This window comes from Gossypium raimondii, chromosome 3, assembly GCF_025698545.1.
Source record: "Gossypium raimondii isolate GPD5lz chromosome 3, ASM2569854v1, whole genome shotgun sequence".
Classification (NCBI taxonomy): domain Eukaryota; kingdom Viridiplantae; phylum Streptophyta; class Magnoliopsida; order Malvales; family Malvaceae; genus Gossypium; species Gossypium raimondii.
In genome coordinates, this window is record NC_068567.1 from 42,159,679 (window position 1) to 42,231,767 (window position 72,089).

The following is a 72,089-nucleotide window of genomic DNA, read 5'->3' on the forward strand; positions in this document are numbered from 1 at the left end:
TATCTGATGAGGCACTAGGTGCCAAACTGGTGTGTTTTGGTTAGATCTGTGTATCCGTCCGAGTTTGAATCGTGTTAATAGGGGTAAATGAATAATAAATTTTTATAATTGATATTGAAATGGCATGGTATGAGAAATGGAAGTGAAATAGTGAATTCAAAATAGAATGTGAAATAAAATGAATAGATATAAATAAAATATATACTAAACGTAATAAATAATAAATTCATGTCACTAATAAATCATTGTGGTTAGATAATATTTATTTTTATATATCATAACACAAAAAATACAAAATATTATAATGTCAAATTAAAATAACTTTACAAGTATAAAGGTTTAAACATAAACATTTTCTAACCTCCACCTCTTATGACATAATTTCATTTCAAATTTTAGAATGATATGAAATTATTACGACAGGTGAATATCACAAATTTCATGACAAGTAAGTATTTTTACTCATATACCGCAATAATCATATATATTAATCAAAATCAAAATTAAACCAATCAATTCTATTAAAATGAAAAAATATTTATCTCCACATAAAATTCCCAATAACTAAATGCGTGAAGGGTTTTATAAATTCATAGAGATACAGATAGTGAATTATATAAATTGAACTTTTAATAAAAATCTAATCAAATTTCAAAAGAAGTTGATTAGATTTACTTACGATACCATGGATGAGAAGTAATGATTATAAACATCTTTTGTAATGAAGAGAAAAGATCATCCCCAAGCAAATATCAAAAGCATACTTTGAGAGTGGATCTTATTTCTCGATTTCATATAGATAACAATATCAAATCTTTCACCGTCCTTAAGAACAAAAAGTAAAATAAGTTAATCAAAACAATAATAATGTCCAATGCTTTACCGAGTCTCTATTTATAGGCATAAGAAGTATAAAAGACTAGTAGAGATCTAATTCTAATAACTATTAGAATTTAAAGTACACCAAAACTTTTCTATATCATGATGGACATCAACTTAATAAGATATTCATAACAAATTATAAATTTTAAAAATTATTTATTTTATAATTTTAATTTTATTAATATACATTTTATAATAGATAAAAGTTAAGAAGAGTTTAAGTATTTATCTTTGTTAAGAAAAGGAAATGGTTTTTAGAAAATAAAATTTTAATTTAATATTATTTTTAAAAATTTCAATGTTGATTTTCTTTATTGTATTAAAAACTTTCAATGTTACTATTGCAGCAATAGTGGAATGTTCACAGACACTATTTCAATAGATGTAAATGTTATGAGGTTAGATCTTTAATTTGACAAATCGCATATCTTTAGGTGGTTTCTTGAGTTTTAATCTTGCCTAAGTCAGACAATCGGAAAATGAGAATTCTTGTAAAAATTTTCTAAAGCACCGAAGCAACGCGAAAGCAAACTCGAAAGACAGAAGAATCTACAAACAAACAAAAAGTCACAGAAAAATAACACATACCAAGTGTCAATAGTATTCAATTATTATGAATGATTACAATTAAGTGGATACAAATGAGGGGGAAGATCTCTATTTATAGTTGAGCTCCCTCAAAATCAATGATACAGATTAAGTTATATCGATAGCCGAGATTTGTGTGTATCTACAAGATGAGAGCCCTAAAGGATTTTGTAACACCCCAAACCTAGCCAAGACTTTATGACTAGATCTAGAGAGGTTATCATAAATCATTTAGAAACCCAGAATTTGTTTGTCTTGAAAGAAGGTCGTTGGCTCTTATTATGCAAAAATTTAGTTTATTAGAGACCATATATTTCTTATCCTATTTGATTAAACCATTTTTTATATATGTAAATTTTTAAATGTTTGAGTTCGCAGTGGAAAATCTTAGTTGCGTCCAGTTCCGAATTCACAGTTTGCTATTGTAAATTCCCCCATTTTGCAGATCAAGTCTAAATCCACCATAAACGTTTAAAATAATTAAAATTGAAAGATAAAATCCTAAAAGTTAAAACAGTCTCGAAAATGTCCTAGCAGTCCTCCAAAACTAAAACATAATCACGAAAAATTCTAAGAGTTTTAACCAAGCTCCATCGCATTGAACGATCCTAAATATGAGGGTTACCTAAAAGTAAACAAACATATTGAGAGTGAGATCACAAGCTCAGTGTGTAACTTAGAAAAAAAACAAAATCACAGATTTAATTTCAGACATAACTCTTAACAGAACAGATACATAACATATATCATATACAGAATCAGATGTAGATCTATAATCCTAGCCTCATCCACTACACACCATCTTCGACCATTCCTACACACCATATAAGGTATAAAATACCCATCCAACCCTACACACCACTTAGTATCGGTATGACACTTTTTAGAATATTTGCAGCTTAGCTGCCAGATCATTAGGCAATTTGTCACCAAGAACAGATATACATGTGACTGTGCCACCAAATATGACAAATAATTAAATTGTCCACACTTCCTCCATAACACAGATCCCACCCTAATGCACATATAGAATTAACAGATGCCAAAATTACATGCCACACATGCTCATATAACATATCATAATTAAATAGTACATAACATACTTAACATATATCTTACCAAACATGCATACATATATCAAACTTTATGCTAGCATAATAATAATAATCATGTTTTACGGTCCAAATTGTATCATACAGACCCTACGGGAGGCCCACAATTGACTCGTACGACGTACATGGCTCAGATTTTGGGCCTACACACCCTTGTGGCCTACACGGCCTACTTGGCCAGCCTGCATGGCCCACACGGTCTGGCACATAGTCTCACACACGCCCGTTAGCCCACACGGCCTGTAACGGCTCGTTTTTAGTGAAATCGAAACAGTGGTTTCGGGACCACAAATCTGAGTCCGAAAAGAAAATTTATTTTAATATTTTTTTATAATTTACATTATGACAATAATATCATAGGAAAATTTCGATAAGAAATTTTACCGATTACATGTCTAATTTAATAAAGGACCAAATTGCATAAAATGTAAAAGTTGAGTTCTAGTAGCTTTAAGTATCAAATAGTTATGGAATTCAAAATTTGAGGTCCTCATATGATAATTAGACCATTAAGATGAGTTAGTAGATAATTATGATGATTCATCCATGAAAAATAGATTAAAGAAAAGGACTAAATTGGAAAGTGGAAATAATAAAAGATGATAAATAATTAAATAAAAAATATCATCTTTTTCATCATCTTTCCCCAAATTATTTTCTTGAAAACCATAGCTAAGAGAAAAGAAGTCAAGCAAGCTTAATTGGGTAAGTAATCTTGTCCCGTTTTTAGTAATTTTATATTTCCGAGATCGTAACAACCTAATGTAGCTATTTTGGGGATTAATTTGCAAAGTTATCAAAGTATTAAAGTTTTACCATGGATGAATATGCATGAATTATGAATTTTATGGTAGAAATGGAAAGGTTGTTGATAGATAAATAATTTTTGTAAAGGAAATTTCTATGAAATTGTGATTTAGGGACTAAATTGAAAAGATATAAAATTCATGGAAAATTTGTTATTTTTGTGAAATATATGGATTGTTATTTTATATGTAAAAATCGGTTAGGCTTGGAATAAGGATTAAATTGCATGAATTTCATTTCCCGAGCCTAGGGATGAAATTAGAATTAATTAAAAGTATAGAGGCAAAATAATACTTTTGCCTAAGATGTGAATTGGATTGAATTGAATATGAATTTGTATTAAATTGAGTTAAATTACTCATATAGATCCGAATAGACCTAGTACGGAATTGGATCGAGGAAAATAAAAAGTATCGGATTAGTAGCCTACAAACACGAATAAGTGTCGAGGTAAGTTCGTGTAACTAAATTGTGTACATTTATATGTTTGAATTGAATGTTGTATATATATGAATTGTGTAATTTCCATGTACATGAAATTGACTGCACATATGACAAAGCCCGATAAATATTAAGTCCGTTTGAATAAATGAAATTCGATGGGATACAGGGTTCCCGAATTAGTTGTGGTCCTGTATATGTTGCGAACACACCATAGCTCAAAAGAGCGTCCCGTTAACAGCCCTTTCGAGCTTCCCATTATATGGTTCTTGCGAGCTTCCCGATAATAGCTCTTCGGAGCATCCGTATCGGTTGTGATCCTGCATGTGTTGTGGACACATCACAGCTCTTATGAGCGTCCCGTTATATGGCTCTTCATAAGCTTTCCAATTAAAGGCTCTTTGTGAGCTTCCTGATATTTGATGAGCTCATCCTTGTGCTTATTATTCATATGAAATACATGACTAACATGATTAGTGAAGTTATGTGTCTTAGGCTTTTAGTCAAATTGCTTGGATACCATTTATATGTTTTTTTAAAGAAAATGAATGGTAAGTTAATTTCTCGTTATACAAACTTACTAAGTATGATATGCTTACTTTGTTTTATTTCCTCTGTTTTATAGTACTCGAAAGCTTGTAAAGGTTGGCAGCTGGTCAGAGCATCATCACATTATCCCTCAGCTCATTTTGGTATAACTAGAAAACTAATTTAAGTTATAATGGCATGTATAGGTTATTTAGCCAATGTTGGCATGATAATGTTTTGGTTGTAACTAGCCATTGGAATGGCTAATGTTAAACATATTTTTTTGTAATTATATAAGGCCTTATCATGCTTGATGTGTGTTGAAATGGTTGAATGGTGGAAGTTACATAAGTATGTTAAGGGTTGCATGAATTGGTAAAATATACTTATAAATTTATATGGCCAATTAGGTAGGATTGAATACTTGGAAATATGGGATGTTATGATATGTATTGAGCTTGAAATTGGCTTGAATTGAAGGTCTTATTGTGACTTGTAATGGTACAAAATTGGTTGGTTAGGTTGATGCCAAGCTGGGTGAGAAATGTGGTCTTGGAAATGGCCTATTTTTGTCAACACGGGCAGAGACACGGGCGTGTGTCCCTTACATCTTTAAAATTGAGAAAAAGAATGCCCAGATATTTTCACATGGACAGAGACACGAGCGTGTATCTTAGCCGTGTGTGACACACGACCTAGCACACGGGTGTGTGTTTTGGCCGTGTGACCCCTGCATCTAATTAATGTAAGTTAAATTGTTCACACGGCCTAGCACACGAGCATGTGGCTTGGCCGTGTAACCCAAGTCAGTAAGCAACCTAAAATGGACACGGGCTACAACACAGCCGTGTGACCCTATTTTGAATGCCCACACGGCCTGGCCACAGGAGCGTGTGTCCCCTGCACCTAGGAAAAATTTTAAAATTTTGTGAAAAATTCTCTGAGTTCCCGGTTTAGTCCCGACTTGTTTTAAATGCATATTTTGGGTCTCAATGGCTCATTTAAGGGGCAATATGATTGATTTTAGATATGAATAGTAAATTATATGAATTAATTATATTTGATCTGTAAACTCTGGTAATGCTCCATAACCCTGTTCCGGCGATAGATATGGGTTAGGGGTGTTACAGAACCCAATTGGCCTAGACCGTATGCCTCACACAGTCCAGCACACGGCCTACCACATCGCCTGATACGAGGCCGTGTGGCGTTGACAGTTTAGATTTTTGGCTTTCGCTGTTTTCTCGGGTTTTCGTTACACACTTGATCCGATTTCAATGTAAAAGCCACCATGAGACTCCCAGAATCTAAAATAATCATATAACACGTTCAAATCAGTAAGGATTATACAAAAACTAAATCAAATACTGCACAAAAATGCTCACATTCGGCTTCCAAAAATGTTAAAACACTTACGCACTAGTGAACGACAACAACCTGTCATTTAAGTGGTTGGAGGAGCACCAATTTCCTCTCGATCCTCTCTTGGCAACGCGTAAAAGAAACAATTAAAATTCTGATTCCACAACATAAATCCTAGAATACACAAATCCCGATGTTACGAGTAATCACAATATTATCTGATAATATAATTGTGAGAAACACAACCCTCGAATACGAATTCAGTAGCAAAAGAGCAAGAAAGCAAGAATGTTGATAGGACTTAAGATAAAACAAAATCAAAATACAATACCAAGAAAGAACGAATGCAATGGTAGCCCAATTTGAAAATGATCAGTAAAGAACAAAAGCCACGAAAAGAGAAGAAAATGGGAAAAAGAAAAGAAAAGAAAAGAACAGGATGCAATAGCAAGGATTGGAAGTGGCGGCGTGAAATCATGGAATAAGGGAACAAACGTGAAAAATGGGAGCAACCATTTTTGGGGAAAAAAACAAAATAAAATAATATCCCTTTTTGCTATTATTAAACTATTATTACTTTAAACTAAAATCAAATTCAACTACCCAGTAATCCCGAAATCCAATCCATATCCAAAGATTCTCTAAAGTTAAATTTTAACTCAACTTCTACATCATCATATAAAGAAATTAGCAAAAATGCTCATAGGGATTTAAACATATAATCTCAAGTATAAACCAAAGCATTTAACTGCTAGGCAGACCACTTAACTTTTGTTAAAATTTAACGAAACAAGTCATATATTCTGATATTGGGGCGTTGCAGATTTAAACTCTATACATTTTATCCTTTGAATTACATTAATTACTCTAATAACTCTAGTTTTGTTGTAGTGTTTCACTGAATCATCAATGCTTCAAATAGATAAATTTCTTTATAAATTTCACGAATCGAATCAATTCTTATGGATCAAATGTATTACATTTAATAAGTTGACTTCTATGATTGTGCGCAATATTCACAAGCTTTTAATATGAGGCCCGTGTGAAGGCCACACATAGCCTATAAACATGCAATCACCCTCCATAGTCCCTGGTCACTTCTCCCACAACGTCCATAACCACTTACTTCAACTCCACACTCTACTAATCTACGCTATGCACTTCTTCTTTCACCACCTTCTCTCAATCTACTTCAGGCATTATGTAACCGAAAGAGACTTGGGTGTAAAGTTATATTTGTTACATGGATAGCATTGATCGCCAAGGATTCTAAAACTAATTGTTTCTAAACTTGATCTCATTTGCAGCGTTCTTAAAAAATGTTCATTTTCGGCATGAACTGTTTCTTTTTCCGATTAGTGATAATATTCTGTTGTCCAACTGAATTAAGCATGTTCTCTGATTTTTAAAGCAGCAATGTACAACAAAGAAGTTTCAGCAGAAAACAATATTCCTTGGAGTTAGCTTGCTTGACAAATTCCTAAGCAAAGGATTCTTCAAAAGTAGAAGGAGCCTGTAGATCTTTGGAATAGTGTAACTTACATTGCCTACCAGAATAGGAGAAAATCACCCCTACAACAGGTGACAATTAGGATAGTTTCACTCTTCCTATGCACCTTCCTAGGTTCTGTCAATAGTTTCTTTTTTGGTGCTCTTTAAAAAACTTATGCACATAACTATACACGATATTATCACTAAACGCAAGGCAAATCACCAATTTGTCAACATTTTGCAGCTTAATTTGATCATTTTTCTCCTTAAAAATCAATAACGATCTGCATAATGTTTCGCATTCACTAATTTATATTCTAATTGTAAAGCCCAAAACCTGCCCGGGCCCAACAGTCCAATTACAAAAAAATATAAACCCAATTTAAACCAAAATAAATCAAAACCCTAGGGCCCAAATGGCCCAAAATCTAAAGTAATTTTTCAGCTAAATTTTAGCAGCAGAAAACCCTAGCCGCATGACTCACATCGCCATCGCCGCCTCCTACCGCTGCTCCTCTCGCCACCACCACTCGCCTATCAACGGCCTTCCACGCCTCGACACCAAAGAGAAAAAAAATAAATGCAAGGCAACAGAAGAATCCAACAAAATAAAGAGCAAAAAGACAAAGATTAGAAATCAATAGTTGTGTCTGACTATAAAAGCCAAAATGTTCTCGTTGTATTTTTTGGCCACACTAAGCAATCAAAAGCGAAGAAATTTGAAAAGGTTGATTAAAATCTTTTCTGTTTCCTATTTGTTTTCTCTTTTTATTTTTTTACAAATCCATTTGAAACAAAACTAGAATAGAAAAGCAAGAAAAAGCTTACAGGCGTCGTGGTCCCATCGTTGGAATCCCTTTCTCCGTCACCGGAACCGAGTTTCAGAGAGGGGATGAGGAAGACTTTCTTTTTCTTTCCCATTTTTTGTGGGCACGGGCTAAACACCTTTCTCTTTTTCCGTGTGACTTTGGCCACCGTCCTTGGTGGCGCCTTGATGGAGATGTGGCGACGACGACATGGGTTCCAAAGCTAGGCTTGGAGCCCTAACAGAGAAAAGGGAAGCCCCCTTTCATTTTATTTTTCTATTCTTTGTAACAAATGAAACAGCAAAGAAAAAAACTGTAGCTATTATAACAATCGCAAAACGGCGTCGTTTGAAAGGGAAGAGCTGCGCATTCATGCCCTAAAGGGGTAATTTATGCAATTGGCCCATTCCAAACTTTTTATATAAAATACTGACTTGCTTTTATAAATTATTTATTATTATTATTTATCTTTTTTATGATAAGATGTATTATATATGTCAAATCTTATAAACTGCTTTCTACTATCTCCTTTTAAATTGTCATTTTTATAATCTTTTTCAAGCATTTTCATTGAAATAATGATTACTGGATTGATAATATTCAAGCAGAAGGAGTTCTGTGTATTACTCTGAAAGCTTCTAAATAGTACAAAGACCTGAAACAGGGCTATTGTTTAGAACTAACCAACTTAAGGGTTAAAAGCATTGGAGAAAGAATAGTCTAAATTGCGACTATTCCTTTGAAGATACCAACTGAACAAGAAGGCATCAGTGGTAGAACTTTGAGGAACAGCGAGTAATGACAACCTAAGCATTAAAAAGGGATCATTCTCATGACGTTCCACATTCATACAAATATCATACATACACATCTAGTTAGGAGCATTTGATTCATTCTGATCATAACATCCTAAACACTAGGCATAAGTTGGTCCATAGAATGAATTTTACAGGTCGCGTTCCTCGGAGAACAGATCAATAAAGTTACCCATACCCCTGAGGTTACAGTGGGATGGATCAGAACCACAGATCTTATCTCCCTAAGTAGTAGTGGAGCAGATCGCCTGAAGTCTTATCTCCCTAAGCAGTAGTGGAGCAGATCGCATCAAGTCTTATCTCCCTAGCGGTGAGTGGAGCGAGGCAGAACCACGATCTTATCTCTCTAAGCAGTAGTGGAGCAAATCGCATCAAGTCTTATCTCCCTAAGCAGTAGTGGAGCAGACAGAACCACAGATCTTATCTCCCTAAGCTGTAGTGGAGCAGATCGCATCAAGTCTTATCTCCCTAAGCAGTAGTGGAGCAGACAGAACCACAGATCTTATCTCCCTAAGCAGTAGTGGAGCAGATCGCATCAAGTCTTATCTCCCTAAGCAATAGTGGAGCAAACGAAACCAACCTTATCTCCTTGAAGTAGCAGTGGAGCAGGCTGAAGATACCAATCTCATCCCCATGGAGTTGCAGCAGAGTGGATCGAAGCAACAAGGCGCAGTGGATTGGAGCAGTGCCAAGAAGTCAAGACTCGACGAGACCGGACAATTTTGGCCTTTCTTAAAAGTCTTTGCTTCATTCCCGTTGCACGACGATGAGCAAAGAGGGGCAGCTGTAAAGCCCAAAATATGCCCGGGCCCAACAGTCCAATTACAAAAAAAATATAAACCCAATTTAAACCCAAATAAATCAAAACCTTAGGGCCCAAATGGCCCAAAATCTAAAGCAATTTTTCAGCTAAATTTTAGCAGCAGAAAACCCTAGCCAGTATGACACACATCGCCATCGCCGCCTCCTCGCGCGCTCGCCGCCGCCACCACCACTCGCCTATCACGGCCTTCGACGCCTCGACACTGCAGAAAAAAATAAATGCAAGGCAGAAGAATCCGTGAAATAAATAGCAAAAAAGAGAATAGAAATCAATAGTTGTAATCTGACTATAAAAGCCAAAATGTTCTCGTTGTATTTTTTGGCCGACACTAAGCAATTAAAAGCGTAATGAAATTTGAAAAGGTTGATTAAAAATCTTTTACTGTTTCCTATTTGTTTTTCTCTTTTTTATTTTTTATTACAAATCCTTTTGGACGAAAACTAGAATAGAAAAGCAAGAAAAAGCTTACCTGGGCGTCACGGTCCCATCATCGGAATCCCTTTCTCTGTCGCCGGAGCCGAGTTTCACAGAGGGGATGAGGAAGACTTTCTTTTTCTTTCCCATTTTTTGTGGGCACGGGCTAAACACCTTTCTCTTTTTCCGTGTGACTTCGGCCACCATCCTTGGTGGCACCGTAGTGGAGATGTGGCGGACGACGGTGGGGTTCCAAAGCTAGGCTTGGAGCCCTAGCAGAGAAAAGGGAAGCCCTCTTTCATTTTATTTTTTTGTTCTTTGTAACAAATGAAACAGCAAAGAAAAAAAATGTAGCTATTATAACAATGGCAAAAAGACGTCGTTTGAAAGGGAAGAGCTGCGCATTCATGCCCTAAAGGGGTAATTTATGCAATTGGTCCCTTTTCTTCGACACCTTAATGCAATATGGTCTTTTTTTAAAATTCGGTTGCATTATTCTTCATGCGTTTCATTTTAGTCCATGCTGGGACTCAATGCATGAGGGTTGGGGATATTTTCCCAATCAGTCCCTCATATTTAAAGCTTGTCCCACTTGGACCCTTAATACCTCTTATTTATTTATGGTTTTAACCCACTGATTCTAGCCCGATTCCAATTTCATCCTTGGTTCTGTAAATATTTATTTTTGATTTTTTCTTTTAAATTGTTTTTGTCTATTATCATTAGTTTTTCTTATTTGTCTTAATTTCATCTTTATTTGTTTTTTTTATCGTATAGCTATATTTTTCTTTTCTTTTCTTTTTCTATATATATTATTTCATTAAACAGTTTTATTATTATCATTGTTTTTTTTACTTTACGTTTTATTTATATTAAACATTTTTGTTTATATATAACGTTTTAAGTTTCCTTTCCTATATTACATTCCAAACTTTTATATAAAATACTGACTTGCTTTTATAAATTATTTATTATTATTATTTATCTTTTTATGATAAGATGTATTATATATGTCAAATCTTATAAACTGCTTTCTACTATCTCCTTTTAAATTGTCATTTTATCTTTATTTGAACTCATTTTATGTATTATTTAGTTAAAGTTGTTTTATTATTTAAAATTGTTTTATATATCTTTTAAATGCAACTTATTTATTTAAAAATGTTTTATTTGTTTTTCGTTTCAAAGATTTTCCTTTTCCTTCCTATTACCTATTTCGTACTTTTATATATATACATTATTTGCTTTATCTTTTATATATATATATATATATATATATATATATATATATATATCTTTTTATTTTATTTTTAAATTTTTTATATATTATTAACCTTAAAATTCTTGTTTTGCATTATCTATTTTAAACTCATCATTATCATTTTTTTACATTTTATTTAATTTTAATTTGCTTCATACATTCTAAATTATTGTTTAATTTATTGGTCTTTATTTATCGATGTTTGAATTTGAATGATGAATGTTGTAAAATTATTGTCTTTGTGTTTAATTTAATTTGCTTATTCGTTTTCATATCATTGGCATTCACTTGCATGATATTGTATTCGTATATTATTGTCCCGTGTGCGCTATGTATTTTAATTCATGTCATTGTATCGCGGATGTTTCAACGTTTTCGTTCGATATAATCCGTTTTGTTTTACTCCCAAACAAAATAAATGCACATCTCTAAGTGTTGTACTCGCGACTATTCAAAAAGATTTTCTAAATAAGGCAATATTTCGCGTTTGGAAATTCGAGAAAACGTACCCTAACGTGCTGGGTTTCGATTTCTCGTTCGACCAAATAGCCAAATATCCTTTTAAGATTTTCTAAATAAGGCAATATTTTGCGTTTGGAAATTCGAGAAAACGTGCCCTAACGTGCTGGGTTTCGATTTCTCGTTCGACTAAATAGCCAAATATCCTCTTAAAACTTCAAAGCAAGGTTTCGTTAAACTATAAGGTGATCTTGGTTTCGATGGTTTAAAGGATCGTGTCCTAACGTGCTGGATGTGATATTCCTTCGGAACAAGAGAATCTTATATTTCAATTCATGTTATTAGAGTTTCTTTTAAGGATCGTATTTTTAAAACTCTTCAAAGTTTTCAATTTTCGACACTAAGACACTAAGTAATCAATTAGGTACCAATTTTGGGCGTATCGAGGGTGCTAATCCTTTCTCGTGCGTAACCGACTCCCGAACCCATTTTTCTGAATTTCGTAGACCAAAATCGTTGTTTTAATAAAAATTAAATCGTTTATTAAAAACAACCACTCTTCGAGGTGACCCGATCACACCTCATCGAAAAAATATTAGTGGCGACTCCCGTTTTCGTTTTCGTTTTCAAAATCCAAGTCGACCCCGTTTTATAAAAAAAAATGGTGTCAACACTAATATAAAATCTATGTCATTAGTCTTATCTATTTTGGCAGATTCCACGAGCATTTGCTTGGAAGGTCAGGTCACAGGTGGTAGAGATATCCATACAGCCTGATCAAACCACTGGTTACAGGTAAGCTATCCATACTTGGAACATCATTCTTTGTAAACCTATTATTGAAGAAAATCTGTTGTAAGCTGTCATAATTGTTGTTGAAGCTCGGGACTCAACTGTCATAATTAGGATTTTGTTTTTTCTTTATCTCATGCCCATCTGACAATTCGAAGAGTCCAATGGTCTCATATTTCCAACAATTTCCTACCAACCAGACAGAGAAAACCCACATTTCTTTTCAATTCCAACCAAGCAAAGGGCCACATTTACCAGAAACATTTTTAAAAAAAAATGAAATGAACTTGCCGACATTTGAACGATTGTAGAAAGAATTCGGAACAAAAAGATGTGCAAAGAAACCAAGAATATCAATGGAACAATGTCAGAAAACTGGATTGAATTTTGAGAGGTAGAGAAAGGTTGGGGGCTCATTTCTTAGAAGCGCGTTGAATCTTCTATTCACTTTTTGTTTTTTATTTTTAACTTGCACCTGTAAAAAACTAGACAGCATCTTTTTTGTGTTTTCCTTCTTTCTTGCACTAAAAACTTTTTTTAGAAAAATAATATTTAGAAAGTGGATTTGATATTTAAAAATTATTTTACTGAAATTATTTTCTTTTTTGTTGGTAATTTTTGAAATTTGTTTTCAATAAAACAAATATAGCAAAAATTAAATTTATTACAAAATATTATAAAAATATTTTATTTTACCAGTCAAAATTTATTTTATAATAAGGAATATCCCATATAGACTTAATAGATAATAATTCAAACTTGATTTGAAGTTAAATATCATATACATATATATTTAATATAACAAGGTACATATGATTACCTTTGCTATAAGTGGTGAATCTTATTTTTATATTTTTATTTTTAAAAATAATTAAATAAATATTTTGTTTATATAGGTTAAATTTAATGGATAAATTAGTTATTTTTCAAATTTCGGTATTTAACTAATCATTTATCTTAAACATGAAAATATTTAAAAAATTTCAAAAATATGAAAAGATAATAAACCTAAAAGCTTTAAAAATCATTTTGTGTTGTAAATTTATGTTCAAATATTAAATATTTTTCAATATTCTTTTATAAATCTTAAGTAATTTTTATAATTTATTAATTAAATATTTTTAAGAGATGCACGAGTTAGCAAATTTTTTTAATTTAGAAAAATTATATATATAATTTTATATATTCTCTTTATAGTTATATAAAAATTATAATAAAAATAAAATGTTAATATGTAAATTAAAAAATTATATTTTTATATATAAAGCAAAAGATACTTTCTTTTACTATGGAATTTGTTATGAAAATTTAACATAAAAACTTATATAATTTTTAACTATTATATCTTGAAATTTTAAATTATAATGATATTTTTTTAAAAATAATGATAATAAATTATTTATCTTTATAAATGTCATGTCAACATTGATAATTTGATAAATTAGAAATTAATAAATATAAATGTACATCAACAAAATTAAAAAAAGTAATCTATTTAAAACAAATAAAGTAAATAATAATAATATTGTAAAAATAATTTATTGTGACTCATTATTAATATTTTGACATCAAGAATTACAATGTTCTATGTAAATAAATGTGTTCACATTACAATTTTTGACACATAATATTCTTCATTTTAAGTATTTATTCACTTTTGATAAAATTTTCTTTTACTCATTACCTTTTAAATTATTTATCACCTAATTTAATTTTAATATTTAGGTTAATGTTTAAAATTCAAAATAAAACATAATATAATATTTATCATAAAGATAAATAATATTTATCTTAATATTTAACTTATTTTTAACATAAATTTATTGGTACAAAAGCAAAACTCAAAAAATTAGCTAATTACACTCTTCCCACGAGCACTTAATATATAATGATAATTTTTATAACCTATTTGTAAATATAACATTTAGTTTAATTAATAACCAAATAATATATTAAAACTTAATATATTATGATACATTTTATACTTAAAATATAATAATTTAGAATCTAATTACACCCTACCACCAGCATTCAATATATAAATATAAATTTTATAACTGGTTTTGTTACAATTGTTACAGACCAATTTGTAAATAATTTAATATACAATTTTAAAATGTTAAACAATATTTACACAATAGTAAAAAAATTAATACTATACAATATTAAAATGTAATGTTTAAATAATATACAATATAGAATATTTTATATTGTTTTTAAAATACAATATTTCATACTATTTATAAAAATAGACATTTTAAAAAAATTAAAAATAAATTTAATGTATTATATCGACACATATAACTGATATATGCGTGCATCATATAGGATATATATTGAATTTAAGTAGGATTTAATCAAATATTCATATATATATATGACTAAAATATTCACATTTTATATCATAAAACATTTATTGGTAATATGTCTAAATTATAATGTATATTTATTATAATACATTCATATAAATTTTTTAAAAATATTAAGAATATTACTTAAAATTTAAATTTATTATTAAGGTTAAAACTTATTATTTAAATAAAATTATAAAATTAGGTGATTTTATTAAAATAATTAATTTTATTAATTATTTATTATATTGAATAATATTTAAAATTATAATACTTGAGATTAATATTTCAATATTTTTAAATATTTTAATTTTCTAAATACCGTAAAAATTAAAACTAAATTTTATTATTAATATAACACTATTTGATTTTATTCAAGCTATTTTTATATAAAATTAAGTTACTCATAAAAAAATTGTTTAATATTTTTAAAGTGGAAGTCATTTTCCAAAAAAAAGCTTATTTTCATTTTGGGAGAATATTTAATGTCTTGTAGGTGCATAAGTTCTTGCACCATCGATGAATAATAACTTGACACTTCATCATTAAATAAAACAAAAATCGTGAAGGACTTATAAATAAATACTAATAACTTTATCTAAACCTAAATAAATAATAATTAATTATAAATAAAAGTTAAAACTCTAAACCCTTAAACCCAAGGTTCTAAATATGAGATTTATTAATATTTATTTATAATAGTTAGGATTAATGTTTAATTATGTGTAAATAAAATTATTAGTGTTTATTTATAAGTTTTCTATATTTTTATTTAATATAATGATGATGTATTTTGTTATTATTTATTGATGGTGTACATCAAATATTATTTCTTTCATTTATCAATAAAACTTTTTAAAAATAACCTCTGTAGCAACAAAACATAGTTTCTAAATCCTAAAGTCTGAGTAGGTTCAGTTTAATTTGGATATAATGCAGTTCTACATTTTAAAATTTTAGATTAAAGAAAAAACCAAACACATACTTGCAGTTGCCTATCATTCCAAAACCCCAATATTTGAATTACCAAAACATGCAGGGAATGCAATCCACGCCCAGTGCAGACGACGATAAATACATTTTTAATTATTAACCAAATATTAACTTAATTAAAAATAAATATTTAAATTCTTTTATTTTATAAAATAACGAAGATGTTTTTATTTTATGTATTTATATTAAAATATTATAATTCTAAACTTTTAACTTTTATTTTCCGGCTAACCTTATTTCTTTTAATTTCCATTTACACGTTGAATTCTCTTTCGGCTGCTTCTTGATAAAGAGAAACTGTTATACAGAACTTATAGGCCTTAATCCATTATATTAACCCACATTAATTTTTTTCCATAAACATCCAAATTAAATCTTCTTTTTATAAAAGTGTTTAACAAAAAAGTCGTCATCATCATCATGCTTTCCCCCATAGTCTCCATCAATCTCCCACCATCTTCCTAAACAAAACTCTAATGCAAATTTTATCAAACACTTTATATATTAATTTCAAGTTCTCAAATTGATAATAAGAACAAAACAAACAACCAAAAACCTACAACAATCTTCAACTATCAACCCCAACCCTCAATAATAATAATAACATCAAAGGACTAACCATATGAAGATTAAAAAAAAATCTCAAAACACCACTAAATACTTGCGTGCCCCATCACCACCATAGCTGTTAACACAGCATTGGGGTTTTAAAACTCTTGGTATCTTGTGAAATAAATGTATTCATAATGAGGTGATTCAATTCTGAGATCAACCATGAAGCAAAGTTCAAAAAAAAAAAGAAGAAAAAACCTTTTCTTTTTCTTTTTAATTATTTCGATAAAAAAATAGGAGTACATGGAAATTTAGGCTGATATGAAAAAAAAAATAGCGTTACTTAATATAATTGGTTGGGTCTATAATTTATGGGGTGGCATTACATAGACAAAATTCCTGCAAAAATACTGGGGAAGTTGTGAAGTTGGGCCATGCCCATATTCACGTTCAACATGCAATATGACTTTTCTTATCTTTTTGTCTGGTCGTAGGATTCTGACTACCCCTATTCACTCGCACCTTTTCTTTCTTTAAAAATTTACGGCTCTTTTTGTCTGCCACATTCACATTGACCAAAACGTAAATAAATAAACAAAGACATTGTCGCCAACTTGCCATAATTTAAGGAGAGGGAGGGTCCCAAATTTAGATAGTTACCCCAAGATCAGACGAAAATAACATACCATTACTGACGAAGCTTGAGACAAAGCCCACAACCTCCCCCCCAATAAAATAAATCACTCATGCCAACTCAATTAGAAACATCCCCATCAAAACTTAAGGCCCCTGAGTAATCTAATTCTCTATTAACACCATACATGAGTAGAATTTATATGAGTGAATTTCCTTTTAAACTATTGCAATAAGGAATATCCTATTCAAGCATGAAAAGAAAATCCCACCGAAAGAAAAACAAAATCATAATAGATCCAATCAAATCTGTCAAAAGGGGGGGGGGGTAGATACAAAAGCTCAAAATCCATTTTAAAACACAGCTGACTTCCCCATCAAATATACCATCTTCTTTTTTCCCTTATATGTCCTGTACAATCTCAAGAAAAAATATTAACTTTCTCTGATCATGACAATGATAGGGACCGCCCTCTCTCAACTAACACCAACTAAATTCCACAATGAGGACTCATCTTCAAAGAGTGACTTTCATTTCAAATACCATTGAAATGTGGCATCACTTTTATCAACTGGTATAGCTATGGATTCCTTTTATTGTATTCTCAAGTACCTTTGTTTGAGTATTTAAGTAAGGGGAGCTCTCAGAGGAGTGCCTTTCCTTTTGTGCAATCGTTTCCGAGGCTTTAAACTTTTGACCAACCATGTTTTAGTCTCCTCTTCTGAAAGATCTGTTGAGGAGAGTGAGGATTGCTTATCTTCTGAACTTGTTTCCAGATTTTGATTCTCTTTCCATGAAAGTTCATGATATTCTTGTATTGATAATTCCATTTTATGGCTTTGGTCTTTAGGCTTCACATCAACAGCTGATACCTGAAAAAGGTTGATTAGATTGTGGTTTGAGTTGTAAATGAGGACATTCAAGTACTAAGCTTCATTTTTTTTACCTTGCATGCAATGGAACAAAAACGATTAGGTGGGTCTTGAAGATATCTTCTACAAGCTTCACATGCAGCACCTGTTTTCGATTTCGTTGATGGTTTGGCATCTTTAGCTTGAGGCCTTGGATTCAAATGTACAGCTTTTTCACCATTGATTTTGTATGTCTGTCAGACGTTTAAAACTCATTTCAGTATATATGATGATCATTCCAATTACAACTAAAGTTGATCAAAAAGAGAAAAAGCAAAAGGCAATCAAAGAAATCACTTAAGTAAATTATAAGTTGAAATTGTGGATGGGAAATAATGAGGAAGCATTTCTGTAAATAGAACAACAGGGAAAAGCAACTTGGATGGATCTGCAAACATAATGATATGAAAATCTTTTCCCTTTGATTTCAAATCTTGGTGTTTGCTGTTCTCCTTACCATGAACAATCAACAATTAGAACAGAAACGAAGTTTCATAGATCAAATAAAGTGAAAGACAATTGAAAACCACAAATTCATATATCAGTAACAATTGGAAGAAACTAATAACAATTTTTGCCTCGGTAAGGATCCATATCTTGCATTCAAAATTGTGATTTACCTCAAAACAACCTATTATCACATCCATAATACTACTTATTCCAATAGACCCTAATGAATTACACTGAATCTGTTACCGTTACTGTGAAATCTTCAAAGCTAAAGAGTAACGAACATAAGGAAAACCTGAATTTTGGAACAGTCCAGATGCTTCTGCATTTCTTGAAGTCGAACGACATCTTGATATACATATTTGCAGACCTGAAGCCACCGGTGCTGGCTATGAGCCTTACAATGCCGACAAAACTCGAGACAACAGTCGATGCAGAACACGTTTTTTTCATTTTTCCTGAGGTCTTGATGATCAGAGCAAGGACTAAAGAACTCACTTTCAAGAAGGGTACTAATCCAATCTGTTTTCTTCTTAATGTACAACCCACACCCCACCTACAATACCAAGTTCACTTCATTAATATCAAATAGCTTCAAAAGCAATAAAGTTTCAAAATTCTTGATTTTTTGACAATTAATTCCCAAGTTCACAGCTTAAACAAGCACCCTAAATCAATGGAAACGCAATAGTAAAGATTCAACATTTAATGTAAAGATATCATTTTTTTCAGAAGTATAATTCATGCAAATTTCAATAAACTACAACATTCAAGATTCAAAATTTCAAGCACCAAGTAAAAAGTAGTTGAATTCATGAAAAGGGTTGAAAGATTCAACAAAACTAAATTAACCCAAGAAGGTTTACAGGCTGTTTTCAATGAGTATTATAATAGCTACAATAAATACAAGATTCAAAAAAGATTATATTTCTTTGTATTTAACTAAATTTTCCTGGAAACCAAACAGACCCTGAATTCTGATAGTCAAATAACACACCAATCACCAAAAACAAAAACAAAAACAAAATACCCATCATTCAACACTTGAAAATTATAATTGGAAGAAAAGAGACAAATAAAAAGAGACGGAATTCTCACCATTTCTTTGCTTTGAATTGGATATTTAATCTCCTTGTTCTTTTTTCTTATTTTCTCTGATCAATACTCAAATGAATACAAATTGAAAAGAAAATTTGAGGAAAAAGAAAAAGAAGAAAAATGAGAGACTGAGAGAGGAGAAGCCTACAGAATGTGGAAGCTGGGGAAAAAAAGAGAGAAGAAAAAGTGATATAATAAGGAATGTGCAGTGAAAAATAAAAAAGAAAAAGGAGTGTCAGCGGAAATGTTTGGTGTGGAAAGGATAGTGACCTACCCTAGGCGGGAAAGGTCAATAAATCATTCTGATTGGTGAGTTAAAACTTGATCGGACCGCTATTAATTTGTTAAAATCTTCTTTTAAATCAAGTTGTTTTTATGTAAATCATGATCCAATCACCAAAAATTAGTGATTTTTTACTATAATTTTCGCTAATTATTAAATATATTTTACTTGACTTGTGAGCTTTGTGAAAAAATTGAATGGATATTATTAATAATTAAATCCTTTTAAAAGTAGTAATAACTTTATTCCTTGCGAAAATAATAAATAAAATTTCAATCACAACATTTAATATAATTTTATTACTACAAATAGGTATTAACTAATTTGAAGAAGATATACATAACAGAGGTGAATTCAATTAATCGGAGCATATCAAATTTCTCAATTAATTATGTTTTGAGAAATCATTTGATTTGAAATTTGTGGACTGACTTTTTCTTCGGCCTCAATTTTCTCCATTAGGTCAGCCCTTTTCAGCCCTCGTTGGGAACATGGACAATTTCACTTTTGCATCAGCAATGTGAATGAAAGGTATCTCGGTTATAAGTTGATTGGTATTATTGTTATTACAATAATTAAGAAAATTTAAATGCGAAGAGTTTAGATATTATATCAAAATATTTATATAATGATATTATTATATATTCATATTTGTTAAAAATGATATTTCAAATTATAAATTAGTATACATTTAAAATTTATGATGTTTGAGATATTTGTCATGAAATTCAAATTTATTGGAGCAAACAAAAAAATAAAAATATAATTTACCTATGAAATACCACAATGAATATATAAAAGGAGTGCCTTTATATGCTCCGAAATTTGTTAAATCTGAACAGTTAATAAAATAAAAAATAATCGAAAAAGCCAAAAGGCATATCCGGTAATGATGCCATCTTACCTGTTTAAACAATACTTTACCAATTTATTAAAATTCAAAGCTTTTCCGAAATTTTCACACAATTGTTTATTTGTTATTTTTAAAATAACTTGTTAATATAATAATGAAATATTTTTTACTTATTGGATATTATCCATTTGATATATTACTTTAAACCCTGTTCATTTTAATTTTTCTTACATAAAATTAGTTGGACCTTTTGTCCATTCGATATATTCCATGAACCATCTAACAAGACAACATCACAGACTCGAATTGTCTCGTCTAAAATTTAGTTTTAGTATTGTATTTTCTATTCCAAACTTTAATATTGTTTATTATTTTACTATATCTTATATTTTTCGAGCAAATGGAGTTAAGTGGCTTACAATTTACTGCAACTACTTATTCAATCTCATAAAAGTACATTTTAGTTCTTCTATAAATTTATATATGTTTTAGTCATTGCAATTTAACTTTGACATTATCGAACGATGTTGTTTAATGGGGTTGAAGTGTCTCCTATAAATATGTAGTACCAATAAATAATAGCACGACATCTTATCATGGAGTAGAATAAAAGTAGTAGATGACTTACATAATTAATATAAATATTAATTAGGTTTAGAGTTTTGAGTTTAAGGTTTAAAATTTATATCAAGTTTCTAACTTCAATTTTCATGTTTATGCTTTAATAAAGTTATTAATATTTATTTATAATATCACTATTTTTCATCTGTACCAATGATGAGATATCATGATATACATGAAACTCATAAACCGACAATGAATCTAATATTCAAACCAAAAAATTATATGTTTTTATATTTTGAAAATTGAAGTTAAATATTTCTAAAACTTTTACACATATTCTTAACTAATAACCATCAAAATTTGTTAAACGAAAAATCACCAAAATTTAAAAATAAATATATGAGCTAATTGCACCTTATGACCCTCATTCTAAATTGATCCCTAAATTTCAAGTCATTCTAATTACATCTCAAACTATCAAGGTCATATCAATAAAATAAATATATGAGCTAATTGCACCTTATGACCCTCATTCTAAATTGGTACCTAAATTTCAAGTCATTCTAATTACATCTCCAACTATCAAGGTCATATCAATTAAGCCATTTCGTTATTAAGATCGTTATTTTAATCATCATTTACAAAAGCTTTATCATTTTAAATTTAGCTACCCAAGATTTGAAGTGTCATTTGACAGTTAAATTAACGATTTTAATAACGGAAAGATCTCGATTAATATAATATCAATAGTTTAGAGATATAATTAAAACGTTTTGAAGTTTTGGGACCAATTTAAAATAAGGATCATAATTTAAGGATATCTAGTGTAATTAACTCTAAATATATATAGCCATTTATAAAAGGAGGGTCCTTTGTTGACACAGTTGATAGTTTTTCTTTTTTTTCTCTTACATTTTAGGAAAATAGTTTCCATACCTTTATTATTTCCAAATTTAAAATTTAATCTTTATATTTTAATTTCTAACTTAATTTTGTCATTAGATTTTGTGGCTCCAGAAATCCAGGATGGTTTGGATTGCAAACGGTGATCGTAATACAAGGTACTTCCATAGTCATACTTTAATTAGGCGTAGACGAAACAAAACTGAGGGGCTAAGGATTGATGGTGATGAATGGTGTTTTGAAAATGAGTTATTAAAACAACATGTTGTAGAGTACTTTAAGGGTCTCTTTTCCATTGACTATACTGTTGATGAGGTTTTTCCATGTCGTGGTAGATTTCCCTTTTTATCAACAATGGAGAAGGATAGTTTATATATAGTGGTTTCAAGTGAGCAGGTGTGTAGTTCTGTGTTTGGTATGGCCCCTCTTAAGGCGCCTGGGGTGGATGGTTTTCATGCAAAGTTTTACCAAACACAATGGGATGTTGTTGGGCCTTCGATTTACTCTTTGGTTAGGCGGGTGTTAGAAGTGCAACCGATGGATACTTGACTTAACAAAACTCTACTTATTTTGATTCCTAAGGTTTTAGGTCCGGAAAGGATTACGCAATTTAGGCCGATCAGCTTGTGCACAGTATTATATAAAATCATCACGAAAACGGTTGTTAATAAGTTACGTCCGTTGTTGGTGAAACTCATAAAGCAAAACCAAGCAAGCTTTGTGATGGGTAGAAACATTTCAGATAATATAATTATTACACCAGAGGCGGTGCATTCGTTGAAGAACTTCAGGGGTAGGAAGTTTGGAATGGCTTTGAAGATTGACCTGGAAAAGGCCTATGGCCGGATTAGATGGGACTTCTTGGAGGATACTTTGTTGGAAGCAGGGCTACCTCCTTTATTGATCAGGGTAATCTTAAGTGTTATCGTCATCCTTTCAAACACTTTGGAATGGTACTCTCACAGAAGAATTTATGCCTTCACGAGGAATTCGACAAGGAGACCCATTATCACCATATCTTTTTGTGTTGTGTATGGAGAGATTGGGCCATCTAATTGAAGAAGCTGTTGAACAGGGGCAATTGAAGCCTTTGAGTTTACCTAAGAGAGGTCTGAATCTATCACACCTATTAGTGGACCTTTTTCTTTTATGTGAAGTAGATCAGGATTAAGTGACTTTAGTCAATGATGTACTGGGGATTTTCTGTTTTCGGGGCAGAAAGTTAATAGGAACAAATCTAATTTTTTTTTCTTACCCAATACACCGGTTGAGTTAGCAAGTGATATCTACAAGGAAACGGGGTTTGAACGAGTTGATCTGGGGTTGTATCTTGGCATGCCATTACTCCATCAGAGAGTTAGGAGGAATACTTTTGATTTTGTGGTAAGGTCCGTAATAAAACTGAATGGGTGGGAAGCAAAAAAGCTCGCCTTGGCTAGCAGAATAACCTTAGCAAAGTCTGTCCTTCTTGCTATTCCTAATTATTTCATGGGTACGGTTCACATTCCAATGTCTGTATGTAGTGAGGTCGAGAAGATAGCACGAAACGTCACTTGGGGGTCTTCCATGGAAGCTAGAAAATCGACACTTTTGTCATGAGAAGATTGTTGTAGTCCTTTAAAAGCTGGGGGTCTCGGCTTGCAAAACTTAGCTGATCAGAATAAAATTTATATGTTAAAGCTAGGTTTTAAGTTGGGAACAAACACTGAGGCTTTGTGGGTACAAGTTATGTGAAAGAAGTACAATATCAATGGAGTGTTGCTGAACTCTATTGTCAGAAGTAATTGCTCTTATGCTTGGAAGTCTTTGATGAAGGTTTGGGCTAATGTTGTTGGGAATGCATATTGGTCAATTGGTGACGGTCGTACGATAAACTTCTGGAATGATACTTGGCTTCGAAAAATTGGGCCTCTCAGGGGTTTCTATACAGGTCTGTTTCAACCAGATGATACTCTACATGTGTGCGATGTAATGGATGTTACTGGTGGTTGGGATAGGTCTCGACTGAGGAGTCATCTTCTGAAAAATATTCTTGCTCAGATAGCAACTGTGGTGCCTACATCAACTGATGCAGGTCCAGACCGACTTTCATGGAAATGGGCGACAAAAAATGCATTTTGACTGTAGAAACGTGTAAAAATTCTCACTTTGCTGATCTAAATGATAATTCTAATGTTTGGAAGTTAGTTTGGAAAGCCAAGGTACCCCAACGAGTAAGGGTTTTTCTTTGGCTTCTGTGGCAAAATAGATTAATGACAAATGAGGAACGTGTTAGGAGGCATATGACTACTGATGGACTTTGCCCGAGATGCGGCATCGGTCATGAGTTTAGGGTTCATGCAGTTCGAGATTGTTCCTTCTCAAAGGTGGTTTGGTTATCTTTAGTGCCAATCCAAAATCAGGTGAGTTTCTTTTCCTTCTTGTTGGGAGACTAGCTTATGTGGAATCTGCAAAGTTTGACGAACTATGGGAGTAATCAAGTCGATTGGCAGACTTTTTTTTCCTATTATTTGTTGGTTATTATGGAAGAATCGAAACAAGTATGTTTTCCCTAATAGCCATAATAGTGTTCAGGTGATAGCGGATACAAACATAAGTTGGATGAGGAACTATTTGAGGACAATTTCTACCGATTGTAATAATAATCCTCAGGTGACAGCTTCACATTGGTCTGTTCTGGAGGTAGGTTGGATTAAGCTCAGTATGGATGGTCCAGTTTCACCATTTAGATCTTCTGCTTCTATTGGAGGAGTTTTTAGAGATATGAATGGATCCTGGTTATGTGGATTCTTAATGAGACTTGGGGGAGATATAATCTTAAAGGTTGAAGCAAGGGCGATATTTAAGGGTTTAAATTTGGCATGGGATAAGGGATTTAGACAGTTGGAATTGGAATGTGACAATGCCTTACTCGTGGAGACGATTTTGGTTGGTGGAGCTGCTGATAGTAATTTGATAGAACTTCGCCTAATTTATCGGTTACTAAATCGGAATTGGAAGGTTCATATTCGTCATATTCCAATAACTCATAATAAAGTTGCTGATCACTTGGCCAAATGTACTGCTACAAGTTTCATGAAATTACAATTGATTGAGGAGTCACCACATTTAGTGAGAGATCTTATTTTAATTGATTGCAATGGTTCTATGTTGCCTTAGTTGATTTTATTGTGTAATTGCTTAATGCTGATCTTATTCTACTAAAAAACATAATTAACGCCATTAACTTTTCAATTAAAATGTTATGTATTTATATATGATTTAAATGCCCTGTGGGTTTTAGAGGCACGTAACTTCTTATTTCTTTTGGGTTTGTCTTTTTTTTTTTTTTATATTCGACAATGGTCGAATTTTAATTTTGGCCCTTATATTATGCTAAAACTTGATATGTAATCTATACATTTAATTTTTTTTACATAATTCGTCTCTTTACTTTTCTAATCTCATTAGTTAGTCTAAATAGTTGAGATTGTTAACTATTTCAATAAAAATGCTATGTTAATTTTACACAATTCCAACAAAAATTATCTTATCATGACAAGTTAAAATTGGTGTTTTTTTTAATTGGTGTTTTTTAACCCATATCAACATTTTCAGCATTACTTTCGTTGTTACATGATTGTCAAATGAATTTATATTTTTAATCTCAAAATGTTAAACTAGTGAATTTAATAGAAGAATTTTAATGATAGTAACGACTGAATTTAGATTTTTAAATCTGAAAAGTAGAGAGATTATTATTATTTTTTAAAAAACACTAAATTTTAAATATATAAAGTGTATAAGGATTTAGAGGATATTTTAACTTTCAAAATTTTATTCTATAATTTGACACAAATAAATAATAAATCCTGCTAACAACAATACATTAAAAAAAAAAAAAAAACCTAACGGAGAAAAGGGAAAAAGAATGTCAACTTGAAGAGAGGGGGAAAAAGAAAAAGAAAAAGGAAAACAGGATGAGAGGAGCTTTTAAAAATGATCTTACATTTAAAAATCTGTTGATTTTGACCTACACTCCCGACATTCTTTTCTTGCAATTCCAGTACTAAAATTGCTATATATTCATGCATACACAATTTTAAATACGGTATTAAACATGGAAATAAATTCCCAACACATTCTTGTAGTATAGTCTCTGAAGTCTTTAAAAATAATAATAAACAAAACAATTTAATCATTCTACTATAGTTAAAAAAGCTATTAATTATTTTTATTAATAAATAATTAAGTCAAAAACAGTTTAGTGCTTTTTAATTTAAATGGTTCAATATGCGCCAAAAAGAATTATCCCCATACCTTGTTAACTATTTATATTTATAAAATTTTATGGTGAAAATATCTATTCGTGTCCATATGTAATTGGCTGAGTTCAAAACAATTTTTTTTTTGTTAAAACCATTATATAACATTCTAAGATCATATATATATATATAAATACATATCTTTAATAATATTTCAAAATTTGAATTTTGTTTAAAGAATGTAAAAGAAATTTTTTAGAAAATTTTCAAATATTTTTTAATATTTTGAATATTTTATAACTTTTATGAATATTATATATATTTTTTGTTTTTAAATTTCTACCTTTTAGGTTCAGTCAATTCCATATTACATACCGCACAACTGCATTATTATTTTTATTTTCTCAATTTTGAATACAATAAGAATTAAACTGCCACATTTATTTTAATAGAAAACTGAATGCTCTTTATCCTGGAGTTCAGTTATTTGCCCACTTTTTAATAGAATAAGAATTAGAATCGTTCCACTTGTATTGAGATAAACTAAAACACTTGAAAACTCTACGATACAAGGATCTCTTGGGTAGGAAGAGGCATAAAGAAAACTGAAAGCTGGAAATCTCATGTACTGCAAATTTGTTCATTAAACATTATTCGTTTAATGCGCAATTTATTCAGCCAATTGACTTTGGAAAATCCGTTTATTGCTTTAAAAAAATACCTTTTATTACATATATAATAATTAAGGTCAAATTGAACTAATTAACGCTGAAAATTGATATATAAATAAAGAGCTATTTTTAGTAACAGAATATTAGAGTTTTGTATGGATGAAATTTTCTAGTTTAATTGCAATCACAACTCAGTTTGCCATGCTTTACTTGAACAAAGCTTTTGACATTGGTGAATTCTTTTTAATATCTAAGGATTAGTAATTAATCTGACGCCTGCAGAAAGATAAGCAGCTTTTACATTTTCTAAGGAAATGATAACCCCAAAAAAAAAAAAAAAACATACAACAAAATTGTTAAAAGCATACTATAGTTACACAGTTACAGTACAGACTGCTGAAGAATTTACAATATCTCTACTACAAGAATTGTATAAATTAGCAGTCCCTTTCCATTCATGAAACCTTCTTGCTGGAGAAAGCGCCCCATAAATTCTAAACAGAAATCTGAAAATTTGTAGGCAACCATAGACAAGAAGCCATAAGGAACCACAGCCAAATTTGCAGCACCAAACATCAACCGTCTGTAAACGAAGACAAGAAAAAAAAAAAAACACCTTTTTATGCATTAAACAACCTTTCCTCCTATCTTACTTCCGATGCCTCCGCTTCTGCTCAGGTCTCTGTCTTTTCTCATCATCCCATTCCCGATCATACAATCTAAACTTTCATTAAGGAAATAGCTTTTTTTCTATTTGCAATAGGGCAACAGTTTATGTGAAGGCCAAAATTTACTAGGCTCATTCACATTTATTCTTTGCATGAACATGCAGCTCGGATAACACACGAATTTGTCAACTTTCACAGGACAACATATGCAGTTATGCTCAAACAAATATACAAATAATTTAGCTCACGTTAAGGATACGGGTCTGGGTCTCGACGAGCCATCTTGCCAGTTGCCTCTTTCCCATGAATCCTCATCCCTGGTTCCTCCAAATAACCCCCACGCTGCATCATGGTACCCTTTCGGTCTCTCTCTCTTCCATCATATGATTGTGACATACCAATGGAAAGAGGTGGGGGAGGAGGGGCAACTGGAGAATATTCCCCGGGCTCTGATGGCAAATGCTCTCTCTTGAGTTTCCGCCTTTTGGCACCAGTAGCATCAACATCATCCTCTTTCACAACATTTGCTTTCTCTCTGTCCCTCTCTCTGTCTCTTTCCCTCTCTTCCACCTACATAGAGCCACTTACCAACGTAAGCCAAAACTTTTTCCCAACAATATAAGCTACCTATAAGATATCAAAGCCTGATTTTCACCCAATGAGCAAATTAGAAGAGCGGTTTTGTTCCTTTTCTAGCTTAACAGTTGCCAAAATTTACAAAGGCGGTTATGATACATAATCGTATATGTTATCAAGTTTTAAGAGAAATAAAAGAAATACCCTATCAACCTCCCAATGTAAAGGCACATACAGTAATGTATCATTCTCAAGAATACACAGCTACATCTAGTATGGCACCATTATAGACCTGGCATTCCAAGGAACACTCCAAGCCCCACTAAATCTAGGCTTAGCTACATGTAGTAATGTATCATTTCTGATTGTCAGTGAAGATCCAAACATTATAGTGAATTAGTAACTAATGCATATGCTATCAAAATATAAACAAGCATAGATCCAGGTTGGCAAACAAAATCTCATGAAATAGTAGGGAATTACAGGCAACCTCCATGACCTATTAAAGTGAATGTCTGGTCACAAGTGCATACACTATCCAATATAAAAGACCAAAGATTCAATCCAGATTGGCAAGCAAAATCTGATGAAACAATAGTAGGGAATTACAGCCATTCCTCCAGGGCCCATCATAAACAATTTACCTTCATGAGCTAGATTGTCGGAAATCACAGTGATATCAACTGCATTCCAATAATAAACCACCACAAGATCCAGATTTACAAGCAAAATCTTAGAAATACTCCAAGAATGCAAACAAGTATCATAGCTCATATGACATTTGAACACCAAACTATGCCTAGTTATTGGTTGATAATTATTGTTAAGCATCCAGCCAAACACCAATTGGTAATCTAGAGGCTCAACCTAATACAATACCACAGAAAACCTAAGACTTAACAGGATATGGGATCACACTACTTGACACTCCCCCTCGCATGTAAACTCCAACAAGGATCACATGTGGACAACCTCGCATGGGATTGTGCAGAAAGAATGGAAGACATGCATATTAAGCATCCAACCTAAAACCCATTAGTAATAGGTAGAGAGACTCAACTTGACTATAAGACCACAAGTAAGACATAATAGATGTAGGATAACCACATAAAAAAAAAACAAAAAAGTAATAATAAAAATAATAGACCAGTTCAATACCTTCAATGACAATCCCTCTCTTTCCTCTCGCTTTCTCTCTCGAAAGTCATCCTCTCTTCTGCGCTTTCCATCATCCTGGGAAACCAACAAATTTTCTTCTGACCGTCTCCGCTCCTTCTCTTCATGTCTTGGAGAGAGTCTTTGAGTGTGTCTTGTACTACCAAACCTTCTGTCTGGATCATCATCCCTTCTACCAGTAGCATTAACAGATTGTGGGACCATATGAGGAGGTAAAGGTGGTGGTGGCGGCAAGCTTTGCCCATGAAACCGGTCATCAGCATGAGACTTTTCTACGGATGTATCAGCATATCGTACTTTACTTCTTTCGTCTTTGCTGCGCTCATCCTTAGCTTTATCACCAAGTCTATCCAAATTCCTATCAATGCTTCTCTCAACAGAACGCTCTCTTCCGTGTCTCTCTATTGATCTATCTCTCGACTTCTCAATCAAAATATCATCTGCCCGGGACTTTTCAGAGCGCTCCAATCTATCTCTGTAATCCCTATCATGTCTCTCACTTCCCTTATCTTTTGATCTATCCAAAGGCTTATCCCCAGTCCTGTAGCTTGTTACTTCATCAGTTCCAGGCTTATCAAAATCTGCCGATCGAGGGTCAGCGGACCTCTCCCTGTCAGATACTCGAACTTCACCATCCAGATCTTTCACTTCAACATCGCCTTTACGGCGCTTACTTAATCTATCAGTCTCTTCCACAGGACTAGTTCTCTTTTGCAGCTTATCACTGGACTTAGAAGCAGCAGCAGAACTATCATGCTTGGGAGAATGAACAATTCGAGAAGATGGCCTCGATGCATCTGGTACTTCAGAGCTATCATCTTTCCCTGCAGAAAACCTCATATCAGAAGGCTAAAAATCTACATTATCTACGTTTGACTCAACCAAGGATATCTATTCCAATGAACCTTCAGGTGAAGCAGAAACAGTTTTACCATTGGAAGTGATAGCTGAAGAAACATTTGTAGTCCCACCTTGTCTACCCTCTGTATGAGAGGGAACATCTCTGTCATTGACAGAGATTGCAGAAGTTCTTCCAACAGCTTTCCCCGACTTGCCATCATCTTTTCCAGGATCTTGCTTCTGTGTCTTTGTTAGAGATCCAACAGGGACAGAGCGTTTGGAAGAGGCCTTTAACTGATGGAAAAGAAAAATTGTGAAATGTGAAACACCAAATAAAATTACTAAAATAAAAAACCCAAAATATCCAGAAGGGAACATTAGATACCTCTGATTCAGCAGAGTTTTTCGCAGGAGTTCTAGCTGCATGCTTATCCAATTTATTAGAAGAATCATCTGGCTGTTTCTGATTTTCATGTGATTTTGCTATTCCAGCTTGTGAAGCAGCTAATGTAACAGATAACGCAGCATCAGAGCCATTGGCTGATGTACCACCTTTTGTTTTCAAATCAGATTTACCAAGAGGGGCATTTTCTGCTCTTTCCAATCGCCCATCAGGTTTTGTTCTTGAAACCTGGTCCTTGACCAAATTCACATCCGACTGTTGGGTTCCAAGGGCAACTGTCCTGCCACCAGCAGCCTCATTCTGGGAAACATTAACTGATGAACCATTTTGTGCAGCAACTGTATTACCAGCAACAGATTTTGAAGTAATTGGTGGTACAGGCTTCAGCTCAAGATATCCCATTCCAAATTCCTCATCAGTAACCCATGAAGACTGCAGGGTATAAAAATGGCCAACACAGATACACACATGAATAAACAGGAAGAATAGACATCATGTTTTAAATATGAATAAGAATAAGCACGGATCAAAGAAGTATTCTATCTGTATCCAACAAGCCCTAAATGCACTAGATAGCCAAAATGGACATTATTGTTGTCTCTGACAAGAACTGAAATATTTGACATGTTCTTGCATTGAATGGATACCACGAGCAAACAGAAACACATTAGTTTGCCTTACTGCATTTTCCTCCATTTTTCTCAATTACAAAATAGAAACTGGCAAAAGTATTTGAGCATTTTGCTACAAAAAGCAAATAATAGTTTTGATTAACCAATTTTAACTTTTAACTTCTTTAGATAACAAATTTATGCAATGCTCCACTTTAGCTATTAGCTACATTTTAAATAATTTTGCTTTTCACCTTTTACATTTAATGGCAAAAATCAATCAACAAAAGCAACAGCCACAAATCAAACCTTAGTACTTTTTTGCCAAACTGTTTAAGCTTTATACACATAAATACAAGGTCATTTGACCAGAGCTTTTCTTTATATCATGGTGCCCATATCATCTTATGCTTGCATCAGTGCTTCCTAGGCAGAAAACTGAGAAAGCAATTTACCTTTCTAGCAGCCAATGCAGCAGCAACACCTGTTGCCAACACCTTGAGATCCTCTCTTTCATCATTTTTAATTTTCGCAACCTGCAACCAGGAGGTTAAATAAAGGACCATATAAATAGATCTAAACAATAAATCCAATTAGCCATTGAAAGTTCTACACATTTCCTACCCTTTTTTCTAGGTTAATCCCACTCTTTCTGGTAACAGGGAAAACACTAGAAATTTTTGTCAGCATTATTAAAGCATTACGAATCTCCATGTACTCGGTTGATTCCAAACATTGGATCACTAACCTTGTGATTCTTTGGCTCCATTTCCAATGTACCTTTCAAAAGAAATAAAGAATTAAAAATTCTGACTCAATCACAGACAAGAATCATTAATATTACAAGCATTCAGGGCAAAACTGGTTAAGTGATCAATCCAACAGGTCATCGGTTTTAACAAGGTCAAGTGTCAGTCAAACAATGTAAGCAAGCAAATTCTTATGACAAAGTTTAGACCAATTTCAAGCCAGCAGCTGCGAATTGAAATCCACACCTACCTACTAAATGTTTCCTCAAAATGAACCTGAGGCAAAAAGAAGATTACAACAATTTGGTACATCTGTTTTATCCTTAGAAGATACTAATAGAAATATTCTCAAGACATGAATTTATTTCATGTACTTTTATAGAATTAGAGAGGACATGAAATGGACACCCACCTACTAAATGTTTCCCCAAATGAACCTGAGGCACTAAGAAGATTACAACACTATCAACCAAAAGGACATCTTAGGGAACCAAAATACATAATAACTTACCTTTATGAACTGTCCGTATGTAACACGCTGGCTATTTGGATATCTATAATACACAGCAAAGCCTGGCATATTTCCACACTCCCGCTCATAGATGGATTCGTCACTCTGCAAAGGAAGCAGTGGTCCACAAAAACCATTCAAATAAAACAAAATGTTTCAGTTAACATTATGAGAAAGAGCTTAACGGAGAATATGTTTCTACCTTCCAGTAGTATGCAATCTTTAGTGTTTCATACAGAAACCTTCCTAGTCTTCCTGCTTCATACTCAGTGCAACAGCATATCATGGGTTGCAAGGTTTTGCATATCAGAACATCAATATGATTCACTGTGTTGAAAAAAGGTGTGCCCAGAGAATGGAGAGTATGGACAAACATTGCACAATAGACCGCATCTGGCATGCTGAAGGTACATCGAGGAAATATACAACGCTGGAGGAACTCCATGTTAATCTTAAGAGTATCAGGGCAGGAACTCAACCACCTGTCCTTTTCACGAGTAAGTCGCCTACGGACAGATGCAACATTTTCCTCGTGCTTATGAAGTTCACTAGTTAGACGATCTAAGGCTTCTTGAATTCTTTCCTTGTCTTTTTTCCTTTTGTTAATTGCTGAACTAGAATTATCGGGAAGCTCTTCAAGAGCCTTAAGTGCAGCATGCTGCTTTGCAATTTCAGACTCATAAACATTTCTAGGAACATAAAGATCATACAGTGTAAGCCCCCAAAAAGTGGCATAGAGGTCAGGAGAGAGACTATTCCAGGCTTTAGAAGGCAACATGGTTTTAACAGTGTCAAGAAGTTCAGACCACCTGCACGATAACAGTTTTGGAAAGCAATCAGATAGAGAAGAATAAAATTTAAAAACAATTTGGGAACTGTGTCTGTTGAGCCGTTTTATTCAGAAACATAAAAATGTGCATGTACAAAGGAAAGGAAATAATACTATTACATTGTGGGCTTCCGAGGAGGACCCAAGTCCAGTATCACTCGGCTAGAATCATCCTTACTTTCAGACTCTGAGCATGCCACAGTAATATCTGCAGTTCCATTGGCATCTAAAGGCCAGAAAACATCATGACTGCCTTGACACTTGAAGAGCCTCATCACAGGACGATATATCAAAAATGCAACCTGCAACAAGAAAAATGACCTCACAAAATATTTTGTACATTGTTCTTTCTAACCATGTTGCGGATTCCCAGACCTCTAAAGTGGTGCAGCAAGAGTGGAGAACACAAATGGATTCAGAGGGAACTAAACATACCTCAGGATCAAGGTGGTACATATGAACAAGATCATCAAGTGAGGGAATTAATTGAGCATAAGCAGCAGCTGGTGTCACTGCACTACATAGGAATTCTACATACTGAAGAAGAGTCCCATGGCATCTGTCAAACTGCTCACTGACCATCTTAATGTAAGTAGCATCTGCATTTATGACAACCCTGTAGATGATAAAAGAAATGTGGTTAAACAACTGATTCCAGGAGTCATAGAGAAACTTTTCTTTGAAATTTATTTAGGCAGGATTGGAATCTAACTACATGATTCGTCATCAAGAACCGCATTTGCAGAAGTGTTATAAACATCAGTGTAAACAGACTAGAGAGAAAATGCAATACTATTAACCTTATCCTTCTTTTTTTTGGGTTCAGAATTAACCTTATAAGCATTCTTTCTTGATCATGTTGTTGAGATAACCATGTATCATAGATCTATGAACATTACGGAAAACAATAATGCGTAAAAGAACAAGCTGGCACAAAGCTTTATAGAGCAACGTGATACCTTGTGATAGGTCTTTCTGTCCTACAATAATAACAACTACTTAACTACAATCCCTCTTAGTCTTCTTCCCACTCTCTTGTCCAATACAGCACAATGAAGAAGGTAAAGGAGGAAGGAAAAAAAAATAAAAGAGACTTCTTTCACTATTACCAACACTGCCAACAGAGAACAGGGAGTCAATTGGCCACAAAAGGAAGAGGAAAAGGAAAATAAAACAGAATTAAGTAAAACCAGAAGTCAATTGCTCCCTTAAGTATGGAAGACATCAAGGAGTTTTCGCAAGGGAAAGCAAGGAGGTTATGAAAAAAGAAAATGGAGTACCATTCAAGAGATGGAAGCAAAAAGATGGAAAAGAAATAAGAGAACACACGACATGGCTGAAGAGGATAAGACACAAATGATGCTCATACACCATGAGACAATATAGAACAAGAGGTCCATGGAAGGGACAGGGGTGAAAGGCAAAGGGGCAAAATGAAAAAAGGGAGGAAATAAGAGAAACCAGGAAGGGAAGAGGCAAAATAATATAGAACTGTACAGAAGAAGGAAGACGAAGCTTAAAAGGTGAACGAAACAGAAAAATGAAAAACTAAGAAAAGAAATTAAGGAAAGAAAAGGGAATTAAAGGAGAGGTGGAGCGAAGACAAAGGGAAAACAATAGAAACGAAAAGGGAAAAGAGGAAAGAAGAACATGTTTACATGGAACATTTTCGTTCTGCCAAATCAAAACAGTTTCAAAATGAGCTATCTACCTACTGCCAAATGAAAGTCAGCAGACATGCATACAGAAACAATTTACAAATGTTTCAAACAAATCTTGAAATTTTGGAACTTCTCACTATCCAGTAAAAACCTCAAATTCTTAATAATAAACCAGAAATGGGGGATATAAATGAAATAACACGTGCAAGATATATTTACAAATTGCATCACAGAGAATAGTGTATAACATGCATGCATGGATACACCAGAAGCCCTGCATAACCAACAACCACCACCCAAGAGTATCTATTCAATTAACCATTATAGTATCAACTATCTAAAGAAAAGTTGTGCAACTTACAAAGAACGATGTTGCGCTATAAGCAACAAAAGTGGAATAGCCAACTTAGGTTCATCCTTTGGAAGCAACGAATCTCTGAGCCTATTGGTGGATTTGATCAATGCCTGCACAAACAATTTATAATCATTAGAAACCAATATGCTGTAACAGGAGTACAGCATTTACACACGCTGACACATTGAAGATAGATGTTGATTATGTTTCTTCCATAAAAGAACAGAGTTGTATTTACTGATATCATCTAAGTGGTCAACAATTCAACAATAATAGAGAACAAGGTAATACATCATTATTTGTGTAACAAACTAGCCCAATATCAAAGTTTACGTAATTGCCTTATTATTTCGAGTTACACCAAATGAAGTGGCTTGATATCGAAGAGTCTCACTTCCAGCCATGGCATCCAACTGCTCCTCGGTCAGATTTTCTGTGAATTGTACATTTGCCATTTGTTGAATAAGCTCCTGACCCAATCATAAAACTTCCAGTTAGCAACTTTAATCTTCAGGCTTAATGATGAAAAACCCTTGAGCTCTAAATCTTTATGTACCTGCAGGAGAACAAGTTCAATTCCTTGGCCCTTTTTTAACTGATTAACCAGGTACTGGAAAAGACCTCTCAGTTCCATTGATGGGTATTTCTTGCACCTACAAATAGAAAATTGATCTAGTAAAATTTCAAGTAATAATGAAATATCTCAAATTTAAAATCATATAATCAAAGTCATTGTTAAATGAAAAAATAGAACAGTAAAAAGGATCTGCATGAAACAAGAAGCAGAAAGTATAGAACAGCAAGGGTTTCATTACTTATTTTCTATAAAATCTCATGAATTTTAAAGGTAACACTCTAAAATCCAACGAACAAAACAGCTTTATGAATAAAATCTAAGGTTTCATGACAACTAAATAATAAGCTAAAGGTCGGCCTTTGGAGCTGACTGACGTGCAAAGAGGCAAATTCAGAGTTTTGTATAAATGACGAGAAAAAAAAAAGCATCACTCTAATTCAAGTTATCCACAGAAACTTTGTGCATGTGCTATTCCATTTCCAAATTTTGTGTGTGTGCGTGTTGATGCATGCAGATGCCTATAAAACTATCAGTAGAAAAGGAACCAATTGCATTAAATTTGAATTAAAACCCTCATAAACTTGGAAAATATTACCATGCAAAGCTGTATGTAAACTTAAATGCTAACACATTGAAAAAATATGAAGACAGAGTAGGTGAGACACCTACTAATCTACCAGCTTGATATCCTAATCTTGTTAATAAGAAAGAATCTAACTGTGCCAGTGGACTTGTTCAAAACTCAAAAATGATAGATGCCATATAATATGTTAATAGTCGGCCACCAGCTTATCATCATATTCTTTCCATTCAGGCCTCAAATTGTGGTCAAAATTTAATTCCACCACCTCCTAAATTAAGGAAAAGAAAGAAAAAAACACAAACCAAAAAAGCTGTCAGATCCCATATTCATAAATGAAACCATAGCACCCAAACAGACCACCTTAGGAGCAGAATTTCATAACCATTTAGGTAAAACTCAGACAACTGGCTGATCATTAGTCTACAAGCTACCATGAATACATCATCTATTGAACTACAATAAGAATCAGCCACCCTTGAGAAAGCAAGAGTAAATGACAAAAAGGGAGGGGAAGAAAGACTGGTGGTAAAAATATGTGCAAGACAGAAGCTGACATGACCAGAACACAAAGCAAATGTTAACATACAGGTCAAAAGAGCAATAGTATAGCAAGGGAAATTTTCAGTGCTCCATTAAGAACTAGCCTAATTATTGTAACTGACCAGCCCTGACAACATTGCAAGCTCAGATAGACAGACCTTAACAATTAAAATGCGCCCCTCAAAATTCTGATTGTTGCGTCCACAGAACTTGAATTTTACTTCAAAGAGTTGCAAAACTCTTCCATCTCACAAGTTAAGCGAAGAACTTCATTACATTTCCTTTACGAATGGCAGGAGAACACAGCTGTGCTAAGCATTGGACAACTATGAGGACCCCAAAATTCATGAACTACCAATGAACCACCACCAAAACAACAGTTAAGGCAGCTAGAACCAAAGTTCCGCTTTCTCCGTTGATCACTTATATATTTGGTAAGCGCATCAACATCTCTTCCGAAAGAATAACCCTCTTTTGCAGCCTAAATAGTGCTGCAATTTCCAAAAAAAAATCAAATTTGACCCAGTATATGTTCCCTGGAAGATTCCAGCAGCTACTGACAGGACATATCCAACAAATAACTAGAACGAACAACACAAAGGAGGGAGGTACTAGAATCAATAACCCAAAGAAACAGCTGATTTCTATGTTTAGCCCAACCTATGTCTAGGCTGTTCACAAAACCAGGACATTAAAACAGAGTCCCATTTCTAATCATCTAGGTGCCAGCAGAACAGATGGAAATTTGCACATTGTAAACAGTAGAATTTTGACCAACATCTCTCGCCAAACTTAAGCCTTATCTATATCACCAAAATAACTCATCATGAACTTTCAATTAATCAGTAATACAAGCTCCAAATTGCTAACCATCACGTCCTTTGCATTCTAATCACCAACATCTTCCATTCACTTAACAGCTTCGCAAAACATCCCCAACATAGGGGATTGAATTCGAACCACTACACCAGTATATTTCAGAGACAAAGTCTTTCCCTTAACAGAATTCATGGTTCATGGTCCTGTATCACATTTGAATTCTCTAAGGAGTGCCTTTCTCATTTTATTGCATTTCAATTGCATGGCTGAAACTGGAGAAGATACTTATGGAAAACCTCACAGTTTAACAAATATCATCTTTTCACAATTAATGGTCTTCAATGTTAAACCTCAGTTACAGTCTATGTAGCTCTGTTTGTAATGCCTGCCTAACTGGCAAGTCACAATGATGAAACTTATCAGACATCAGAAATAAGGGAGTCAAAATCGCTAATGTCCACCAACTACCAGCTCCAGTCATCTTGCTTTTCCCAGCTTAATCTGCAACCCGGAAACTGAAGTAAAGCATCTCAACCCAACACATATCTACATTCCATACAGATTGTAACCCGTACTTCAGATGTTCTAACAAATTCAGCAACAAAAAAACCAAAAGGGACATAAAAATGCAGGCAAGGAAAGAGTTCGTACAGTTATGAACTAGTAATCCCCTTCAAACAAAGTCGCTAAAAACCATGAGGATACAACAGCCACACAAATGGCTCAGACCACAAGAAATCAGACTCATGTTGCAACAATTTGGACAATATACCTCTAACAGGAAAACAAGAAATGTAACATATCTTGGTGGAACATAACTGCATAAAAAACTGCAGACTTTTGCAAAGAGATAACTATACATACAGGTGTCCCCAAAATGATGCCAAAGATTGAAGCCAATCTGACAAATTTAGACCATCATCCTTTAGTTTATCTCGTCCTCCTTGTGCAAGTCGTTCAATCACAACATATTCCAAAATGTCATACTCAAGCTGCACAGAAAGAAAAGATTTAAAATAAAAAATCAAGATACTATATAGTGCACAACAACCAAAAGAATATATCCCAATCGAAGTTCAGATTCAGTCTAATTTGGATCTGTACTTGAATATTGATTGCAATTTGAGTTTGAAAATTCTTGAATAAAGAAATGTTTGGACAAGTCCAAATTTAGAAATTTATATTTTAAACAAATTAATTTTCATTTGAATTGCTAAGATTTTGGTTTGCGCTTAGATTCATATTGTGATTTCATTATAGTAAATTTTGTTATATTAGACAAGATAATACAATAACAGCAGGTTATCTACCAATTAATCCATGATAAAATTCCTTCTATACATTAATCCAGTCAAGAAATTGGTCATTTATGAATTAAATCAAAATAAAAAGGAAAAAAAGTGGCTAGCAGAGTTTCCACCCTTTTATTATTATTTTTTAAATTATCTCCTTTCCACTCCTATGATGTTTCAATCTATTCTTCTCTATTGTTTTCTCTATTTTCACCACCTTTGAAGTACCATATTCCAGTGCTAGTTTTGACAAGTTGAACAAGGAACCATAACCAAGAAAAGGGGACAAGATGTACATAAATTATCTTTAATGACCACCAACAAGGAAAAAAGGAAAGAGGTAAGGCAATGGAAGAAAAATCACAAGGAAAGGTAAAATAGATGCAGACCTGAGTCAAATACTTGAATGCATCAACAACGGGAGTAATCATATCCTTGTATGCCTCAATCTGAAAAACATCCAAAGCGTAATGGACCCATGTAATTTTTTGACAATGCATAATACTTGAGAATAATCAATGATAAAAACACGAGACCTGGTGAACAATGGTTCGCAGTACAGTCATTGGATTAGCATGAGCAAGTTTAGCAACCATCCGACCTAACTGCTTCAAATTTTCCTTAGCCAACCGTTTCAAAATCCTCCTTGTGTCCAGCTACAAAATAGCAGAGGTTCAAAACAACCCTTTATGAACCAAATTTGACAAGAAATAAGAATCCTATTAAGAAGATATGCTACTTTACCTTGGCAGTTTGTCTTGCAGCTAATATTGTAGGATTCCGCTCATCATCCTTTTCCCACTCGCCATATAACCGATATCGCACCTAAGCAGATGAGGTTCATCTAGCAAGATTGTCTACCATGTCTAATAAATTCTCAAAGGGAAGTATGAAATAACTGATGGAAGGCCAACCTCATAGGGAAGGAGATTCATTACTTCCCAAATCTCTTGCCCAACAGCTGGATTTGCAGGTACAAGTTGCAAAGAAGGAAGTAGACACGCTCCTAAAGTTTCCTCTACCCTTGGTCTTGCTTCCTTCAAGTGAAGACGAGGATTTCGATGTCCAGTGGTAACCATTTCCCCATTTGAGGCTCCATCAGCATTAGTTACAAGCTCAAGGGCAGATAAATAATAACTTCTCAAAACTCTACATACCTGCCAATGACGAAAGCATGCACGATCACCAGTGCCTTCTAGGAGGAAACAAAATAGATGAAAAAGTTGACCCTGAGCACATTAACACTACTACAATACCTTCTGCAACAGTAGTGTATCACGGTAAAGATGAGGTCCAACAGTAGCCAGCATCTGAAAGAGTTCCTTAGGAAGATCAATAAAGGAGTTACTGACCGTTGTACCTCTTGTATCCACGTTATCAATACCCAAGGGAGACACAAAGCTTTGGAGATGTGTCTGGCGAACAATATCATATGCTGAAGAGATTGACTTTTCAATGAGCCTGAATATGTATACAATAGTTATGAACAATAGTAAACCAATATGTGATGAAACAGTAAGCTTTCTTAAAGTGCAAACACAACCAGGCAACTAAATTGAGGAGTCTCATATCAAATCCCCAACCACCCTCCAGGATACAGAAAAAGGAACATAGAGTTTACCTAAATAACCCCTTGCAGATTCGAACATGTGCCACTGGATTAAGAGGTGAAAGGCGATCAAAGAGGATATGGGCATGGTACCTGAGAAGTATGACAACTTAAGTAGAAATTTTTTTAAAGACTTGCTAAAAATTTTAACTATGCATAGTAAGTCACAAAATTCATACACAGAAGGCAAGCAGAAACATCATTAATATACTCCACTTTGAAGCTTATGTAAGTACCCAAAAAAATGAATGACACTCTACGATAGGTCACTGAAAACAATAATAACAGCATTGTCCACACATGACACAGTTATTGCTTAAGTCAAGTTTTTGGTGCTTTTAGTAATAAAATGGTGATGACCAGGTGGTGCACATATCACTGCTTTAAAATAGGAGAATATACAACCTAAGCACATTGCCGGTTATTGAAAAGCAGAACATTGATTTACCAGGACAATTGCAAATCAAAGTTTCAGCCAAAAGCTAGAATCCCCACCCAGAACAAATGCAAAATAAGGTCAGGAGGAAAACAAATTCAAAGCCAGTAAGGAAATTATTTAAATCTAACAACATCAAGGAAATAACAAAGAAGCAAGATTGGCAAAAAAGTTAAGAGGGATAGAGAGAGGGGATAAAAACAGATGGAAACTGACAAGCATACAATAACCACCACAAAAAGTGGAAAACCACAAACAAGCTTACCAATCATCTACCAAAAGGAAACCAGTAAGCAAGCCTAAAGTTTGACTATTCTCAAGCTCTGGAGATCTTTCAGCGACAGCCTCATTTTCCATATCTAAAGCAGCAAAAAGGTCTATCCTTACATCTCCTTGTTTCTCATCCTCCATGAGATCCTTACCAATAGCAGCAAGATTTATTTTTCCAATTTTGTTAGCCTGCAAAAATTTGGTAATCATACAGTGAATTACAGGCTAAAATATGTCAACAATATCCAGAGGAAACTAATACAGCTTTTAAACCACAATTTATTGGTGATCACCAATCTCTGGAGGGGGCAGGGGAAGGGAGAGATATTAACGACTTGGATGCAAAAACAATTCAAGAAAAAGAAAGGAAACACCACACACTTTTATACAAGAAATTATGAGCACAAATTTGAAATAATAGCAATTTAAGTACAAAGGGGGGAAAGGGGGACCTAGCAGTAAAAATACCTCATCAAGCCGTTTTGCGGAGAAACCATTATAATGCTCAAATGCCTCATCATCCTTGGGAAGTAAATGAGCATAGCTGCACATATGTATAAATCAGACCAGCTAGAAATTGCAGATAGAAATAGTTTACGAAATGCCATCAATGAGAAAATACAAATTTTTAGAATGTAAACATAAATATTTCCACCATAAATATAGACACCAAAAATCACTTTGCCACTTCAAGGCATGGATTATCAATATCAAATGGTAACTACAAGAGTGTTTGGATCCTATTACAAAAAGAACATGTTACTAACTTCAGTTTTGAAATGCAATACTGGATTAGTTCTCCGCTGTTAGAAACAAACTAGAACAAAAGGATTCACCAGATTAGAGGATAATGAATATCAAGTAACTCACATGCTATCAAGATCAATAAACTCTTCCTTCACTAGCAATGCTGTAAGCTTATAGAGCCCAAATGGGGTAGGAGTATTTACTTCCATGCGCTGATAGAATTGAAACTTAAAACCGAGAATTTGTGAAGCATGAGACTGCAGGAATTCACAAACAAATAAGCAACCCAAAGGTTCTCAAGATCCAGGATAACATAAATTATCATTCATCTCAAACCAGAATTGAGTGACCTGTACCTTTGGAAAGATGGGAATCAATTGCAAAAAAGCATTATTATCCGGCTGAAGTTCATAACACTCCAATACCTAATGAATCAGGAAATTATTGTCTTAAAAAACTCATTCAACAGAGTCAATGTACAACAAAATAGGATGAATAATCAAGGGTGGAATAAGATAATCAGCAAAGATTAGAAAAAACTTACAATGTCAAAAACACGGTTGGGGTCCAGATCAAAATGCCCAATTAATGACTGCAGAAGTTACAACAATTACACCATGCAGACCACAACTAAAATTAAAGAAATGCTAAACAGAAACAGATCAAACCTTGATGATGCCTATTCTTGCTGTTGATGAATTTTGAGTTGAATCTTCAGAACCTCGACAAAGGAGAGTAACCTACAGATGCACAACAAAAATTAAGTAATGGCATGGACCTCTAGCACTAATCAATACTAGATATCCAACCGTCCAAATCCTAGCCTAATAAAAATCTTATGAGAACTACCGAGGCAAACCTCAGTATCCTATCAAACAAATTTCACTTCCCTATAAAGCAATTCTGGTTTCTGTACTAGGATTTCTGTTTGTATGCCAATAGGAAGTCCGATGGTCTTTATGACATGCAGAATCCAACTACAACCTAATTTCAAATATCCATCAAAATGCTAGGAAAAATAATCAAAATTCCTATAGGTGTAGGAAGAGCACCAAGTAAACAGGCCAAAGAATAAAACATGCAAGACCACATTTTTACTAATAGGCAGCAAAAGATCAATGAATAAATCACTGCAATAGGTTTCATCCCCACATCTTCAAGAAAATATAACCAAAGGTGATACATAAAAAAATATATATTCCAAAAATCTTATCAAATTGTGGTCATACCAGCTTAGCATAGCCCTCACTCTCTTCTCGAAGGAGGTTAAATTTTGTTTGTTGATAAAGAAGACGTGTATTTACCCTGACCTGGAATAAGTACAGAAATACATCAGACAAGGAAATTCAGTATTACCTCAACCTCATTTCTTGCACATGTACTGATGCAAGTACCTGATTTAATCAGTTTAGCAGGCCGACATACATGACTCCTAGACTAGTTCTTGGGAGTAAAATTTATTATCCACGTAACTAAACAAAGTTTGTATTTCCATATTTAATGTGAGTCAATAGTTGAAATTTCTGGCCTAACCAGACAATTAAGCATGAATCAACAGATATTATGTCGAACAGATTAAATTTACTTACCTCTTTAACCTTCAAATCTGGAGCCTTTATCTTGATCATCTCAGCCTCCGATAGGAACTCTTCCTGGAATGAAATAATTTCCATTAGTAGAAAGTTAACATGTCAACGGAGATCTAACCATTGAGGGAAAAAATCCTAGAGGTCTAAAATCAAGAAATAAACAACAAATGACCAACAACATAACAAGTTCACCAAAAAAAAAAAAGATTACTTCGCTCCGCTCCTGGAAAAGCCTCAATGGAACTAATGAAGACTCCACCAGCCACTTTGCCTAAAACAAAGACCATAAACCCAGCAGATAAGCAATAGGAAATTTCTCTTAATAAACAATCACAAAGGTCATATAAATATGCAAAACATGTCTGGTTGCAGATGACGAACAGAATAAAAATATGATTGTGCAACGATAAAATACTATTAGATTCAATAAAATATGATAAAAAATAATGAAAAAGATATTAGACATTTATGAGATTAGTTCAGTTCCTCCTCTCAGCTCCTAATAATAAAATTGAACTTGAATTGTCTTGACTGCATTAAATATTCACCTTCCAAGTCCCAACTTAATTGACAGGTTATATACTTAATTTCAATGTTCAAACAAGTAATTCTTGCACAAAAAATGACAACTCACCCACTCATCCATCACTCGACAACAGAGTTACTATTTTTTGGTCAATTCCGTAAAGGTTACTGACTAATGCTCTACATTGAGGTTCAATCTACAATATCCAAATTTAGGTTCAGCTAAGTTTCAAATTATCTCTCCTAATTCTGTGGATATATTATCTCATCAAAGTTAAATTTCATAGGTCCTTGAAATCTAACAACTAATTCTTCACTTAATTAAGCAAAAACAAAAGAAGCTCATACAAAAAATAAAATTGTTGCATCAGAAGTTCCATGATTCTTGCATCCTAATCAAACAGAGTACTTAACAACTAAGAAGTGTTCGTGTTAGTAGAAAAGTTCCGCAAAGCATCCTATGACCCTTTGTGCAAATTTATTTAAGTTTTAGGTGCCTGCTTTTTATACCATATGGATCAAATCAGAACATAAATAACTTTCATCAATTACTACAGTAGTTGTGGACAAACCTATTTATTGATCACTTATGTAAACTAACAAATTGAAGAACTTACAGCATTACAGCATTTAATCTTTAGCCCTTTATTTTCAGTGTATCAAAAAGGTCTTTACTATAAAGAGATCAAGTTAGAGCTCCCATAAGACTACATTCAACAAACATAGCATTAATAACAATAAAACGTAAAAAGAAATAGAAAGAGAAGAATAAGGAATAAGAAAACATAAACAAATTGCATGGAAAATATGTGCATCTAGATTATATACTGACCAATTTTATCAAATTAATGCGGCATTCTCCGGCCATTGTAAACTGCAAACAAGAAAAATCCAAAAGCTACAATTAAACATGTCAAGAAACACATTCCAGAAATAGTAATTGGCTGTTTATAACAAAGCCAATATAATGCAGGGATACAATGAACCAACAAGAACACCATTGCGTTCATAAAGATGAAGTGAGCTACAAAACAGTAAAAAGAACTGCCTAAAAGGGCCCAACTCATAAAACATAAAATACACCACACTAGAAGGACTAACAAAATTCAAAGTTCTCTCTCCCACTCCTTACCCCTCCTTTAATCTCCTATTTCCTCTCAACACAAGCATAAACAACCACATTGGAACAATACAGAACTCCATGTCAGTCCCTATGCCCCAGCCCCATCACCCAAAACACTTGCTGTGGCAAGTTACTTGGGCTTGGCTAAAAACACTTCAAAATCACCTAGCATTGAGCCGAGCTCGAGCTATTGAGAAACCAAGTTTGAGTATCCTAATGCTTGATACAACTAACTCGCAAACCTAATCAACCTTTTTTTTTTAATTAGAATTAAAAAGATATCAATTAACTTGGTCACAGAAAATGAGCTTCATGTCAACGACAACTAACCCATTTTCAAAAAGCTCAAGCAAAGCAGAAAACTATTGATCCCATACGTTCATAAATAACATTATTTTTTCTTCTTAAATTAAGTGAAAAAATCATGGGTCAGGTTGTTTTTGATAAACATGATAATTTATGTATACTGATCCTATTTTATGTTTGTTTTTTTTTTTTGTGTGTGTGTTAATATGTAAAAGTAATTACAATAAAATTATTTAATGTGTGAAAACACAAATCAATGATTTCAAAATTTTAAAATAGTGCTTTCTTTTAATAATAAAGTTTTATATTATTTTTTTAATTTTTTTTTAATTTTTATGGGAACTGATCCCTTCTAGAACCAATGCAAAAAAAGGACCCCCTAATATTAAAAGTTAAAACAAACAAAAAAATATGGCCCCTTAAGTTTGGAGATCAATCCTTTTCTATATAAATGCATCTGAAAAACAGTCAAAATTATCCAAATAACAGAAAGCTTCAACTTTTAAATAAAAGTTCTATTTTCCAGAAGGGGATTCATGCAGTTACTAAATAATGCATAGTGCAATAGTCAAAAGAAGGTACATAATAAGAAAGGAATAGATATATCGTAGACAGGTAGATTCATCAAGGGGTTCTCTATATTTTCTAACAACAGTTTTCCATGAAACAGACAGACCCTTATATTCTAAGAATTTTCAATTAGGATTAGAGTTGGCCTAACAAGATAAGTTGAAAAATAGATACCACTTTAGCGAAAATGTGACAGTAGCAAAACCATAGGAAATAGCAAGGAAAAGCATTGTTGTGACCTATAAAACCTTAGCACAGAAATTAAAGAAGAGCATAAAGTTTTCCTTTTGTGGGGTCTGCTTAATGAATCATACTAACACTTTTTCTCTATCCAGGAGCATTTCTTGAGTAAACTTGCATTCACCCATGTTTAATCCTCAACTAAACAAAATTAAGGACTCAAGCTTTAGAATTACAATATAACTGACCCACCATTTTAAATATGCTTAGAAACAATGAAGAGTGGATTCAACAATGAACCAAGTTGGATAGAAAAACTCCTTAGTTGTATTTGCTAACTAAAACAAAAGCAAGTCTCCACCTTCAATTTTTTTCCCTATTTCTACCTCCTTATTAAAAATGCTTCAATTTATCTTCGGCAAAAAGAAAAACTCACGTCTTGAGCCATTTGCGTGACGATATCAGCAAAGCAGGAGGCAAACTCATCCTCCGACACTCTCTCTGTAAACTCTACGGCATCCAAGACCGCTTTACACTTCTGGAATGGCAATTCCCCGCGCACCTATCAAACGGCAGTAACAAATTCTCAACTAAAGAATATACACACATAAAAATTTAACAAACTGACCCCAAAAAAGAAAAGCAAATACCATGGCCGAGGAGAGCTCGTAGAGAAAGCGAAGCATAGGAACAGGTGAAGAGAATGAGAAGTTAGAGTTTCCATTTTTGCTCTCGCGAATGATTTCCTCTGTCACGTATATACACTCTATAGGAGGGAGAGACATTTCTGTTCTTTTTTGTGTTCTTTTCCTTTATTTTTAATTTTTGTTTTCCACAAACCCTAGAGATTAAAGGAAAGGGTTGGGGTTTGAGATCGCAGAGAGAAAGAGGAGGGATACGGGAGTGGCTGGAAGGTAATTAAATGGGCTTTTCATGGGGGATGTGAATGATGAGAAACCAAAATAAAAACGAGAGGGTCTTCTTAGGGTTTCCGTGATATGAATGAAGAATATGATTGATCTGTGTGTTATGGTTTTGAGGAATGGATTTCCGAGATGATAATGATTCGTCCGGTTTAGGACTTCTTATTTGGGCTGCATCACCATAGCCCGGCTCGATCCACTCCCTGCTTAAACCATACACATCATATTGAGCTGTAAGTCTCAACTCAGAGTTTATGGCCGGGTCAGGCCATAATCCGGTTTAAAATTTCAAGGTTTTTATTACACTAAATATTACCTTATTACATCAGATATAGTAATATTTTGTGTAAAACACATTATCAAGTTACACAATTTCGTAAAACTTACGTAATATTTTGAGTGATTATACAATAAGTTACCTTTTACTTTAATTATTACTGTTAATGTTTGTGCTATTACATAACCTCATTACACTAATTTAAAATCTTGTAATGTTTTGTGTAACACCATTTATAGAATACATTTCTCAATGTTAAGGTAAGTATTTTAAGTGGTTGCTATGTATAAATGAAAGTGCTCATTTTTATCACCACTACGATAGATTACTACTTGCTATATTTGAAGTCGACAATTTATTATAACAAAATATTTGGGTTATGCTAATATTATGGAATTATTCGAGTTCGTCAATGAAGATCAATTCATTTGGAGAAATATATCTTAAGGATTGGATCCAATTGATCGTGCCAAATCCCTTAGATTAAGGGTGTTAGATTGGGACAAAACGTAAATACTTATCTTCCAACAGTCCACATGTCACACCCAGTTTTAATTAAGGTCTTAAAATCAAGAAAGATTGGGAGTTAATTGAAAGAATTTGTAGGTTCGCTGGACTCTACTGAAAAATCTGGAAATTCTAGTGGCTAAATGGTAAATAGTTAGATCTCAATTTTAGTTTAGTTAAGTTGGAACCAGCTGGTTCCTTAGTGAGAGGCATAATGATTATTGATGGATGGTTATTTGGGGCTTTGGTGACCATGCATGGAAAGAGGCCATATATATTTACAGGTAGAATTCTTCTCATTTTTGTTTTATTTTCTTCTCTTTTACATTGTCTTCTTTGGTTGCTCTGAAGAAGAGAAAGTTGAGGAAAGCTCTGCATGAGGCAGTGATCACGAGGTTTAAGCCCAGAAAGTAGAGAATCCGGTGAGCTGGTAAGCTTCTTAATCTTTTTGTATTTGTGAATTTGAGAAAATAGAGAAGTAAGGAATTTTGAAATCTTTGATAAAACTTTTGATTGATACTGGATTCTGGATTTTTAAGTTTGAATATCGTCGGTTTAATTGGTATATGGGTTGTCGTGCTTAGCTTCCAAGATGAATGAGGTATGACGTTTGAAAAAGCTAAGCTGGTGAGGACAAAAGATAACAGGTGAGTTTCTGTACTCCAATATTTGGGTGGTATTCCGGGTTGTTTTGTTTGATGTGTTGTTTGTGTGTTATTTGCTGAATTTGGTCGGACTCTATGGCTATGAATGAATATTGTTGTCTGGGATTGTATGGAGATTATATGCATGCATAGGTCTGTGCAAGTATGAAAGTTGTAAGAATGTTACGGTTAAACGAGTATAGTCGTATGTTAAATGAAATGTGGCGTACTGCATGATATGGTATGAATAAATTGCATTGCTTGTAGTGATGTGTGTGAATAATATGTTTATAAAATGCGGAGTACAGAGGGATGTATTGGCGGGTTAGTTAAAGATAGGAAATTTGGCGTAATGGAGGAATGGGCGGATTTAAAGGGGACTTAAGGAGGATTGGTTGGAAATTATTTACTGACTCTACGGAGTGGCATCGTCGGAATAGTCTACTGGCTCTTCGAAGCGACACCATGAAAATGGTTATCTATTGGCTCTTCAGAGTAACACCGTGATAATGGTCTATAGGCTTTACAAAGTGACACCTCGAAAGAGGTTCACTGACTCTTCGGAGCCGAAAGTCCATGACAAGCCATGGCATGATCTAGTAGTGAACAGGTACACCTTATGGTGATTAAAGTCCGCCAGGACAGTAAACAGGGAAGCTATCGAGGTATATAAGTGGAAATCACTATATGATTCAAGTGGCGAAAAGTCTAACATAACAGTTATGGCATGTAACACTCCGTACTCGACCCGATTACTAAATTCGAGTAAAGAGTGCCACAATTTAAACCATACGAATTTATCAAAGAGTATTTGAAATTTAAAAGAAAATTAAGTTCTTGGCTTAACCCTTAGAGTGGAAATTATGAAACAATCAAATTGGCAATACACCAAATAAAACATTTAGCGGAAACCTTATATAAATTAATAGACTATATAAAAAGTAATATGGGTTGATCTCATATAATAATTTCAATGTACATCATTGGCAGTTAAATTAACATTCAAAAACCATATGGCGTATACGCCAATGAGACAATCTTATAGAACAAAATATAATAGATTAAAGACATACATAAAAGGTTTATAAAAATTTTCATAAAACGTATCTTGACAAAATAGTAAATAGTGATACAAGTCTGTTACAAAACAAGTCTATACGCCAATCCTCACAAAAGTCATGCATGATACAAAATTAAATAGATGGCTCGCAATCAACAATTCTCTAGTGTAGTCCCTTCAATAAAATCACTTCCTTTAGTCAGCATGCCTGAGAAGGAAATAATAACAGAGTAAGTTCTAACGAACTTAATCAGTTCCATAAGAAAAACACAACTAATATGTAGTGATACAACTAATGAACAGGCTTTAATACCATATAGATACACAATAATTCAAAAAATTTCAAATGTAATAATCACAACACGCTCAATGGTGTTAATAGAATACAGACAGATTTAATACGCCAACTTAACACGATACATGGGGGATTACACTTCGCCAACTTAAACATAACTTACCCACAGCCCATCATTATGCCAACCTTGTACCCAGAATTCAAAATCAGGATCATATCGAATCAGTCGTATTCATAAACACACACACCCTTAACTCCTCATATCATATCTAATTAGTAGCATATGTTTTCTCGTGATCTGCCAGTCCAGTTTTCAATAAAGCTGCCTTACCGGAGGCATCACAAACATATTCCTATTCTTCATCAACGCATATCACATATCACATATCAAGTATTACCTATTGGTTGTACTGGCTTGTGCATTAATGAGGGTGTTACACATCAAAGCATAAACATACCATACACACACTAATAGTACTGGTTGAACACCACGAGACCAAATATCACACTTACGTTGTGGATAAATAACACTTACCTTATACAATTTATACAATGATGGAATTACATACATGGAGTAAGAATGAACTCACCAGAAAGTCTACTACAGTAATATACTCAGCAGGTCCTTTACCTTTGTTACTTGGACCTTCGTTACCTTCTTGAGCTAAAAGAAAGAAAAACATATCTATCAAATCATCAAATCATCGAAATTTTCTATGCATGCATAAATCGGTAGCATGTAACCCAATCGGTAGCATGTAACCTAGAATCATGAAGTTTTCTTCCTTAAGAACAATTCTAAAACTTATGCATGCATTACTGAAAACACATATATTCCTTCGATAATGACCTAAGGGTTTATCTGAAATTACCAGTAATTTGGTGATAACAACGGTGTTAGCTAAATATAGGAACTCCTTAATACAAACTCTAGCTTAAAATTTATAAAGCTTCAACAAAAGTCTAAGGAAGAAGAAAAAGAAGAAGAAGAAGTAGACACAAAACGTGCAAACATGATATTCTGATGTCCTTATATAGTAGAGACACACATGAACAAAACTTAGTGGAAATTCAGAGGATCCATGATTGCTCTAAAATTTCGAGAAGAATTAATTAAATATCAAATCATCTATAATATCCTAGTTCAGTTCTAACTTGGTCTCAACTAAATTCTTACATCACTTACCGTGTCATCATAACATATACTAACCACGTAAACCAACTTATCAAACTGTAAAATAATGAGTTTGCCCAAACATATGGGGTTGGCGGGTACTTAACAGAAAAGTCCGCCAAATCCTAGAGTTCGACAAAACTTAAAGTTTGCCAAATAACGAATCCCACAGAATACGCCAAGCACATAATCAAAAGCAAATATTTTACTTACTCATTTTCTATTTTTAGCATAAATAACTATACACGAAACAATAGCTTGATACATTATTTGTCGGGCGGGCTGTTAAATGGTGTGTATGGGAACGTAGACAAACGTGCCCATAAGAGGTCCCGCCAATATGTGAAGGTAAGAGGAACATGTGGAACCGTCTTGTACGCGGGTATACGTGGAGGGAAGGAGTATTTCCTTCAAAGTATTTGTGAATAAGTATCAACCATTAAGAGTCTGCCAGAGTTGATGAATAAACCAACATTGGCTATGAGAAAGCTATTGGAAAATGCAGTGAAAATAGATTTGAGGAAAAATCAAAGTTTTAAATTTGTTTCCAAAACTAGAACTTGATTATGTTATCTAAAGTAATAAACACTTAATCAAAAGCTATACCTTTTCAATTCATTTAGGATGAATGCTTCGATCGAGTAGTCTGTTTCGCTATTCTCAAGCTCACATCTGCCGAGTGTGGGCTCGCTTCGAATCAGAAAATTTTCCAAAAACTTATCAGTGGGGTAATTTCATAATTTCTCTAAACTTTAGGGTCAAGTTGTAAATAAGAAAAATATCTCTAAAATTTTTCTGAAATAATTTCTTTAAAGAATTTTCTCTCTACAACTTTCTCTTGAATTCAAGTGTGTGAAAAATAATGATCCATGGCTCTTTTTATATAGGGAGAGTTTAGAGTTCAATTATGATTAAACTTAATCACTTTAATATTAAAATAATATAATACTTATCTACAAGATAAATATTAAACTAAATTTAATATTAAGATAATTACTTTAATAGTAAATTAATAAAATACTATTAAGATAAGTATTAAATTAAATTTAATATTAAAACTATTAAAATAATATTATTTTTAGAATAGTTAATCTGAAATCAAATTATTCGGTAGAGTCCCAATAGGAGTGTGATTCTTGCACTGCTTAACCGCCGAAGGACCACCCGTCAACCACCGGAATGTCACTGTCGTGTCCGATGGTGCCATCATAGGTGCTACACCCTTATGACATCTCAAGTTGGTTCGGTTCGGTTTGGGCCTAGCGATGACCCGACCAGTCTGGTCTTGCCACAAGTTGGACTGTCAGCCTGGTTTCACATACCAGACGTGGTTTGACCAATTTTTTGGGTCTTGATCTCGGTTTTGGGTTCTCGGGCCCCAGTTTTTTTATCTTAGATCCAAATTTCAAGTTTAATTACCCTTTAGACCAATTGTCCGACTTGAAAATTAATTTCTAAAAATATCATATTTATTTTAATTAATTTGATTAATTTAATTTTACTTGATCAAAATTAATCTTTCCAAAAATCACTTAGATTTTTCAAATTAATTTTTCAAGAAAATTCTTTAATCAAATTCTCTAGTTAAACAGTTCTCACGACCGCCTAATTTAATTCCACATCAAATAAATTGACTCAATTAAAATATTTCTAAAGTCGTAGAATTTCTTTCTAATTCAAATGCAGTCCGATCGAGCTTTTGTTAAGCTAATGGAAGGACTAATCAAACATATACAATAATGTTTGAGTAATTGCAATTATGTCTAGAAGTATTGTTTCGATAATTCGTAATTTACTTAATCATGGAGTCAATTCACAAGAAGTACCATGATTGAAAATTCCTTATTGTATACTCTTTACGAAAATAATTCATCTAACTGTTTTGTCCAATGACCTCGTCATATGTGTGTTACCCTCATATGATATCATAGATTCCTTTTAGTTAAATCCATTCACTCAATACAATCCTATTTTATCTCATTGTCACCATTGTGTCTTCTTAATGATTAATATGATCACTGTCAACAAATGACTATGATAACTTGCTTGTTTGAAAACAAGAGCAAACTGTGGTCATGTTTCATATTTATCAATCCACACAATGCCAATGAGAGGATATCGTTAACTTTTTAATCAAGCTATAAATTCCATTATTGCTAATACCATCATATGATATCATTGATTCCTTTTAGTTAAATCCGTTCACTCAATACAATCTTATTTTTTCTCATTGTCACCATTACCTCTTCTTAATGATTAATATAATCACTGTCAACAAATGACTGTGATAAATTGCTTGTTTAAGAACAAGCAAACTGTGACTACTTTCCATATTTATCAATCCACACAATGTGAATGAAAGGATATCATTAACTCTTTAATCAAGCTATGAATTCCATTGTTTCTAGTAAAGCAATGCCATACACAAGTTATGTACCCAACATACCAGCTATGGGCTCGATCATCTTTAAATCATAATCCTCTACTTATATCAAAATACATGAGTTATATACGTATGATTAATGATTAACTCATGATTTAGGTAAATCACGTTATGAACGTCAAAAGTAAATTAATTTACAAACGGATTTAAAATTAATTCATCTTGGGTCCAATCCAATGTATAATTCTTCTAATGAATACATCTATATCTCTACCCGTGGAGTCAATTGCTCCGATAGCCAAGATTAGCATCTCCCCAGTTGGAATTGTAGATGACATAATAATCCTTCTAAGTATTTGAATCAAATGCTTACTTTGATTCTTTTAGGGGATTACGGACTTGTTTAGATTATCTACTGAAGTAAGTTGTCTTTCTTGCAATGTAAACATTCTTATGTGCCACTTATCATCAGTTAGAACTTAGACAATCAATGAGCTAATATTTACTTGTCACAATTTCGCTATACATGCAAAACATGAAAGATAGAAACACAAAAGATATAATAGTGAAATGTGATATTTACTTTATTTATTTATTCACATTTCAAATACATAAAAAACAATTACATGTTTACTATAATATGGACATATTTCCCAACAATTTCTCACTTGCCGTAGTAAAGTAAATGTGTCATGTTTTGCATTCTCATATCCTCAACATGTTTGTTAAAACTCCTGGTTACAAGAGTCTTAGTAAACAAATTTGTAAGGTTATCTTCAAAAGCTACTGTCACTACATTTACAATTCCTTCAGCTACTGTTTTTCATATCAAGTGATACTTTCGATAAATGTGTTTTTTTCCTTTTGTGACTTTTCATTTCCTTGATATTAGCTATTACAACATTATTATCACAATATAATGTTATAGATTTTTTCATACCAGGAATGACTTCAAGATCGGTTAAGAACTTTCGAAACCATATTGATAACTCTTTTCAAGAGTTATATTTACGGCCTCTAGATGGAATTAATTGTTTGAAATTAAGTGAATACATCTTCATTTTTAGGATAATTTTAGAACATTGCATAACAAAGCTTGGATTGCGCTACATTGGCCATTATTTTTTACTTTTATCACTTAGGGAGGAAATGTGTGGTTTTGTGTACATATAGGTGCAGGAAGAGCAAGAAGATGAAGAAGAAAAATAAAGGAAGTGAAACATTGCCATGGAAATTGGCAAGATTGATTGCCAACTAAATTGCCATGGCAATTCTGGGAAAATGACTCAGCACTCTATCCATGTCATCCTCAGCCAGCTGGACGTGTACTAGAAAAATCAACCTGAAAAGAGGAATGAAAAGTGTGTGCTGAGGTGGGACGGATTTACCCAATAAAAGAAGGAGAGAGAAGAAGAAAAACGAGAGGAGAATTTATGTGAGGTATATCCTGGTAAGAGCAACCTCTCTCTGCACAGAGAAAAAACTCCATTAGAGAATTTTAGAGAAAGAAAGGTAGCAACTATAGAGAGCAGAATATAGACGTGAAGAAGGGGAAGAGACATCTATCCTAGATTCACGAATGATCAGAAGTTAAAAGAGAAGTTGGAGTGTGGCAAGAAATCTTGCAATTCTGCCTTTAGTTTTCGTGATTTTTATAATTCAAATTTCTTTAAATGTTGATGAATGATTTAAATTCGGTGTTTACTTTTCCTCCCATAAACTAAATCTTTTCTAGGTTGGAGTTATTTGGGTGAATGTTTACCATCTTTAATGTTCATGATTTGAAATTGCCTATAACGCTATTTCATTCAATTTATGCCTATTTTAAATACATGCATGCAAGCTCTAGACATAGCTAATTGTATGTTATGTTCTTAGATGTATTTTTTATTCTGAAAAGATTAAATATACTAGATTTGATACTCGTAGCACTCTAGACATAGATGTTGTGAATTGTGTAGAGAAGATCATTCATTGCAGTTATTTATCCAGAGTCTGCAAACACATAGTAAGTTAGATTTCTAGCTTAAATCTAGCTATCGAAAGAGGCAGGTTACAGTAGTAATTCTCTGAGTAGTTGATTAGACAATGTTTAGCCATGACCTTATTTTGATATGAGCATTTCACCTGAATAATTCCAGCCTTGTTCATTCAACAACAGAAGTACTCTTGTTTTTCTCTATAATTTACCATGACATTTTATTTCCAATATCAATTTTTTGTTTTTAGCATTAAATTTCATTAATTCATTATAACAACTTCTTCTCCAGTTTAAAAGTATTTCCTGCTATTCGGTATAGTTAATAGGATTATAATAACTTAATCAATTTCTTACCAATTTCTGATCCCTGTGGAGACGATACTTACTTATCACTTTATTACTCGAATGACGTGTAGACTTGTACAATTACATTGTTATTTACACGCAACAAGTTTTTGGCGCCATTGTCGGGGATCGACAACATTGGTGAAAATTTTGATTTGTTATTATTTTTTTGTTATTTTTGTTAGAACAATTAATTAGTATTTTATTTGATTTTTCAGGTTTTGTACTAGTGCATGAGAAAAAGTACTCAAGAGGATAGAGAATACTATTTTGATCCTGAAATTGAAAGGACATTAAGGAAAAGAAGGAAAGTGTTAAGAGAAATAGAGATGACTATAAATGATCCAATCAGAGTCAATCAAGTACTCTAGAATAAAAGGAATGCTGATATTCCTCAAATCTTAGATGACAGAGACAGGACCATCAGAGAACATGTAGTGCCTACTTTGGGTGATCTAAGTCCAGGAATTGTTAGGCCACATATTCAAGCCGAACACTTTGAATTAAAACTAGTATTGTTTCAGATGCTGCAGACTGTAAGATAGTTTAGTGGTTTAGCAACTGAAGATCCCAGATTACACTTGAGACTTTTCCTTGAGGTCTGTGATTCATTCAGGCAGCAGGGTGTTCCTGAAGATGCCCTTAGATTAAAATTATTCCCTTATTCATTGCGAGATTGTGCCAGATCATAGTTGAATTCATTACCATATTTTTGCTTAGGTCCAATCTTCCCAACATGAATGCCAAGCTGAGGAATAATATTACATCGTTTCGACAATCTGGAGATGAGACATTATACGAAGCATGTGAGTGTTTTAAGGAATTAATTAGAAAATGCCTACTGCATGATTTTCAACATTGAACACAAATAGAGATGTTCTACAATGGATGAAATACTCATACGCGAATGGTGGTGAATGCATCAACTACCAGAGTTGGTATTGGTAGAAGACTTGCTGGAGCAATGGAACTTGATGCGATTACATCATTAACAGCTAGGGTATCATTTTTAACGAATATGATTAAAACTCTAAAAGACCCTCTACAGTGCAAGAGATGAAGGTTGTAGAACTAGCATGAGTGTACTGTGGAGAAGATCATGTTCTTGATGAATTCCCATCCAATCCAGCCTCTGTGTATTATATGGGAAATTTTAATCGTAGCAACAATAATCCCTACCCCAACACCTACAATCCAGTGTAGAAGCAATATCCAAATTTTAGCTAGAGTAATTAGGGAAGTACCAGCACTATTAATAGATAGAATACGGCTAGTGTACCTCTTGGACACAGTCAACCAATGTCGCGATAAAATGTGCAACAAAGTTCGTCATCTTCAACGTCAACTATAGAAGTTTTATTAAAAGAGTATATGGCTAAGAATGATGTAATTATTCAAAGCCAAATAGCTTCTTTAAGAGCTCTAGAGAATCAATTGGGATAAATTGCCACTACATTAAGCTCTAGGCAACAAGGAGCATTGCCTAGTGACAAATAATTCTAGATCTCAAGGAAAAAAACAATGTAAAGCCATAACACTCTGAAGTGGCATTTAGCTACCAAGAGTTGTGAATGGTGCCTTGTTTAAGGAAAGTTTCGAAGTCCCTAAAAGCACAACTCTCAAACCAGAAGTGGAACAAACTACAAAAGAAGGGAGTAGACAAAAGCATATAGAAGCAAATTCATCTTGTCGAGCCAATACAAATGCCATGGAAAGGTAACCTTAACAAATGGAAGGAAGGCCACTGCCACCTTTTCCCCAATGTTTCCAAAAGTCGAATTAAGATGGTCAATTCAAGAAATTTTTGGAAGTTCTAAAGTAATTAAATATCAATAGACCTTTGGCGGAAGCATTAGAAGGAATGCCTAACTATATGAAATTCATGAAAGATATCCTACCCAATAAGGGAAGGTTTGGGGAATTCGAAACTGTTACACTTACTAAAAGGTGCCCAACAATACTGAAGAACAAACTGCTGCCAAAATTAAAAGATCCAGGAAGTTTTATTATTCCCTGTTCGATTGGAAACCATTATGTAGGCAAAGCATTATACAATTTAGGTGTAAGTATTAATCTAATGCCTATGCCCATTTTCAGGAAACTTTGGATAGGAAAGGCAAGACCTACTACAGTCACATTGCAACTGGCTGATAGATCATATGACCATCTAGAATGTAAAATTGAATATGTGCTGGTACGAGTCAACAAGTTCATCTTTCCAGCAGATTTTATTATTTTGGAATGTGAAGGAGATAAAGAGGTACTTATAATACTTGGATGACCTTTCTTAGCAATTGGTAAAATATTGATAATGTACAGAAATGTGAGTTAACCATAAGAATTAATGATCAGTAGTTGAATTTTAATGTGTTTGATGCTTTAAAGTGTGCAGACCCAGATGAAGAATGCCATGCTGTAGAATTTGTTGACATTGTAATTCAGGAAGAATTTGCAGGACATATGCACAACAATACTGATGCAGACCCTGTCAAATTAAATGAAACAAATTTGACTAAAGAATCTGAAGAACTGATGGAAACTCAACAATTTGAAAATGGATACAGTAGGAGTTTTGAATCATTAGATTTATCAAGTCGCTCTTTCAACCCTCATCTCTCGTCAATAGAAGATCTACTGGTTTTGGATTTGGAGCCATTAGTAGTGCATTTAGAGTACGCTTATTTGGGAGAAAATGATACAATGCCTGTAGTTATTTCTGCCGAGCTTAGAATATATTAGGAGATACAATTACTGGAGGTTGTAAAAAAATCCAAGAAAGCTTTAGGATGGTCAATTACATATATCAAAGGAATTAGCCAAGCAATATGCATGCACAAAATAATACTTGAAGATTGCAATGGCAAATATATTGAACAATAGAGGAGACTGAATCCTGTCATGAAGGAAGTAGTGAAGAATGATATTACTAAATGGCTAGATGCTGGGATTATATACCCAATTTCTGATAGCTCTTGGGTGAGCCTCGTTCAGTGTGTACCCAAGAAAAGAGGAGTCATAATAGTCAACAATGATAACAACGAACTCATTCCCACATGTACTATCACTAGTTGGAGAGATTGTATGGATTATCGAAAGCTCAACAAAGCAACGAAGAAGAACCATTTCCCTTTGCCTTTTATAAATCAGTTACTGGATAGACTAGTAGGGAAAGCCTTCTACTATTTTTTAGATAGCTACTCAGGGTACAACTAAATTGCCGTATCTCCTATTGATCAAGAAAAAACAACATCACATGTCCTTATGGAACATTTGCTTTCAAAATAACATAATTTGGGTTATGTAATGGCCCGGTAACATTTCAGTGTTGCATGATGGCAATATTTTCTTACATGGTGAAGAAATTCCTTGAAGTATTCATGATGATTTCTCGGTGTTTGGTGACACTTTTGAAGATTGCTTAAAAAAATTGAAGTACTTTGCTTTTGTCAGGAAACAAATTTGGTGTTGAATTGGAAAAAATTCCATTTCTTAGTTTGTGAGGGCATTTTTTTGGGCCACAAAATCTCACAGCAAGGAATTGTCATTTACAAAGAAAAAATATAAGTCATTGAAAAGTTGCCACCACCCATTTTAGTGAAAGAATCAAAAGCTTTCTCAGGCATGCTGGATTTTATTGTCACTTCATCAAGGATTTTTCTAAGATATCAAAGGCTCTATGTCAATTGTTGGAGCAAAATAGACCATTTCATTTTGATGAGTTATGTTCAAAGGTGTTCGAAAAGTTAATGGAAAGATTAACTATATCACTTATAGTCACTGCACCAAATTTGAATCTACCATTTGAACTAATGTGTGATGCAAGTGACTTTGCTGTCGAAACAGTGCTAGGGCAAAGAAAAGCCATGATGTTTTATGTTATATATTATGCTAGTCGCATGTTGACAAATACACAACTCAATTACACCACTACGAAGAAAAAATTGTTAGCAGTGGTGTTTGCCTTTGAAAAATTCAAAGCTTATTTAGTGGGCACCAAAGTCACAGTTTATATAGACCATTCTGCCATCAAATACTTGGTGACCAAGAAAAAGGCCAAACCTAGACTCATTAGATGGATATTACTGCTACAGGAATTTGATTTGGAAATCAAAGATAGGAAAGGCACAGAAAATCAAGTGGCTGATCACTTGTCACGATTGGAAGCATGAAATGACAATGGTGAGAGTCAAATGATTAAAGGCAAATTCATTGATGAGCAGATATTGTTAGCTATGGCATTGCCATGGTATGCTGATATTGTTAACTTTCTAGTTAGTAGATTGCTGCCACTTGCGCTCAATTATCAAGGACAAAGGAAATTCCTTCATGATGTCAAGCAATATTACTGGGATAAACTATTTTTATTCAAGCAGTGTGCAGTTCACGTAATTAGGAGATGTATTTTAGATGATGAATTTTAACGTATCCATCATCACTGTCATTCTGCACCTTATGGTGGACTTCTTGGAAGCATGAAAACCGTTGCGAAGGTTCTCCAATCTAGTTTTTATTGGCCTACCGTGTTTAAAGATGCTAATGAGTTCTGTAAGAACTGTGATCGCTATCAAAGAACTGGTAACTTACCAAGAAAGCACGAGATACCACTGCAAAATATTCTAGAGGTGGAATTATTTGATGTTTGGAGAATCGATTTCATAGGTCCATTTCCACCATCATGGGGAAAAATCTATATTCTTGTCACTGTGGATTATGTCTCTAAATGGGTTGAAGCTGTGGCTTTACCTACACATGATGTCAAATCAGTTTTGCGATTCCTGCATACAAATATTTTTACTAGGTTTGGTACCCCTCGTACTTTAATTAGTGATGAAGGCTCACATTTTGACCGTAGATTAGTTGCCAACGCTTTGAACAGATATGGGGTTGAACATAAAATTGCCACGACATATCACCCCCAAACAAATAGACAAGCTAAAATTTCCAACAGAGAAATCAAGTAGATTCTGGAGAAAGTGGTTAATCCTAACCCTAACCTTAGGGATTGGTTAGTAAGGTTAGATAAAGCCTTGTGGGCTTATCGCACAACTTTCGAGACACCCTTGGGAATGTCACATTTTAAGCTTGTCTATGGTAAACCATGTCATTTTCTAGTTGAGCTACAACACAAAGCATTTTAGGTAATCTTGAAATTGAACATGGACTAGGGTGCTGCTTCTACTCATCGCCTACTAGAGTTGAATGAGATGGATGAATTCTAAACTCAAGCTTATGAGAATGCGTGACTGTACAAAGAAATGATAAAGCATTGGCATGACAAGAAAATTTTGCCACGACAATTTATACCTGGACAACAAGTCTTGCTTTTCAATTACAAACTTAAACTATTTCCTGGCAAATTAAAGTCAAGATGGTCTGGACTATTCAAAGTCGAACGTCTATATCCTCATGGAGCTGTCGATATGAAAGATTAAAAAATAGGATCCACTTTCAAAGTCAATGGTCAACGCCTGAAATATTATTTTAGAGCTCCTATAATACGCGACAAAAAATTATTTCTCTTTGAAATACTTAATAATTATTTTTTGCAGAAATTTTTCTTTTTTTATTTTATTTTTACTTGTCACCCAATAAGTTTATTTAACTATTTATTTTCTTCTATTACAGGTTGTTCTTTGGCCAAAATAAGTACAACTTGGAGCCATTAGCCCAAATTATTTTACTCCTCCCAATTTGAGCTAATTTCATTTCTTTTTCCCACTAAATGTTAATTGTTTTGCCTTGTCACACATGATTAAGGCCAGTCTTATTGCACACGTCACAATTTCTTCTCCTACACGTTTTAACCTAGCAGATTCAATTTTCTTCCACATTTTCATCAAGCTTTGTTTTTTGCTTTTACTTTTTGTTTCCCTCATAACTGAAATCAAATCTCACATTTTCCATTTTTTTGTTTGTCTATATTCTCTTCAATTGCTTCTCAAAAGGCCTCTACTTCAACCTCTGCCACTCTATGCACCTTTTCTAGTAAACTTGCTGAGGTGAAATACCATAAAAATATTTTCAAACGACCATTGTTCATGGAAAGAGGATTCTTTTTTCAAGATGCTCCCTTCATGGGGTATACAGAGGTTGTTTCATCAGTTGTCGAATAGCATGAGTGGGGAATCTTTTGCCTCCATCTTGATGATGTCCTCCCAAAGTTAGTGAAAGAGTTTTATGCCTACATTACCTCTCCTGACAATTCATTTATATACGTGCGTGGCGCATCAGTTTGATTTGATGAGGACACCATCAATGCTCAAAATGAATTGTCTGAAGGTCTTGACGAGCATGCCAACTTTGTGAAGACAATGTCCTAGAGTGGCTAGCCCAAGTTCTTATTGATGTTTGTGTGGAGGGAGCACAATGGTCCATCTCAAGAAATGACTATTACACCATCGACAGAATCTCCTTAAAGCCTCAATGTAAGATTTGGTACTAGTTCTTAAAAACTCGTCTCATTCTTTTTACACATAATGCCATAATATCTAATGACCGATTGTTGCTTTTTCACTCCATAATAGTGGGTTGAAAGATTAATGGAAAAATTATCTTTCATGAGATTCATCGCTGTGCCCAAAATAATGCTAGTACATTAAATTTCCCCTCACTGATTAATGCACTCTGCCAAAGAGTCAAGGTTCCCTTGTCACAAAATGAAGACCAACTTTCTAAGAAAATGGCTATTACAACACACATTGCTCAGAAATTGGATCGCGAGGAATTGCCAAGGCAAACTGGCACACCTCCATCTTTTCTTCTAAGGGCTGCTTCTACTGCCTCCTCAACTTCTCACACTGAGTTTGAGCAGTGAATGATTGAAGATGTAGAAGGTTTGAAACAACAGTTGGGTGTATTGGAAAAACATCAGAAAATGCTTTCCACTAACTTGGGCAAAGCTTAAGAGGAAATAGACATCTTTTGGGGATATGTCTGCCAAGGTGATATTGCCATTTGTAAATCCTTGCAATAGAGTTTCTCACATTCAATGCCATTATTTCCTATTTTTCCTAAGGAAATACTACTGTATCCTAAATCTGAAGATGAAGAACCTGCCACTGCCCCCACGCACAACCAATACATAGAGCAAGATGTAGCCAGGAGAAAATCTATCCACATTGAATATGATAATGATGGAAGGGATATCACTCAAACGACCACACCTTAACCACAATCCAAGGCTTCTATGATTGCGCAGGAATTTGCGTTTCATCAAATAATTGATGAAATCATAATGTCAGATACTGGCGATTCTGATGATGATGAGGAAAAGGTGCCCATCAACCAGCTTAAGAGAAAAAGATTTAAAAAAGCTGCTGGTAAAACCGTTTAAGCTAATAGTGATGACGAACATGCCACAACATTACAAGAGAGTTGCTAGGACATCCACCCAACCCAAGTGAAGTAATTTCTTTCTCCTCCAAGCTTTGATTTTTATATTTTCATGTTCCTTTATTTTAGAGTTTATCTATTTCATGCATTTATATAGTTTTTATTCAATCTATTTTGTCATGTTCATGCATTGAGGACAATGCATCCCTTAGGTTTGGGGGTGTGTTGTGCATATCAACTGCATTATTAATTGTTCATACAATCCTTTTACCATAACGTTCAATTGCCATTTAATTATTGGATTATGTGAGTATATGGTTATCAATGATGTTCAATGAAGATAATAACTCTTCTTTGTAAACTTAAAAATATAATGATAGTTGTTTAGGCATATTTAGCGTAGGACAATTGTTGAAAATAACTTTCTAAAAGTAGAATAATTAAAGTATAAATGCAATTATGCTATAGTAGCATCTTTGAATAAAATTAGGATTTCTTGACTTAATTTCAGTAATAGCGTATATTTTTTGTCTTGACAATAATATGAATACTCCAATGTTTGAACCTGTTGAGTAGCTCAGCAATATTTTGTTTGCTCCATTATGTTGTTGACCAGAAAAATGAGTTCAAATATGAGTGTTTGTTCAAGAAAAAGATATTAATAAATGCACATATTCTAGTGACACTCCATTGAATTTTGAGGTTAAATTGCTAAGATAGTTGTTTGCACCATCCATCTTTTTTGTTAAAAGCTTTTGTTCACTAGTGATTTATATTCAAATTGTGACATGATATAATACATGGCAGTCTAGTATATGCTCCATTGAGGGTGTCAAGTAGATAATCATATGACAATATGAATCCCCTAGGAAATTTTATGTTGAAAATTGAATAATTGCCTAAAAAAAACTGAGTTAGGAGATAGATAACCTAAGTATATTTAGAGAGATCTGCTACAGTTTTAATTGCTGAAATATTTAGAAAATTTTACCTTTAAGAACCATTTTCTGCATTGCAATTGCTAAATATGGTTACAACAATTGCAAGAATTTTTTTTATTTGTTTCAGTAGAAGATTGTTGAGAATAAAGGTACACATTATGTTCAATACGATTTGGTAGTACATTTGGTGACTAATTGTTTTGGCAATTCCATGCATTCATGCATATTCATAAATCATTTGCTTAAAGATACGTAATAATTCAGGTTTGAGGGTGTGATAACTATTGAAAAGAGTTAGATTTAAGGCCTTTAGATGGAATTAATTATTTGAAATTAAGTGAATACATCTGCATTTTTAGGATAATTTTAGAACATTGCATAACAAAGCCTTGATTGTGCTACATTGGCCATTATTTGTTACTTTTATCACTTAGGGAGGAAATGTGTGGTTTTGTATGCCTACATGTGTAGGAAGAACAAAAAGATGAAGAGGGAAAATAAAGGAAGTGAAACATTATCGTGGCAATTGGCAAGATTGATTTCCAATAGAATTGCCATGGCAATTTTGGGAAAATGACGTAGTACTCTATCCACATCACCCTCAGCCAGCTGGACGTGTACCAAAAAAACCAACCTAAAAAGAGGAATGAAAAGTGTGTGCTGAGGTCGGACGAATCTACCCAATAAAAGAAGGAAAGTGAAGAAAAAAAAGGAGAGGAGAATTTGTGTGAGAATGAGACTGGTGAGAGCAACCTCTCTCTGCACAGATAAAAAATCCATTAGAGAGTTTCAGAGAAAGAAAGCGTAGCAACTACAGAGTGCAGAATATAGATGTGAAGAAGTGGAAGAGACAACTATTCTGGATTCACGAATGTTCAGAAGATAAAAGAGAAGGTGGAGTGTGGCGAGAAATCCTGCAGTTCTGTCTTTAGTTTTCCTGATTTCTGTGATTCAAATTTCTTTAAATGTTGATGAATGGTTTAAATTCAGTGTTTACTTTTCCACCCATGAACTAAATCTTTTCTGGGTTGGAGTTATTTGGGTGAATATTTACCATCTTTAATGTTCATGATTTGAAATTGTTTATATCACTGTTTCATTCGATTTATGTCTATTTTAAAAACATGCATGCAAGTTCTAGACATAGCTGATTGCATGCTGTGTTCTTAGATGTATTTTTAATTCTGAAAAGGTTAAATATATTGGATCTAGAATCGTGTGATACAAGCGAATATTCAATAGAATACTCGTAGCATTCTAGATATAGATGTTGCAAATTTTGAAAAAAAGATCGTTCATTGCAGTTTTTAATGCAAAGTCTGTAGATATACATTAACTTAGATTTCTAACTTAAATCTAGCTATCGAAAGAAGCAGGTTACAGTAGTAATTCTTTAAGTAGTTGATTAGAAAATGTTTTGCCATGACATTATTTTGATATGAGTAGTTCACCTAAATAATTCCTGCCCCGTTCATTCAACAATAGAAGTACTTTTACTTTTCTTTGTAATTTGCCACAACATTTTATTTGTCATATCAATTTTTTGCTTTTAGCATTAAATTACATTAATTCATTATACCAACTTCTTATTCTATGACACCTAGAATTTTGGGCCTGGAAGAAATAGGTTTTGAACAACGAAACAAATAGAAGACTGCACATAAATATTTAGTTGTGCAAGGAAGTGACACAACTACTTGTTTGCTTCAGTGGTTAAGTGATTTGGGTGTGTTTGGGAGTGTATGAGGAAGTCTTGGGTTCAAGCTTGGGCTTGTGCAAAAAAATAAAAATAGAAAGGAAAGATGGTAAGGGAGGAAAAGAGTAATGTCAGACTTGTTGGAGGGATTCTGGGAAAAAATGAAACCGAAAATGGGAAAAGAATTAATTAAAATCAGATATTCCCTCAATCCCATATTTTTCTCCTAAACTCTCTCCAAATATCCCTCATCAATTCTCTCTATGACCAGTTCAAACTCCATTTAGCAGTATTTCATTCCAACTCTACCACCCACACGAATTAGGCAGCAAAATAAATACTCCCTTTTTTGATGTGCCACTAAATGTAACACCCCAAACTAGGCCTAGACGTTACGGTCGGATCTAACGTGTCACATTAAAGTGTCTTTCAAAGGATTGGACTCATTGGTAGAAGTTTGTGTTTAGGTTTAAAAACCCCGTAATTATTATTTAACAAATCATATAGCCAAAACGTTTGCCTTGTTGTCTACTTTTGATATAAAAGGTTGATCTAAAATCGCGGAAGCTTTTGAAAACTCAAATGTCTAAATTTCGTGTCTTTAAAAATAGTAATTATTTTGAAAATTCTTCATCTCCTAAACTAGCAGTTTAAAATAAGTAAGCAAGAGCCTAATTAAAAATTTAAACAAACTTAAAGGCCTTATTACATAAACAAAACCCAACATAAACGTTAAATTTAAATGAAAGCAAATGTAGAACTGCTGCAGTTGTGTGGTCACCTCCGAGTCACTCGTACCACCAAATCGCCTAAGACTGAGATTACCTGCACGGTTAAAAGGAAAGAGTGAGTTTACGAAACTCAGTGTGTAATCTACTGTCAGTCAATCAATATACAACAAGCAGTGACAGTCTGGGCCTGAGCCCTATTTAGTGACAGTACAGTGTGGGCCTTAGTCCAATACAGTAGCAATGTGGGCCTTAGCCCAATACAGTATCGGTATAGTGCAATAATGCAACCTATCCCAATCTAGCCAACACACCACTCTATACCACCAACACACCATGTGGGGATAAAATCGACCCACCCAGCCACCACACCAATATTGCAGCAAAGCTGTCAGTAAAATAAACGACATATAGCCATTAGTAGGTCTACAGTTGTCTTGGGCGACTCGTGCAACCTTATCAGTACTGTACACTTCCTCCAAATATAACAACCCATCCCCATGTAATATGTCGTGACATAATATCGTACGTGTATGCAAAATGTTATGCTCAATCACAGTCATACATATCATAGAGCAAATCAATCATAACATAAGGCCATAACAGTCATTTCATCTCCTAGGGGTATAACAGTCATTTTACCCTATTGGGGTAATTCGGTCATTTTACCCTGTGGGGGTAATTCGATCATTTTACCCTATAAGGGTAATTAAGTCATTTTACCCTATAAGGGTAATTCAATCATTTTACCCTATGAGGGTAATTTAGTCATTTTACCCTATGGGGGTAATTCGGTCATTTTACCTTGTAGGGGTAATTCGATCATTTATTGACCTCTCAAAAGGTCTGCAGTCGCCTCGAGCGACTCAGGTAACATAAATGGTCATAATAGTGTAAATGGGCCTAAGGCCTAGTACTCGGCCCAAGTAGGGACGACACGCCCAACGTGGCCCATTACGGCCCAAGCCCATGAATTTGCTCATGGAGGCCTCTACAATCAAACACCCATGTTTCGCGGGTTGGAGTTGACACACGAGCGATCGTACACCTGTGTGGTCTCAAACGCCGTGTTTCTGGCTTTTCAGTTTTTTGCTGTTCGATAGTTGAATAGGGTGTTTACACACCTGACACGATTTTTTGTACGCAAACGCTCCTGATGTGAATAGCACCTGAGAACGACAATCCCATGCCAAAATCAGTCATGACTTAAACTACTGCCATTAAGCCAAAAAAAACGATCTCTAAATATATTGCTTACCCCAACTATTCCGAAAGATGAAAAGAACTATCCCACAGGAAAACCCCGTTCGTTACGATTTGCTGCCACTGACGCAACCAACGTTGAAAAGACAGAAGACTGTTTAAGAAAGAAATTGATGGAAAAGAGAGAATGAAGTGGAGTTCAGGTAGAAACAAGGAGAAGCAATCGCCAATAGAGAAGAGAAGAGATTTTGGTAGCAACATAGGGAGATTGAAGTCAAGAGAAAACGAAACAAAAGATGCGGCTAAAAAAAGGACAGAATTCGGCTATGGAGGCATAGGAAAAAAAATAAAAAGGAAAGATGGAAGGGGAGGAAGAGAGTAACATCAAACTTGTTGGAGGGATTCTGGGAAAAAAAATGAAACCCAATTTGGGAAAAGAATTAATTAAAATAAGATATTCTCTCAATCCCAAATTTTTCTCCTAAAATCTCTCCAAATATCCCTCCTCAATTCTCTCTATGACTAGTTCAAACTCCATTTAGTAGTATTTCAATCCAAGTCTACCAGCCATACGGATTAGGCAGCAAAATGATGCTCTCTTTTTTGATGCGCCACCACTCGAACCTTAGACCCCATGTACACTCCACACGCCCCTTACCACTAGACCAACAACTCCTTTGTATCATATTTTAACCACAATACTTTAAGAATGCACTATCTAGATTCAAGGATTTTATTAACTTAAAAGAAATTTTTTTTGCATGAGCTAAGGCTTGAACCCTTGACTTCTTAGACACTTCCAAACACTCCTAAATCTCTTAGCCATGAAGCAAACATTCATTTATGTCACTTCCGTGCACAACTAAATATTTATGTACAGTCTTCTATCTGTTCCCTTGTTCAAAACCTATTTCTTCTAGGCCCAAAATTTGGGGTGTTACATATTCAGTTTAAAAGTATTTCCTGCTATTTGGTAAATTTAATAGGATTATAATAACTTAATCAATTTCTTACCAATTTTTGATCCCTGTGGAGACGATACTTACTTACCAATTTATTACTTGAATAACGTGTACAATTGCACAATTGAATTAATTATTTACACGCAACACATATCACTTATTTTTTTGCCTCAAAAGTAGCCACATACTCGACCTCCATAATAGAGTCAACATTTCAAATTTGTTTTACACTTCTCCATACTATAGCTTCACCGCTTAGGATGAATACTTTTCCTGATGTCGATTCCCTCAAATCTTTATAGGTTTAAAAGTCTAAGCGTGAGTTTGGATGGGTGGTGCATTTACCTGCGGTTAGTGTAAAAACAACGGTGGCGGTGAGATTAGATACTGTAGCGACACTGTAGTGTGAGACAAAAATTAAACTAAATGCACCGCACCGCACCCAATCGCCCATCCAAACCCACCCTAAGTCTATGTATTCAATAGGAAGAAGGTTCTCCCCAAAATACACAATCATATAATCCCTGGTTCTTTTAAGATACCTTAATATATGCTTTACAGCTTGTCAATGCCTGAGACCAGGATTTGCTTGATATCGATTACCCATTCCTACTGCGAAACAAATATCTAGATATGTGCAAAACATTGCATATATAATGCTTCCAACTACCGAAGCATATGGAACCTTACTCATAAGCTCTCTTTCTTCCATTGTTTTGGAATAGTCATTCAAAGAAAGAAAAAAACCCGATGCAGTCGGTTGAGCGCCTGGCTTTGCATCGGTCATTACAAACCATTCTAGCACCTTATCAATGTATGAATCTTGTGATTGAGCTATCATTTTATTCTTTCGACCCCTAAAGATTTGAATTCCAGGAATATAACTAGCTTCATCCAAGTTCTTCATGCTAAGCTTTTAAGCTAACCACAGTTTAACTAATGACAATTCTATTGGAAAAAACTCGGCTTGAAAACAATTTTCTTACACAACGAAAAATTAAAATTTTTAAAATCGACTTGGTTTGTGATATTTATAGCAATAAACCTTAACCAAATTCGTACCTATGTTTTTGGATAAGTGGATCATTGATGTTTATCGACTTTCAATCAAACGATCTTCTCCACTATTGTCGTCCCACGAATTGCTTCGAGTGTAGGCTTGAACCATTGAGTCAAAACACAAAACTAGAAAGTTTTTTCCTTTTGTGGTGAAAACAGAAATTCTCTCTTCTTTAGTAGAAACTGGTAAAATTGTTATTCTGAAAAATATATTTATAAGTTGAGAATAAGTTATCTCTATTTGTCGGCAGTATAACAATATCTCAAAAATTGTATAAATAGCTCTATCGGTGCCATCTAGTTATAGAAAGAGAAGGTAGAACCCTTGTAGAGTTGTAGAAGTTTATTTACACTAGAAAAAAATTTATCCTAGTTTATCTAGGATATAGGGGGCGGGAACCCTAGTTAATGATACTAGGGTTTTGTCGTCCCACCTCTTTACATGAGAGGTTTTTGGCCTCTCTCACATCGAGTCCAATTACGAGTACTTCTTGGGCCTTTTTGACCCAATACTTTGTAATATGATCGAACCTAATTCAAATTTTCTATTCCCTGAAATAAACTTTAATATTTAAATATTAAATAATTTTCTCATCCCAAATTTACCCGGTAAATTCTTTGTCAATTTTACCCGCGATAAAATTTTGACATTTTACCCTGGTAAAATTTTGAGAAAATTCATTCAGTATGTCACAACTCAAAATGTTCACTATGATCAAATGATTTATTTTCATTTTTGGGCTTCAAAATAGTCTAATAACATAAACTCATTCTTCCATCATTTTTTAAGTAGTCCTATATAAAAATGCAAGTTTCCATTTTCATTTACATTTTTGGAAACCTATATTCATTTTCAAATGATTCCATTTCTCCATTTTAGAGAAAACCATAATCATTCTTGAATGTTTCCAATTTCTCTTTTTATGTTCATTCCGTTCATTTCTTTTCAAACATGCAATTCATTTTTGGTTTCAACGAGCTAGCGGAGGGACCAATTGGACATATGTAGTTGAAGCTCAAATTATATGTAATTAATTTTTGGCTTTTCGCCTATTAATTATAAACTTATTTAGTCATTAAGTCATTCCACTATAGTATCATGATTGAGCTCTCGCTAATGACATACCATTACGAAAGTAACTATTTAGTGCTCGTCCAATGACCTTGTCAAAGTGTGTTACCCTCATAGGATATCCTTGATCTTTTTGGGATAATATCTGCTCTCCCAATATGATCCTATTTTATCTCATTGTAACCATTACATCCTCCTTAATGAAAAGTCAATCACTATCAAATAGTGATGAAGTCATCTATCACAAAGACGGATGACTATGGCCACGTTTATTTTCTTAAACCATATAAGACCAAAGAGTGGATATCATTTACCCATGTGTTGGGCTATTAATTCCACTGTTGTGAATGACGCTACATACTATAGAAGTTGTACACCCAACGTACCAGCTTTTGGTTCCATATATATTTTAACTCAAGCTTTTCCTTACATTAAAGTGTACGAGTCACGCATACATAGTCCGCCATCCACTCCGGATTTAGGTATGCTACACTATGAGCGTCAAAAGTGATAAATCCATAAATTGATTCAAGATCTATTCTTCTTGGGTCCTGTCCGATGTATTGTCAGTCCAGTTAGTGACATCTATGTCTCTATTTTCTAGGAGTCATCCACTTCGATGCCCAAGACAAGACATCTTCCCGTTTGGACTTGATAGACGACATATTAGTCTTTAAATCAATTTGCTCATTTTTTATTAGACTAAGGACATGTGTAGGTTCATCTACTAATATAAGTTGTCTTTCCATACTACGATTCGGCCACATAATACCGCTTAGCATTAGTTAAACATTAGACAACCTATGAGAAACATTTTCTTCCGTTTTGCTTTGCTTACAAAAACCATATGAGGATAATATACAAATTATTAATG

The 72,089-nt window shown here is 33.7% G+C and overlaps 2 protein-coding genes and 1 non-coding gene across 5 annotated transcripts; all 3 read right to left on the reverse strand.

Moving 5' to 3' along the window:
- Positions 1-17,384: 17,384 nt before the first annotated feature.
- Positions 17,385-19,785, reverse strand: LOC105794321 (hypothetical protein). Its single transcript, XM_012623453.2, has 4 exons — positions 19,571-19,785; positions 18,768-19,028; positions 18,058-18,216; positions 17,385-17,983 (listed from the first exon to the last, which is right to left on the reverse strand). Exons 1-4 carry the CDS (start codon positions 19,571-19,573, stop codon positions 17,738-17,740), a joined length of 669 nt encoding a protein of 222 aa, XP_012478907.1. The 5' UTR covers positions 19,574-19,785; the 3' UTR covers positions 17,385-17,737.
- A 7,656-nt stretch (positions 19,786-27,441) lies between these two features.
- On the reverse strand, positions 27,442-47,663 carry LOC105794319 (THO complex subunit 2). Of its 3 annotated transcripts, none has more exons than XM_052628381.1 (33): positions 47,284-47,663; positions 47,070-47,195; positions 45,287-45,328; positions 44,141-44,200; positions 43,930-43,992; positions 43,570-43,650; positions 43,009-43,080; positions 42,885-42,932; positions 42,697-42,765; positions 42,464-42,597; positions 42,062-42,137; positions 41,589-41,782; positions 40,900-40,980; positions 40,535-40,739; positions 40,193-40,435; positions 40,023-40,103; positions 39,815-39,934; positions 39,668-39,727; positions 38,851-38,978; positions 36,024-36,120; positions 35,809-35,937; positions 35,474-35,577; positions 33,887-34,067; positions 33,572-33,753; positions 32,825-33,431; positions 32,623-32,727; positions 31,987-32,142; positions 31,818-31,898; positions 30,734-31,183; positions 30,414-30,642; positions 29,491-30,332; positions 28,016-28,326; positions 27,442-27,807 (listed from the first exon to the last, which is right to left on the reverse strand). In XM_052628381.1, exons 1-33 carry the CDS (start codon positions 47,416-47,418, stop codon positions 27,738-27,740), a joined length of 5,562 nt encoding a protein of 1,853 aa, XP_052484341.1. In that variant the 5' UTR covers positions 47,419-47,663; the 3' UTR covers positions 27,442-27,737. The 3 variants fall into 3 exon arrangements, with proteins under 3 accessions (XP_052484341.1, XP_012478906.1, XP_012478905.1); XM_012623452.2 differs by having other exon boundaries at positions 30,480-30,642; positions 47,284-47,662; XM_012623451.2 differs by having other exon boundaries at positions 30,441-30,642; positions 47,284-47,662.
- A 9,304-nt stretch (positions 47,664-56,967) lies between these two features.
- Positions 56,968-57,074, reverse strand: LOC128040045 (small nucleolar RNA R71). Its single transcript, XR_008194705.1, has one exon. It is a non-coding gene; the product is annotated as a small nucleolar RNA R71 (small nucleolar RNA).
- Between the last annotated feature and the right edge of the window lie 15,015 nt (positions 57,075-72,089).

Excerpts from the sequence above, each read along its gene's own strand:
- LOC105794319 (XM_052628381.1), bottom strand. The coding sequence starts at position 47,418 with ATGTCTCTCCCTCCTATAGAGTGTATATACGTGACAGAGGAAATCATT. Across the intron at positions 39,935-40,022 it reads CTGCAAGACAAACTGCCAAG|CTGGACACAAGGAGGATTTT; the intron begins GTAAAGTAGCAT and ends GCTATTTTGTAG. Across the intron at positions 27,808-28,015 it reads GCTCGTCGAGACCCAGACCC|ATTGTATGATCGGGAATGGG; the intron begins GTATCCTTAACG and ends ATGAAAGTTTAG.
- LOC105794321 (XM_012623453.2), bottom strand. Across the intron at positions 18,217-18,767 it reads TGGACTGTTCCAAAATTCAG|ACATACAAAATCAATGGTGA; the intron begins GTTTTCCTTATG and ends AACGTCTGACAG. Across the intron at positions 17,984-18,057 it reads TTTGTTCCATTGCATGCAAG|GTATCAGCTGTTGATGTGAA; the intron begins GTAAAAAAAATG and ends AACCTTTTTCAG.